The 72,089-nt window shown below is 37.4% G+C and overlaps 2 protein-coding genes across 3 annotated transcripts; both read left to right on the top strand.

Annotated features, from left to right (window-relative positions):
- Positions 1-34,851: 34,851 nt before the first annotated feature.
- LOC127078366 (uncharacterized) lies at positions 34,852-38,890 on the top strand. The gene is made up of 2 exons (XM_051018821.1): positions 34,852-35,009; positions 35,986-38,890. Exon 2 carries the CDS (start codon positions 36,154-36,156, stop codon positions 38,608-38,610), a length of 2,457 nt encoding a protein of 818 aa, XP_050874778.1. The 5' UTR covers positions 34,852-35,009; positions 35,986-36,153; the 3' UTR covers positions 38,611-38,890.
- Positions 38,891-61,462: 22,572 nt separating this feature from the next.
- On the top strand, positions 61,463-64,169 carry LOC127078365 (nuclear transcription factor Y subunit C-1). Of its 2 annotated transcripts, none has more exons than XM_051018818.1 (2): positions 61,463-62,256; positions 63,928-64,169. In XM_051018818.1, exon 1 carries the CDS (start codon positions 61,592-61,594, stop codon positions 62,252-62,254), a length of 663 nt encoding a protein of 220 aa, XP_050874775.1. In that variant the 5' UTR covers positions 61,463-61,591; the 3' UTR covers positions 62,255-62,256; positions 63,928-64,169. The 2 variants fall into 2 exon arrangements, with proteins under 2 accessions (XP_050874775.1, XP_050874777.1); XM_051018820.1 differs by having other exon boundaries at positions 63,925-64,169.
- The last annotated feature ends 7,920 nt before the right edge of the window (positions 64,170-72,089 follow it).

The following is a 72,089-nucleotide window of genomic DNA, read 5'->3' as shown; positions in this document are numbered from 1 at the left end:
ACGTGTCCAACTAGATAGGAGATAAGAATTCTATTGCAAGCTGTCAACACGTAGAGGACACAGTTTTCTCTTATTATTTCCACTTCTATCTCAAATTATCTATTATTCTATAATTTATTTTTCTTAATTTTAATTGGATGATAAAATGCATATGTATAATTAATATGGTTTATTGATTACTTTGAATCAATGCTCTGGATTGAATCAAAGAAGCACAAATAATTCAAATGTAAAAGAAATGTCTCTTCTAGATAATTTAATTAATTTAAAACAAATTAAACCAATTAAATCAAATAAAATTCGCGACTTTGGAAATAAATGTGATAAAAATAAAATAAGAACATGGAAATTTCTATTTATTTAATTTGAATATTTTGATAAAAGAACAAAATTAAAATGATAAAAAAAAAGAATAAAAGTCGGGCGAAAATTTGTTCGAAAAATTAAATCGGGTATACTAAAATGATCAGCACAAAATATACTTATTGAAAAATTACATTGTTTCTTCAAATTCTGAAATAAATTTGCACCGGTTAAAAGGCTCAGGCGGATCAAAATGCAACCGAAACAGCCGCTGAAAAATACAACGAGCACACCAGGTTAAACTACGTGGACCGTAGATTAATAATACTGGTGTCTGTAATTTTAATTTTGAAACTTTTTACCCTCTGATTTTTGCATGTTCTTGAGAAATGATTCAACCGATTTGTCTGTATTTTCAATAAAATTATTCTGACTAGTGTTTTAGGTAATATTCATGATGGAATGTATGTCATGCTATGCATATGATGTAAACTGAAAAATGAAATCGAAATTATGAAAATTTAAAATGCCCGGACAAAATTGGGGTATGACAGCTGCCCCTATTTAATTATCTTGAACCAGAAAGTATGAAAGACAGTAGTCTTCGTACATTCGTGGTGGAAGATAATTAAATACGAAAAGACCCGAATTTTGTCCTTTGAAATGCAAGGGAGAAATGCAGAAAGAAAATGCAGTGAGAAATACGGTAAGACAAGTTATTAGAAGGTAAAATGAAACAGTCAAGACTCTCTGGGAATCGTCAGAACAATATCTTGGATGTCATAATCGAGATATTCCAATAATGGAATGATACCTCAACTGTATCTAAGACTTTCTAATAGTTAGCAGAACAGTGTCTTGATTTGAACGCACGAGATTCTTTGGGGATCAACGAAGCAGTACCTTATATGATATAATTGAGATATTCCGACAAGGGAATGATACCTCAACCATATCTAAGATTCTCCGAGGATACCTAGAGAAGTATCTCTAAAAATGAATGAGACCCTTCATATTGATGAAGCAGCATCTCAAACAGCAGAAATGAGATTCTCTGTATCGAGTCGAAGCAGCATCTTATCTGATAGAATTAAGATATTCCGAACAAAGGAATGATACCTTAATTAAATCTAAGACTCTTAGAGGATACTAGAGCAGTATCTCTAAAAGCTGAATGAGACTCTTCATATTGATGAAACAGCATCTCAAACAGACAACCGAGATTCTCCATATAAATGAAGCAGTATCTCAGATGTTTATCTGTTGGGGGAAATATTTTAGACAAGACTCCTTTTGGAGGAGATTTACTATAAATGCTCTGCAGTGGAAAAGCTCATAAGAGACTTTTTAGGGTAACCTCTGCTTGGGGAGAAATGATAGCAAAGATGTTGGGGAATATCATTATTAATCACAAATTTGAAGAATGACTGGTTGGGAAATAATTCCACGAGCACATGCAGGGTAATAACTTTATTTGGAAATGAGGAATGTCCAAGATATACATGAATGACCTTGGATCCTGATATTTTATATTTGATTTTTGTATGATGTCCCACTTTAGGTGGGAATACCATGCATGGGATGATGCATGAGATGTATGCAAGTATGCAATTACTAGGGATATTTGGCTGTGCATGTAGGAATGCGGATGATTTTTATTTTGTGTAAGGTTATGCATAAGTATGCTGATGATTGATATGACTGTGTTTTTTCGAATTTTCTGTTTGGTAGGAAAACCATGTATGGATGATTTGTGTGATGCATGTGGGAATGCAACTGGGTAATTGGATATTTTTGTAGGGTTTAATTCTTGATTGCGAATGAGGTTGGACTTTAAATGGGAACTGCCAGATGAGAACTGGTGAAGGAGATTAAACTTCCAAATGAGGACAAAACTTGAAGAATATGTTACCAGACGAGAACTGGTGGAAATAATTGAAATGTCAGATGGGACTGAATTTGTTTTTGTTTGTCAGACGGGAACTGACTTTTAAAGTAGGCTACCAGATGAGAATTGGTTACGAAAATAGACTACCAGACGAGAACTGGTATCGAAATAGGTGACCTACCAGACGAGAACTGGTATTAAGAGATAATTTACCAGACGAGAACTGGTATTTGGCAAATGATTTATCGTACAAGAACTGATTTTTGATATAGTTCGCCAGACAAGAACTGGACTTTGGAATAAGTTGCCAGACGAGAACTGGACTTTGAAATAAATTGCCAGACGGGAACTGGACTTTTGAAATGAATTTGCCAGACGGGAACTGGGCTTTGAAATAAATTGCCAGACGAGAACTGGACTTTTGAAAAAGGTTTGCCAGACGGGAACTGGACTTTGAAATAAATTGCCAAACGAGAATTGGACTTTGAATTTCCAAACGATGTTGGGCTTTGGTGTCGTATTTTGTGTTACAAGGCTTTTTGATGTCAGGTTCAATGTTATGGGGTCAGACCCGATGAATGCTATGATATGCATGGCTTAAGCGACATGACTAATGCATGAGGATGATTTATGTAATGATTTGAAGGCTTTCAAAATGCCCTTGCGTGGGTATTGGAAGAGAAGGTTCTTTGCAACAAGGCTTCTTATCTATCGAAAGGTTATTGGATGGGGTGATAGCATGATTCCCCGACACTCATCTTGAACTCTGCAGTTGATGACGTGTGAAAAAGCTTTTTGCTTGAACAACTTGAAATCATGGAGAAGACTTGCTCATATGTCGCCCATCTTGCCCCAGTTATTTGGGTTTGTGCAAAATGTTTACCTCGAAAGGATTTTGAAAGCAATTGTACCATAATTTGGAGATGGATTGCCCCAGAATTTTAATCCATGAAAGGATTTATCCTTGGTTAACCAACTCTTGGAGTGGTTGACTTTCCTGTGCTCTTGAGGTAGCTTGCCCCGGTATGAGCGTTGAAGAGACTTAACTCACCCTGACTGAACATTGAAGGGGTTTTCCCCTTGGCCAACAGAACCTCTAGGTGATCTGCCCATAGTTAATAGGGTCTTGAGATGATTTTCTATAGATCAACTGATTCTTGAAATGACTTTCCCCTGATTAACAGATGTTTGGAGACTGTTTCAGGCTGACTGATTCCTGGAGTAATCTTCCTCCGATCAATTGCTGTTTTTGGGTGGCATGCCCCTGATTCATGGATTATGAGGTAGTCTTGATTCGGGTCAGCACCAATGAATGTCCAAGTTCCTCTGATTGTTCCTTATTGTTGGTATTTCCCTAACGTCAAATACTGACTTGCAGTTAAAATTGTTTGTTCAGAAATGGTAATTTTAATGCGATACTCATGCAGGTTTTGAAAAATCATTTATTTGAATGATGTGATAGTGTGTAGCAAATGGACCGTGAGTCCAAGCGCAATGTTGGTTTAACAATATGAAAGATACAACAAGAAGATTATACCAAAGTAGATGGTTAGCAAAACTTTAGGAGTCAGTTTACGCAACTGCGATGTAGTATGCTTTTAGAATAAACCCTACTTCAATTAGGTCTTTTATGGGTTGTAACGTGGCCTGGTTCATGGTTATCGAAACAAAGGATATGAGGCTCAAAATTATTATTGTACCCATCTTTCTTCTTGATAAACTCCAATCCTACGCTCAGTTAATTCAACATACACATTCATCTTTTTGAAGGTGTAAGGATAAAGATGGTGATTCAAGGTCTCTTGAAATGGCAGCCACCTTATTTCGTTTTTTTGAATGTCGGTGACCCTTTGATTTTGGTATGGTGGTCACTGAATCTCGTTTTGTTTTGTTGAGGGTTTTCGTGACCTCTTTTGATTTTTTTTTGTCTTGATCCCTAACTTTTGCCTGAACTGCTTTTGAAGCTTTTAGTCCATCGGGATTGCCCTAATTTTTGCCTAAGTCGCCTCTTGGGTGTTCGACTTAGCGGGCTTTTCTTTGATTTTATTTTTGATAGGTTGTGACTGCCAAGTCAATGGTCATTGAAGAACAACCGTCATAACTTTTGGATTTTTCAGGGTTCCTTCGACACTTTAGGATGTGTGCGAAGAATGGCACGTGGTTGATCCTCAGACAGGATGTTTCATCTTGTAATTCAAATATGTAGTTAAATCAACTGAACACTACCCTTCCCCAAGTTAAACATAAGGGTTTGTTCATCCGAAAGAAACACCTACTTCTAGGCTCAAAGTGGTTGACTAGGGATTAACTCCTTATCTCTCCAATGTTTGGGAATTTGAAACAATGCTTGTACATCATCAGCATGATCTTATCTGAAAGCATACAGTCAGCAATTAGGGGTATTTTATTTTCGTCATCCTCCCTCCAATTTTGCTAAAACAACAGTTTGATAAACAAGGTGAGGTGGAGAACATGGATGTATTTTTTTATTTTTTTTATAAGAGAAGAAAAATGAGCGAATACGAGATAATTTGTTCAAAACATGCGTCATTACTTCATTAATATTACCATTAAAGATAACAAAATTTAAAAACAAGTAGCACTTAATCAACAAAGAAATTACAAATGCAAATGAAAACAAATCAGTCCAATGATTGCCAATGTTTAAGGATGTCTTCCTGTTTGAACCACTGGCCTTATGAGATACTCCCTTGAAGTCTTCGAACTTATTCAGACGAGAGGTTGACGTGCACCAACAAATTTTCGTCTGGAAAGGATATATACTTTTTGTCAATCAACTGTTGAACCTTGGCTTTGAGAGCGTTGCAGTCTTCGGTCGAGTGCCCTATTGACCCGGCATGATATCCACATTGCACATCAGGGTCATATCCAGGTGGGTATGGTTCTGGCAATGGCCTGAGAGACTTGGGATCCACCAATGAACTTTGAATCAGATATGGCAGAAGTTGACTGTATGACATATGAATTGGATCGAGAGGAGCATTCCTTCTTTACAGATTTTTTCGAGGCCTAGATTGGTTCGAAGGCTGATTTTGATATCCTCGACCACGAGATCGTTGATTTGCGTAAGGAGCAGACCATGGTTGGTGGTATGGTGCTCTCGGTGTTGCTGGTTACCTGGCATTTGTTATGACTGCATTGGTTTCATCCTCTTCTTCCTTTTGGGAATTGCTTAGGGATTCTGTATCACTAGCTTGGCTGCTCGAAGCGCCTCAGATTCTTCCACTTTTGAGGGCACTCTCGATGCGTTCTTCAATTGTCACTAGGTGGGCGAAGTCTGATAATGCATTACCTACCATCCTTTCATAGTAAGGACTCTGCAAGGTATCCATAAACAAGTCAACCAATTCTTTATCCAAGAGTGGTGGTTGCACTTGGGCTGCCAATTCTCTCCATCATTGTGCATATCCTTTGAAAGATTCGTTGCTCTTTTGGGATAAGCTTTGCAGTTGCCTTCGGTCTGGAGCCATGTCCAAGTTATAGTTGTACTGCTTCAAAAAAGCATTGGCTAAGTCTTCCCATGACTGAATATGGCTTCTTTTCAATTTCATATACCAGCTCAATGATGCTCCAATCAAATTGTCTTGAAAACAGTGAATCATTAGCTTGTCATCGTGAGTATGTGATGCCATTTTTCGGAAGAACATCACCAAATGGTGCCTTGGACAACTATCCCCTTTGTACTTCTCGAAGTTGGGTAATTTGAATTTCGGGGGGATTATTATGCCTGGTACTAAGCACATATCAAGCCTAAAATTGTCATTTACATCCATTGCTCGGACTCTCTCCTCAAGGGCATGAAGCCTTTCAACGTCAGGATTGGTCAATGACATCAGCTGGGATTGAGTAGGAATGTTCACTTGTGGAGGATTATAGTCAGACAGAGGGTCATACATTGGGTTGGTAATTACAGTAAAGCCTGATGAGGAACCAACATTCTCTGTGACACCATGTTGAAAATTGTTCTTTGATTGGGCTAGCCTAGCCTCCAACATCTGGTCTACCTTTCCTTTCATGTTGTTCATATCCATTTTCAACTCAACTTGATTATGTTCTCAGTGCTCCCTTGTCTTTTACTAGCTCTCAAAGGTTCAGTACGAGTGTCAGGAAAACAGCCTGCTGGTAATTGGCAAAAGGACGGGATGAGTTTTTTTGTATTGGAAAATGATATGCAATCCATGCTGATGAAATGCGAATGCATGAAATTTTATATTTGTATGCAAAGAAAATGTAATGCAGGTATAATTAGGATCCAGGATATGATGAGTATCATATGGTACACCCTATACGGAGGTTCTATGTTCTCTACCCCACACACAAAGGATGGCTCCTAAGGTTGTTCGTTTTCAGGATAAGAACTTAGAGTCATGGACCAAGTTCAGTCTTCCATCGCAATAATAGGCTAGCCACATCGAAATGGAAATTCTGAATCAGTCTACTCTAAGTGGGATCCTCGTATTGTTCGAACAGGTGTAGACCCTTCGGTTCAATACTACACGATCGCCAATCATGAAGACAGACTTCAATTTAAGATGAGGTTCCCAAAGTCATTAACCATGTTCGACGTTTCCTCGCAATAATGGAATAGCCATATTATGATGGAAATTATAAACAGATCTACTCTAGGTGGAGTTCTCGTATTGTCCCAATGAGGTGTACACCCCTCAGTTCAATACTACACAACTCCGGGTTCTAAGTTCTTCTCAAAGCTCGGGTACGGAGCTTATCTCATAGCATGTGTCAAACACCATAGATCACCCAACATAATAGCAGAATAAATTACATAGCATAAATAATACATCAAGATATACAAAAGCAAATAAAAGCGGTATTCTAACATTCATGGCAAATTGACTAAGTTAGGCTTGACTCTCTCTTGCTTGGAGCTAAATATTCCCCAGCAGAGTCGCCATCTGTCGCATCTCGAAAAATACGATTCCTCACGATGGTCGCGGAAAAAATTATGTTCGAACAGAGTTGCCACCGAACTTTATTTATTCCAATGAAGGAATGGGAAAATATCGATAAAACCTTTGAAAAGTAGAATAATGGTCATCGCAACCATATTCGGGTTCGGGAGTCGATTACGCAAGGGGAAGGTATTAGCACCCCTCACGTCCGTTGTACTCAACGGAAACCTTTTAGTCTAATTTGCTATTTGAATGTTAGTTAACTGTTATTTGCTTTCTTCGAGTGAATAAAGATTGAAATAAATACGAATGGAAACCTCAGAAAGGGAAAAGAGAGGTTTTTTATTAGTGTGCTCGCGAAGATACAGCAATCTCCTGCCTACGTATCCTTATGGTTCAATAAGGAAATCAGAGCATTCGTAGTTCGGGTAACTACGGTTGGTTGGTGTCTTTTACCGAACAGCTATTTAGATCGCGTTCTAAAGGCTAAACACTGGCTTGTCTACTCTCGGCGGAGGCTTAAGCACTGGTTTGTTGTGCGCATTAGAAAGGACTGATAGTGTTCTTTTTTGAAAGGGTTTTGGTCACGCGGGGATGACAAGTTGAATTGATGTGTTTGGATGTTTTGGTTTGGTTTCGATCGCGCGGGGGCCGAGAAGTTAGGTTTAATGTGTTTGAGATGTTTTTTTGAAGAACGACGAAAGATTGAGCAATGTGGTGTACACCAATTGTCCAATTCTTTCGAGGAATAATAAGGCGACCGCCTTCTACTCCTTTTTCATTCGAATTATTTTCGAAAGCTTGTTTGCGGATGTCGAATATGCATGGTAGTGAGGCGTACGCCTCCTACTTGCTTATTCAAAGAATAAGAAGCGTGCGCCACCTATTCCTTTATCCAAGTTTATTTAAAGTATTTTAATCGGAAGTCGATGATTTGTGCAATATGGCGAGCGCCAATTATTCAAATAATCGAGAGATGGCGAGGCGAACGCCTCCCAGCTTTTGTCATCCAAATTTTAATTTAAGAAAGATATGTTTTTAGATATTGTATTTGATTTGCGAAAATAGTTTGAATTTATTCGATTGTGTTTTAATTTGATGACGAAGATTCGAGCAATGTGGCGTACGCCAATTATTCGAATAATCAAAAGATAATGAGGCGTACGCCTCCTATCCTTTTATTATCGGAAATTTAGAATTAAATGGTTGTAGAATTTGTATTTGATTTAGAAAATGTGATTTGAATGTGTATGATTAAGGTTTAATCGGGTGACAAGAACTCGTGCACTATGGCGTACGCTAATCATTTGAGTAATTGAGAGATAGTGAAGCGAACGCTTCCTATATCTTTTTCATCCCAAAATTTAAGAGAAAATTCTTTTGAAGTTTGAATGGCTTGGAAAAAAGGTTTGAATTCGTGTTTATGAATGAAATGAATTTTATTTAGTGTATTGTTCATCTACTCGATTAATCAATAACCGAATAGGTCTCATTGTAAGAAAGCCCAAGAGTAAGCTATGTGAGGTTGACGGCGATGCTTAAAAAGCGATCGACTTACAAAGGTGTTTTTGAAAATGGGCTCGATATTTGAATCGAGAATTATGTGATGTGTTTTTTGAAATTGGTTTGGGTTGATGATGAATTGAAATAAAATTGAAAGTGATTATGAAATGATGATGGAAAAAAAATCCTTTAATTATTAACTCATCAGAATTTGGTTAAGTTGATTAATTGAATTAATTAAGATTAATGATCAAAATTATTTAGTTATCCCAAATAATTAAGTTAATTAAGATTAATTAATTTAAAAAAATTAATCAAACAAAAGTTCAATTAATTGTTATTTTTTTAAGAAAACAAAATAGTCACAATGTTGATTTACAGAAATTGAATCGGAATCGATTACAAAATATGCTCAAGAACCGGTTAGGGCGAAATGACAATAAAATTGATGTCATACGCGAGGTCATAACGCGGTGAAAAATATTCCTTTGATTTATTGAGATTTGGTGGTATCACGACATGAAATTGTCGAGCCCATAGTTCGAAATTCGTCTTGAAATTGAATGAAATAATAGCATCACAAGTACTATCACAAACATTATTCATATATTTACAAAGTTAATTCAACAAGATGCACAAAACTGGATAAGCTCAAACCAAGCGTACTAAATCCATAGTGCACATATTATGCTGGGTCGAAATGGTATATAGATGAAACTTAGGGCCCAATCTTAATTACTTTAAGCCTAAATCATAAACATAACAATTAATTAATAAATAATAGTAAAAAATATGGAAAGAATTTGAACACAATCAATGTTCATTCTTTTTCCAGACGCGTGAAAAGAAACCCCATCTTTCTCATGCTGATAACCACTCTGGAAAAATCAACCCAAAATGCAAACAATCTGAAATCTAACTACGCCATACTCAATTCTGAGTTCAAAAGAAAGTATCATATGAACAACTTGCAGGGAAACGGCGTTTGAATCTCAGCTAAAGACGACATTATCAATAACATAATATTTACAAAATTTCCAGCATAATACCCATTGAATAAAATAAAACGAAAACTCCTTCACCAATGAAATAAACTGTATGACAAAACAAAACTAGAACACACACTGAAATGTTACCGAATCGAGTGTTGCTGCTCGGTTTTGTTGTTGCAGAATGTCGAGTTTATCCTTAATCTTAAAGACTTGCTTTGTTTCTGGAGTTGTTGTAAACATATGACATTGTTGAGCGGTATTTGTGAATTTGCAGAATGAATTTGCGTTTGTTCTTTGTGTTGGTGCCGAGTACGGGTTTTGATCAAGGGACCATCACATGGGTCTCATCTACAATAATAGATATCCTTTTTCCTGCAAAAACAATCAAAGACACAACAACGAAACACAGATTCTCCCAATCGTTTTCCCTTCTTTCCTAAATCTTAACAACTTTTCAAGAATAAAAGAAACCGGATTTGATGGACTCTTCGTGTACACAGGAAGTCGAAGAAGATGAACAATCCGGTGAGATGTTTTTCTCGGGGTGGCTTCGCAGTCGGAGAATTGAGGATAGGGGTATGGACGAAGAGATATTGTGTGGTCGCGTGGGCGTTATGGGTTTGTGAGAATGGCGTGGTCGTGCGAAGATGGAAACAGAGCGAGCGATTTGAGGGCATGGTGGTGAAGAGGTTCTCCGGTGGTAGTTGTGTGGTGGTGGTGATTTGAAGGGGTTTACGGTGAGAGGTGGAGAGGAAGAGAATCGAATGTGTTGGTTTTGGAAAAGATGGAGGGTTTGGACGGAGGAAGGTGGAGGGTTGAGGGTGGTGGTGAAGTTGATGGAAGAAGGGTTTATGGTGGTGTGCGGCGGCGGTTGGGAGAAGAGATTTTGTGAGTGAGGGAATAGTGTGAGGATTTGAGTGGTTGTGAGTGTAATGAGAGAGTGATTTTTCTGAATTTGTTGTGAATGCGTTATTGTGGTGAGACAGTGATGGTAGTCCTGGAAAAAGTTTTTGTTCGTTGGTTAATAGAGAGAGTCTGAGTGGTATTGTGAGTGGGACGCGTCTTTGATGAGCATGGGAGAAAACCGTTTTTTTCTCTCCTACATTGCCACGCGTTCATTCTTATCCTCTCCCTTCCAAAGACATAATGCCACGTGTCCAACTAGATAGGAGATAAGAATTCTATTGCAAGCTGTCAACACGTAGAGGACACAGTTTTCTCTTATTATTTCCACTTCTATCTCAAATTATCTATTATTCTATAATTTATTTTTCTTAATTTTAATTGGATGATAAAATGCATATGTATAATTAATATGGTCTATTGATTACTATGAATCAATGCTCTGGATTGAATCAAAGAAGCACAAATAATTCAAATGTAAAAGAAATGTCTCTTCTAGATAATTTAATTAATTTAAAACAAATTAAACCAATTAAATCAAATAAAATTCGCGACTTTGGAAATAAATGTGATAAAAATAAAATAAGAACATGGAAATTTCTATTTATTTAATTTGAATATTTTGATAAAAGAACAATATTAAAATGATAAAAAAAGAATAAAAGTCGGGCGAAAATTTGTTCGAAAAATTAAATCGGGTATACTAAAATGATCAGCATAAAATATACTTATTGAAAAATTACAATGTTTCTTCAAATTCTGAAATAAATTTGCACCGGTTAAAAGGCTCAGGCGGATCAAAATACAACCGAAACAGCCGCTGAAAAATACAACGAGCACACCAGGTTAAACTACGTGGACCGTAGATTAATAATACTGGTGTCTGTAATTTTAATTTTGAAACTTTTTACCCTCTGATTTTTGCATGTTCTTGAGAAATGATTCAACCGATTTGTCTGTATTTTCAATAAAATTATTCTGACTGATGTTTTAAGTATTATTCATGATGGAATGTATGTCATGCTATGCATATGATGTAAACTGAAAAATGAAATCGAAATTATGAAAATTTAAAATGCCCCGACAAAATTGGGGTATGACACTAACCTCTAATTATACTTCATTAATTTTGTTTATCATTAACCTTTGTTTTTGTGATTTTGGTATTATTGACTTATATTTGTTTTATATCATTTATATTCACTAACTATTATTATTGTGATATTGTTTCTTTATCTTGTAATTTACTTTTATGTCATTACCTTGTAATTTATATTAAAGTACTCATCATCATCATTGTATAAATTCATCATGCATGTTTATTTACTTGTTATTTATTTTATTGTCATCAAACATTAAAAACAACAAAAACATGATAAAATGATAAGACAAAAATATCCATTCCACTCTTAATCAACTTGGACTTAGAGGATTTCATTTTAGGACCCTTGCTTGGAGGCCTTTTCCTTATCTTTGTGATACTTTGTAAATGTTGGATTTTATTTGTAACTTACATTCATGTTGTAAGAATGGCATCATGGCACCACCTTAGGGGGACATGTTTGTAAGACTTTCTCTTGGGCTACCTTACAATGAGACCCCTTTAATTTCTTGTCGGTTACTTTGCATTCATGTCGCATAAGCCAAATTTCATAATCAAATAAAGCAAACCCTTGATTCAATGTCAAACGGCATTTTCATAACTAAATTCAAAAATACTTAATAATTACAATTATTATTGTGCGCCACGAGCCTTAAGTGGTGGAGAATGAGTAAGAATGGAGCATTCCTACCCTTACTCTCATTATTTCGGACGCAAGACGCTTGGCTTGTTGTCTAGAATAATCACCTCCACCCATAGACTTTAGTACAATATAATCACAAACACTCATTTAATAAAACCCTTATTCAAGGTAAAAATAATACAACTCATCAAACTCATTTTTGTGCCTTAGGGCATCATCCCGAAAACCCTTTTTTCAAAGGTAAAATCAACCAACACACAAACATTTTCTACTCCGAACTACGAAGCTCTGATTCCTCATCCCCGAATGAGTGATACGTATGCACAAGGGCCTCATTCCTTGGCGAGCACTATAATAACAAAAACACCCCCCCCCTTTTCACACATTCTTTTGAAATTAAAATAATGATAGATAAATCCCATGTATGTAAAACAACCCAAATGGTTCCCATGGAGTACCATGGACGTAAGGGGTGCTAATACCTTTCCCTTACGTAACCGACTTCCGAACTCAAATCTCGGTTGCGAGACCGATTCCTTATTCTCTTTTAGCGTTTCCTGTGCGCGTCTCCTTTCCGAGGTTTTTATCGACTATTTCCCCTCTCCTCTCTGATAGAGGTAAACTAAATAAAATTCGGCGGCGACTCTTCTGTGAGACATGAATAGTTTCCACATCTGGCGGGATGAAGGTGGAATCAACGTTTGGAATAACATTTCTGATGGCGGCCTGGTGAAGTTCTTCCTCTAGAAGCTGGTATACCTTTCCCTTCAGAAGATCCATATCCTCTCTATGGACAACCTGGTTCTTCTCTATCTGACCCATGATCCTTTGGCAGTTAGCTCGGGTATCATACTGGTCTCGAGGAATCAGTTTGGAAGGATCAATTTTTATGGAGATGAAGAAGATGAAATGAGTTTTCTTATGCATGCATGTATGAGGATGCATGGTGATGCCAAAGCCCCTTTTTTATGCAAAGGTATGTGATGTGATGATATGCATGTTTTGGGTTTTTGGGTACAATTTTAAATAATTAGGGCATGTTTCTCACGTTAGAAGGATTTTAGGTGCCTTTTAATCAATAACCCCCACAGGTAGGCTCTAGGATTTTTGAAAGGTTCATAGAGTCATGGATCCTATTTGAAAATATTACCATCACAATAACTACTCAATAGACAACAGTACCCCAAGAGGATCTATTCTAGGTGAGGTCTTCACACCAACTAAATGAGACCTACGTCTCAAAGGCCAACACTACACAACTATCAAATCCAAGGTTCTAGACATGGTTCCCAAAGTCATGAATCTCACGTGCAAATATCCCTGCCATAATGAATACTCATTAGACAACAATACTCTAAAGGGGATCTATTATGAGTGAGGTTTTCTCATCAACCAAGTGAGATCTATGTCTTGAAGGTCGACACTACACAACCATCGATCCTAACAATATGTTTAGGGTTCTAGATAAAAGGTACCTAGAGTCATAGATCCTAATTAAAAATATTTCTTCCATAATGACTACTCATTAGACAACAATAATCTCTAGAGATCTACTCCATGCAGGGTCTTCGCGCCAACCAAGCGGGACATATGTCTCGAAGGTCAACACTACATAACCAACACATTAAAATTAGGTTTTTTCTTAGACTCGGGTATAGTGCCTTCCTCACGATATACCCGTGAAATCACCCAGAGAACTCCAATCATGGCATATAAGGTACCATATAACAGATAAACATGCAACACATAAGAGATAAAAGCTTAAAAGAAACTAGAAGAAAGAAAATAAACAAATCTAACATTAATCACAAAGCTAACTAAACTAGGCTCGACTCTCTCACATCTCCAATAGAGTCTCCAGCTGTCGCGAGGAAAAAAATACCCGAGCATATGAATGCTCAAAATACAACAAGAATCGTAATCTAAAGAAATGAATATGAGTGTTTACACAATAATCTCTAGCCTTCCTATAGAGGTTGACTTGCAGGACCGACTACAAAGTCCTAAACAGATGCGTGTTAAGTATATGGTGGTTTTGTTGGGAAGGTGTTTAGAATATTTGAACAATAAGTGAAATGCTTTGCAAAACTAAAAATGCAGTAAGAGTAAGGAAAGATAAAAGACAAGATACAAATGTAAATGAATGAAGTAAATGAAAATAACTTCACAAGTTAAATGACTTGAAAATAAAGGTGGAAGCAAAAGTACATTTTTGCAGAAAGTTAACTTTTCTCTCTCTAACGCTTGATACTTCAAGTGTATTCCAATTGCAATGTTAAAAATGCCACCCCTTGAAATGAAAATTACATCTACTTAAATAGTAGTAAGATATAAACTACTAGGAGGTTATGACTCATTCATGATGTGCCATATGTCAAAGCCTGTCACCCACGTTGCTGGTAACTTCCCACTCTCTGAGTCCCACAATCAATTCCCCCATGGTAAGTTGGCATTCGACTTCGGCAGACTCGCCTTCTTCGTCGACCCAGCTCTCTTGGTTTTCCCTTCGTCAATCCTGTTTCCGACCTCCCATTGGTCGACCTGGCTTCATGCTTCTTAGGTCAAAATTTGCCAGCTAACAAATTGCCCCCCGAAAAGGCTAGTTTCGACTTAGGCGCTTCGACCAAGAAACTTGACTTTTGACTTTCCAAATTTTGGCTGGTCATCTAATCGTTAATGATGATTTTTGCATGCAATGATGAATTTCCTGTGATGCAATTTCCCAGACAAGTTATCATCATTATGAGCTACTTCCTAGGCCGTGGGATCTCAACTAAAGCTACCAACTCTCCCATTACCTCCTAGTCGGACAACTGTCAATCGATTGACGCTTGATTATCCCTTGGTTTGCCTATAAATAACCATTTTCACCCTCAAAATTCTCTTCATGCTTCTTCATCTCCACATCCCTTCTGCAACTTCTCATAACAATCTTAGTTTTACCAAAATTTTCTTCATCCTTCATAGCAATGGATTCCTCTACTCGTACCAAAAATATTATCACCTTCAACACTGGCAGCAACACCATTGCATTTCAACTTACTGCAATGGAAAGTATGAAACGTATTCCTCAACCCACTTCTGCTGATGGGGCAGTGGTAAAAATCTATCAACGCCAAATGCTCATTCCATTTGTCATTGATGACACACTGTTACATTTCATGGACCTTACCCAGTCACAAAATCTAAACCAAAAATGGTTCAAGGCTATTTTTCTGGTTACGCTCCTACTGCCACTCCAGCTTTCGACAAAGATGGAGCTATCGATGTCTGATTCATGGACCCAAAGGCAAGAGTCTCCAGGTTGATGCCTACCCCAGGCAACAAAGAGTATTTGGCTTGGCTTACCAAAGTCCAACAAAAACTCCAAGACCAGTGGAGAAGCGCGGGGTTCTTCGACGTTATTCAGATCTCAAGGCATGCTCACCGAATCAACCCCTACATGCCGCTGGCTTCGATGTACTTCTGGGAAGGTTTGATCAATACTTTACAGCTTCCATGTGACATGTTGACGCCAACTCTCTTCGATGTGGCGGCTATTACAAGCTTATCTCCATTGGGCGAAACTTTCGACTCCACACTTCCGACGGAGACCATGTTTTCGTTCAATCGTTCTAGCCTCCAAAACTACATCAAAGATCACCACAACAAGGATTCCATCGAAGTTTCTGACGAAGAGCATATTGCTTTTCTAACATTATGGCTTTCATATTATGTTTTTTGTCCTGACTCATTATAGATAGCCAAAAGTTACATAAGTTTGGCGATCCAAACTCATGAGGGTCGACAGGTCTCTCTAGGTAAGCTTTTGCTGGATTCTTTGTACCACTCCCTAGGGCTCGCAAACCCTGAAATTAAAGTACCTTCATTCTACTACCAAGGCCTTGAACATGTCAGGTCCTATGTGGCTTTTGCAACATTGGTTGAATGCCACTTTTGAATATCAGTTGGTTTACCCGGTGTCGAAGCGCATCATGCGTTTAAATGAAGACCGACCAGTCAAAGGAGCAAGACTTTCCCTGATGGCATGCCAAGAAACCCCCTACAAACATCTTTTTATATAGTACCTCAACATGTTCATCGAGGCTTACAACTTTGCTCCAGGTATGAATCCATTCATGGATCAAAGCTTTGGCCCGAAATGGTTTAAGAATCCTTTCCCAAGTGACTCCCCTCAAGCTGCAGCACAATTAAGTGTTGTGTGGAGGGCGTTTTTAACCCCCGCGCTTCTATCCTTTGGGATCGAAGCAGGGCCGGAGGGGTATGGCTTCATGAGTTACCAACCCAACTTGGTGGCTCGCCAATTCGGCCTTAGTCAGTGCTACTAATGCCTTTGGTGTCACATTCGACTGACATCGTATGGTATGGTCAATCATTAAATGATGATGACCATAAAGCTTGCCTGCGTTTCCACAAATCCACTCAACACCTTGAACTACCTGTGTTTAAGTTCCAACAATCTTTTTTGACAATAGTCAATTTCGACGAATGGTGGGCCAACTACCAATGTCAATCCTTTTCTAGTGATCTCTTTCTTTAACATATGATTGATTCCTTTTCCACTCTCATTGGCAAAATGCCGCCTCCACCACCGTATACTGATGGTCCCGACGCAACAATCCAAATTACCAACACTGACGAAGCCCCCAAAAAGGTAACCACTTATGCTTTCACCTTTTCTTTCTTTATAGAGAACAAAAATAAACACTCATTTTCTCTGTTGTTAGGGTCGAAAAAGGGTTCCAACAACTGAACCAACCCTTGGAAAACCTTCCAAAAGGCCAAGGGCGCCATCGACTCTGAAACCGAAGGTACTTAGTGTCAGTGTTTCAAGAGGCTTTATATTTTAACATTTTTATCACCCTCTCACCTATCTTATGACTCAGGTTCCTGAAGAGGTCCTTTTGGTAGATAATGAAGATTCCAATGGCAGTGTGCATTCACACATTTTTCTAACATCGAAGGTGCCACCAGCAACTCCACCTACTCTGACACGAAAAAAGAAAGTCCAATCTAAGAAACCCCCTCAAGGGTCGCTCCTTTGACCATGAAGCATGTAGTTCCAGATGATCTTAGTGAGGTCTTTTCCCCTCATAGTCCAGAAAGAAGTCCTTCTGTCCTTCCACCACACGTGGCCTCTCAGGTATTTGTCTCTATTTATTTTACCAACTCACGAACTTACTCTCTGACGTGGGTTCTGTAACACCCCGATGAAATAAGGATAATTATTTAATTTAAATTAATATAATATTTATTAATTTAATTAATTAATTGGATTATTATTATTATTATTATTATTGGAATAAAAGTTGGAATTAGAAAAGGTCTCATTTGGTAAAAAGGGTTATTTTCACGTGAAAAGGAAAAAAAGAGACAGAAAAGTGGAAAAAGGGCAAAGAGAACCAGAGAACAAGGGTTGAAGAGAGGAAGAGCTTGAAGCTGAAGGATCGCCGGATTAACTCAGGTAAGGGGGGTTTATCAGCGTTTAATGGGTATTATGGGATAATATGTACTGGGTAGTGATAAACCATTGATTTACCTCTGATTGGAATGATGTATGATGAAATTGTGAAATATTCGATGAACGAAAAATTGGATTATAAATGAAGGAAATTCGTAGGAATTAGATGTAATAATGTTAGATTTTGTGAAATCGAATAGGGTATGAATTATGTTAAAGGATATGAACGGATAATGTGTAAAATTGGACTATGGAAGGTTGAATTGGATAGATCTCGTAGCAGAGAAAGCCATAGCAGATCTGGAAGTCTGGTTTCTGGTCATACGCGTATGGCACTAGGCAATACGCGTATGAGATGGTCTGGTACGCGTATGGCACTAGGCAATACGCGTATGGATGAAGAAGATGATGATTTTAACGTAGTTTTGTCTCTGTTGGTACGCGTATGAGGATGTGGTACGCGTAGCATACGCGTATGAGGCAGGCAATACGCGTATGGGATTGGCTTAGAAATGGGCCATACGCGTATGGGACTAGGCAGTACGCGTATGGGCAGGATTGTGATTTTTCTGTGCAGTTTTTGGTTGTTCAGCTGAGTAATGTGATTTAGCTGATGTACGATATATTAGGGATCATTTCCCGTCGTTTTGAGTAGTATAGGTATTAGTAGAGTGTGCTAATACTGTGGTTGTTCTTTGGCATGATCTGATATGCTTATGTGATAAAATACTGATAATGTGTGATGGTATGCATGATCTTGTGAAAGTATCAGTTATGTGTGCATTTGTGAATAGACTGTTTTATGGCTTAGAGTGTGAGCATATGTCTATTCCTGAATTGTGGTTGATGATTTAGCATTGCTAGGTGATTAGCATGCATATTGTGGCCTTTATGGTGGTAGCTAATTCCCATGGTGAGGAATTAGTGAGTTAGTCATTTTGGACTGTTGTTGATGTTTGCATGCTAGGTGAATTAGCGTGCATAGCATGGCCCTTGGGGTGGTAGCTAATTCCCATGGTGAGGAATTAGTGAGTGAGTCACTAGGTCTCAAATGAGTGGGACTAGTGGGCTTGGTAGCCGTGCCTGGATTTGGACGGTGAGGTGAACTATATGTTCACAAATAGTCGGTACCGCATGCATGGAGTCTCATTGCATAATATGTGTATGGCGTATAATATGAATGGATGTATTCCAATATTATACGTGTGTTTGTGTTGATATTGAGTATGAGCAGGAGTTGTATTTGTATTGAGTATGATATTTGAATTGATGTGCCGTTACCGAATGTGTGATGTGATTAGGGTGATTAATGTGTTAAATTACTTAACATGACATGATATTTTATAATGCTTATTATATCGATTGAGGAACTCACCCTTACAACTATTTTTCAGGTAACGAGCAGTGATTGAGTAGAAGCTAGTGCTTGGAGTCTAGTGTAGTCTCCTTAGTGGGTCATGCTCTGATAGATGTAACATCGGGATGGGATGTTTTACCTTGTTGAATAATTTTACATGTAATTGTGTTACATGTTCTGCATGGTTGATTTGATTTCTATCCGCTGCGTACTATGCAAACGTTTTATTTGATAAATAAATGAGCATGACAATCTACTTTGATGAATGGTGTGAAGTTGTTTGTGTGACACCCTTAACTGCATAATTACTCTGATTTATATGTTGCTATTTTAATTAAATATTTGGGGTATTTTAGAAGGGTGTTACAGGTTCTAACTTCTTGATTCTAGGAGCATGTGACTGATCCGACTCCACCTGAACCCGTAGTTGAAGCAAGGGTCGACAATCAAGCAACTGAGGCTATCTTGAGTCCTCAAAGACAAGACGAGTTTCAGAGTGTGTCACATGAGGCTCAACGACATCTCATTGCACAACAAACTCAAACCCATCCGATTATTGCTGAAAAATGAATCTCTACCAATACTTTGACTCCGGAAAAGGTTCTGGATATGAAGCAACAAAATCCGGTAGAAGCTTTGAGGAAGTTGCAGCAACTCCTTCATGTCTCGAATGAGACCCAACCTTCTTCTTCGACTGATGTACCTTCGCCAGGGATAGATGTCACCACCACACTCAAACAACTAAAAGATCATCTATTTGAGCGTGAATTATTAATCGTCCTTGAAGAAGAAGAAGGTCTGGCGTACGACATCTTTAAGCTTCTCGACGAACTTGCCCTTCATGAGCTTCTTGCCCCGACTGTCAAGTATTTGATTGAGTTCGAAGCTTTCTTCACCCAATTGGTCAAGGATATTTCCCTTTGTCAACATGCTAATTTTCAGATCAAGACCAAGATCAACGAGATAAGGCTTGAGTGGTATTTCAGTGAAGCGTGTGAGAAGAAACTCAGTGACATTGAGGCTAAGAAACAAGAGCGTCTCAGCCACCAACAAGCCTCCGATCATCAAATTATGGACTATCAAGCTCAAATAGCCAAACTTAACAAGAAGATTGTTGAAGTAGAAGCACAAAAAGCTTCTTTAGATACGGCCAAACCGCTTCCTACTTAAGATGTCGTTGACCATGAAGTTCTGAAAGGGATATTACATGGCGAAAAGGCCCTTAAGATTGAGGCTAGTATTAAGAAGTTATGGGGGAAGAAAAGCCTTCTTCACGGTCAAATCGGTCATGAGACGACCTTTTTTGAGGATTTTAAATCTAGATTTCCCGCTTGACTTTTCTTTTGTAACGACCTTTGTAAGGTCGATTGACCATTTTGTATGCCATCTTGGCTTTTTTTTTTAAATTTAATGAATATTTTCACAATGTTTGGATTTGAATCTCTTGTAGCGTAGGTTTATATTTTTTCAAATATTTCCCATTTACCCTTAAGATCCTTCGATCCATGCCCAGTTCCTGAATTTCGTAGGCATTGTTCGTAAACGTTCAAATTATTTGAAACGGTCCCTCCCATTTTGGAGACCATTTTCCTAAGGTTTGATTTCTTAGATCCATAGGTAGAATGACTTTCCAAACGTAATCATTTACTACAAAGGTTTTCGTTTTAACCCTTCTGTTGTACACTCTAGCCACACACGCTTTTTGTCATATCAATACGTCCATTGCGGCCAACCTCTCGTCGTCTAAATCAGTCAGTTCGTCGAACATGAATTCACAATATTGTTCCAACTGGATATCATTTTGGTGTTGCACCCTGACTGATTGTATACATATCTCAGCTGGTAACATAACATCATGCCCAAATGTCAGACGAAAAGGGGTCGAATTTGTCGCCTCTTTTGGGGATGTTCGACAAGCCCATAAAATTTGGTCTAGTGTCTTGTGGAAATTCTTAGGTTTTTTGGCAATGTGTTTTCTGATTAAACTAATTATCACTTTGTTGGCTGCTTCGACTTGGCCATTTTCTTGGGCGTAATAAGGTGCAGAAGTCACCAACTTGAATCTTGTTTCGACGATAAATTCTTGCATCTTTTGTCCCACAAAAACTGAACCTTGATCTGTGGTAATGGTTTCGGGAATGCCAAACCTATATATGATGTGTTTTTGAATGAATTCAATCACAACCTCTTTATCCACTTTTACCAAAGGGATAACTTCTATCCATTTTGTAAAGTAGTCTATTCTGACCAGGATAAACTTTTGTTGTTTCGATGAGGCCCGTCGAATTTCACCGGTGACATCTAACGCCCACCCCCGCAAAAGGCCAAGGCTTGATAATTGCATGCAACTCACTTGCTGTTATGTGTTGGACGCTCGCGTGCATCTGACATTCTTGGCACCCTTTGGCGAACTCGATACAATCTTTTAACATACTGGACCAATAAACACCTTGTTAAAATAGCAGCCATTTCATCTTATGGCCTACTTGGTGGGCCCCACATGATCCACTGTGTACTTCATACATGGCCAAGTAACTTTTGTATTTCCAAGACACTTGAGTAATATTCCTTATGGATTTTTCTTCAACAACTCATTTCCCAGGCGTATATAACTTAAATCCTTGTACTTGATTTTCCTGTCAGTGTTTCCGACTGGATTTTCCAATTACTCTATGATTGGTTTTCTCCAATCTGATTGCGACAAATTTTCAATGGTAAAAACTTCGTGTCTTGCAAAAAAATTTAAAATTTTCAAAATTTTCTAGACATTTGTCGCATCTGAAACTGCTGTCGCAGCTGAAGTTGTTGTCGGAGTCCCCTGCCCCCCCCCCCCCAGTTTTTAGAACTGCCATAATAGGTGATGGAGGGACATTCGACACCATCTTTTCATGTATTCAATAATATCCTTGAGTATTGCTTTCGATACCTTGTACCCAAAGGCGATTTGTCCTAATTCGTTGGCTTCTTGGTTCTCCATCCTTGGCACATGCATAATGCTGACGACCTAGAAGCATTCCAATAGTTGTGCCGCCATTGCGAAATACATCAACAAATTTTATTTAATGCACTTGTATTCTCGTGTGATTTGTCTAATCACCAATTCCGAGTCTCCCTTAACCTCTAACTTCTTGGCCCCTAAATCTCTCAGGATTTTAAGACCAGTTATTAGGGCTTCGTATTATGATTTGTTATTGGAACATTTTTCGTTGACTTTAGGTTTGAACTTCGTTGGAATGTCTTGTGGGGATAATATTAATACCCCAACTCATGTTCCATTCTTGTGGCTTAACCCATCAAAATATAACCGCCAAGGGTTTGTGTCAACCATGTTTAGTGAAGGTTTGACTATGGCATAATCTACGATAAAATATGCTATTATCCGGCCCTTCATAGCCCTCAAAGGCTTATATGTTAAAGAAAATTATGTTAATGTTGGCGCCCATTTCCCAATTCGACTATGCATAATGGGTTTAGACAACATATATTTAATAACATCATAATGCAACAAAACATCAACATCAACTAGTTTTATATATTGCTTTAATTTCATACATGAGAAATACAGGCATAAACACTGTTTTTCAATCAGACTGTACCTAGTTTCAGCATCTATCAAAATTCGACTGAGATAGTATATGGGTCTTTCGACACCACTGATATCCTCTTGAGCTAACATACTTCCTATGGTCGTATCAGACACATTAATATACAAACTTATATTTTTATTCCTATTGGGAGGTAACAAAATGGGAGGCTTTGTAAGGTATTCTTTGATGGTATCAAAAGCCTCCTATTGCTCTTGTCCCCAGTGAAAATCACTTTCCTTCTTGTACTTGAGGAGTGGCGAAAAAACCTTCTTCTTGCCACTTAGATTCGATATGAATCTTCTCAAGAAGTTTATCTTCCCCAACAAATAATTGAGTTGTTTCTTTGTCGACGGAGGCTTAAGATCCAAAATTGCTTTTGTCTTATTTTGGTTGATCTCGATGCCTTTCTTGTGTACCACGAAACCTAAGAAGTCTCATGCATGTACACCAAAAACACATTTTTATGGATTCATTTTTAATCCATATTTTCCCATTCTCTCAAATGAGCGTCGAAGGTAATCAAGATGATCATTTTCAGATGACAATTTTATCACAATATCATCAATGTATACCTGCATAAATTTTTCAATGAAATCATCTAATATGACATTCATGGCTCTTTGATAGGTTGCTCCAGCGTTTTTTAGACCAAACGACATCATAACCCATTCATATATCCCCAAAGCTCCAGGACATTGAAACTCTGTTTTAGGGACATCCTCTTCTGCTATGAGAATTTGATTATAGCCAGAATAGCCATCGAGCATACTCAAACATTCAAAGCATGCGGCTGAATCGACTAGTATCTCCACTACGGGCATCAAATACTCATCTTTTAGAGTAGCATTATTTAAGTCTCTAAAATCTATACAGATTCTGAGAGTTCCATTTTTCTTAATAACAAGTACTATATTAGCTAGCCATTCGACATGCCTTGTAGTTCGGATGAACCGACTTTTGATCTATCACTTAATCTTTATAGTGATCTCTAGAGCAAAGCATCAAGGATGTTGCTTTCTTGGACTTTTCCCAGGTTGAATAGGCATTTGATGCTCCACCATACTTCGATCTAAACCAGGTATTTCGCTGTAGTTCCAGGCGAAACAGTGTCTGTATTCTGTCAATACTTCGATCAGTTTAACCTTCATCTTTGACCCAACTTTACTACTTATGTATGTTGGTCTTTTTGTGACTCCATCTCCCAGATCAATTTCTTCGAGTGGGTCTTGTGCTTGCATTTTCTGCAACTCATTCAATGGGTTTTTCTCAAACCCCAAAGGCTCATTATCGTAGATTCAATCAAGCCTCCAACTTTCTGAAGCTGTTGTTTGGTCTTATCGACCATCTTCTCCCTATTTTGCTTTGAGAGCCAATTTTTGAAGTCTCTCCTCTTCTAGGGCCAACTTTCTTTTATTTTCCGCCAAATAGGCCAAAATTTGAGCCAAACATTCTGACTCAGCAGTCATCTCCATCGACTGTGGGCCACCCCGTGGGTGGAATTACCATTTCTGGCTCCATTTCCTCTTCAGAATCCCATATGAATCTATGGTCGAGATCGAGGTTGAACATACAATCGGTGTTAACTGAAGTATAAGACCCTGATTCATCATCACAAGGTGCGATATTGGCCAAATGCTAGTTGAAATATTTTTTTGAGCCATATTATGCTGTCGGAGATCATCGTTGCACTTCCCCATCTTCTTGAATAAGGTATAAGGCATTAAGTTGACGACTGCACCCCCATCCACAAATACCTTGTTCACTGCTATCCCATCAACCTTCGCCCTTATGAATAAAGGCTTCATATGGTACATCATCCATGGGCTAGGTCTTTCGAACATGGCTTTTTGCTCCTCGACCATGCCATTATTCATAACATAATAGTATAGTGGTTTTCCTCTAACAGTTTCATCTGGCATAAAGTCTTCCTCTGTTTCGGAGACTTCTGATACCATATCATATTCTGCATGAAATATCGATACAATGTTGCAGTTAACGACGAAATGGTCACCATAGGTGTGATCATTCGTATCGTCGTGCATGTCCTCGTCGAACTCTTCATCGGACTGAGGAGAGTATTCTGGTTCCCCTTCATACGATTGTGGGGAGTATTGAGGCTCCTCCTTATTCATTTTAAGTGCGTCCTTTGGCTCTTTCTCTTTCTCGACCTGAGGCGAACATTTCATACTTTGGGAAGATATCATCCATTTCTTCCCTATAGGATCAACAGTCATGGCCATTGTTTGATTAGCCATGGTCTTTCCTTTTTCCGTCCACACTCCTTTGGGGAATTACCTCTTCTATCCAGAGGTTTCGACAGGCTTCAACTACGAAATCAGAGCCTCCTTCCCAACTTTTTTGTTCTGCTGGTAACGCCTTAATTGTGTTCTGGTCATTGGGTTTATTCCTTTGTATTTGGGAGAAACTATATACCCCCTTGCTTCGACCTTCTTTTCTGGCGTCACTGTTTCTTTTTCTAAATCTAGCACTCTCCACTTTGGCCTCTTGCCTCCTTCTGGTTCACCGATTCCACCCACTTCTCCTGTGGGATATCTGATGGCGGAAGGAAAGTCTTGGGTCGAGGCTACTGGAACTACCTCCTGTATTGGTGTTCCACGCTTGTCAAACACAAATTTGGGGACGACAGGCTTCTCCTTTTTCAATGCCTTATTCTTGTCTACTTCCAATCTTTCAGCGGCCTTTTCGTCGAACACAACGCTACACCTAGGACATAGTATCGCGTTTGACCCATATACTTTACATTTCTCTTGGAAATCTATTAGGTTTTCGCCTACTTGGGGATAAGCTGATCCCAGTTCATCTTCAACTCCCTTGTCAAAACCATCAGTAGTATCAACCATTAATACTTCAAAAGATTCAGCTAAAGACACAGCATCCAGAGACACCATGAGACCATAAATAGACTCCACCATCATTCATTCAAGAGGTACAAAGTATAAGGATTATTCAACCTTCAGAGGATCAGAGTCCACTTGCATCTTTGGCCTTTCACCAAATTGAAGCCTTCCTTCTTTCAACGCCTTCTACACCAAGTCCCTGAAAAGAACACATTGATAATTTTTATGATCTAGAAAGTTATGAAACTTACAGAATCCCCTTTTCTTTTTCTGTTCTAGAGGGGGATCCTTTAAACCCCTGGGAACAATGATTTGACCATCTTTAACCAATAAGTCAAATATCTCATCGCACTTAGATACATCAAACAATAAGTATTTGCAATGAATTTATCATTTTTTCTACTTCGATGGGATTTTTCCCATTTGATGGTTTTAAAACCTTACATGTGTAAGGAGGTCCAGGCTTGAGTTCAGCCACGTTGACCTCACTTTCATTGACAAACTCTTCATCCTTATAAGAATACTCATCGACTGTGATATAGGCCACCTTCTCTTTCTTATGGTATCAACCAGTTTTGGTCGAACTCTGCCAGTCAATTTCACCATATCCCTCAAATATTGAGTATCCAATTTCCTTTTAATAGAATAATCCAAACCGCTTCCGGATATCTCGATTAACTCGTGCTCAGGGACTTGAGTAAAGCATCTAGCCTTTAACTATTAAAATCTATTTAGGTACTGATCAACTGACTCAACGGTCTTTCATTTGACGCTGGCTAGTTCTTTCAGACTTATTTTTGATTTCCCCATGTAAAACTGTTCATGGAACAATCTCTCTAATTGCATCCATGTTTGGACGGATTGTGTAGGTAGCATCGTAAACCATGCGAATGCATTTTTTGTAAGAGAACTTGGAAATTATTTCAACTTCAAATCATCATTATTCTCTATATCTCCAGTTTCGATTTGACATCTGACAACATGTTCAACAGTAGATTTTTCGATATCTCCGGCGAACATGGTGAATTTTGGAACCTTCCACCCCTAGGCAATTCTGTTTGTAAAACAAAATCTGGTAAAAGCGAAGAGTATGTCGGCCTCTATAGGCATGGGTTTATTCCATTTTGCACTATGATCCGCTCGACAATAGCTTTTAGGTTTTTCTCCTCAACCATTGCCTCTTGTCGAATCTGCCTGACCACATGGTCGGGATCCTGGTTCCTATTAACTAAAACAATGGGAGGCCTTCGAGCCACCCTAGGAATTTGTTTGACTTCCTGATATTCTTGTTCGACAGTTTCGTCTGCCATCTCTTCTTGTCGGACCGGGGTTTCCGGTCGAGGCGGAAGTGGGGTTTTTGACGAACTTTCACTTTAGGAGCCCCTAGGAAATCCCCTATTTGGGTCATTTGAGTTGCTAGTTATTGGTAACTCTAGGTCGAATCCTGGATTAAAGGTCTCAGTATGGTTCCCATTTGTTGAGTCAGCATGTGGATAATTTCATGATTACTTTCATCCATCTGTTGTCTCATGACTACGACAGAACTTGATGTGAAAGTTAGGACTAACTGAGATGACAATCCAAAACCCGGAGGTCGACCAAATTGGCTTGCCAAAGGTCCTAACCCCTGATAGCGTGGGAACGACGATGATGATGTTTCGCCGAATGTCGAACCAATATTATGCATACTTGTCATAAACTCAGTTGGCATTCCCAACATTCTATGCATGGGGACTGTAAAACTGGGCATATATTGCCTAGAAGTCCCCATCGCCGTCAGTGTCGGTGTTTGAGGATGATGTGGTGTTAGAATTTGCCCACTATATACAGTCGAAACCGCAGGTATAGCGCCAGAACCAACATCGGTTGTTTGTGACGTGACTGTGTCTCCCGCCGAAGATGTTTCTTCGTGTGGTCGTGGTGACACCATCTTACCACTATGTAGTTACATATACTAAACACAACGGGTCCCACTGGGCGTGCCAATTTGTTTACGCAACAATCTCTAGCCTTCTTATATAGGTTTACTTGCAGGACCGGCTACAAAATCCTAGACAGATGCGTGTTAAGTATATGGTGGTTTTGTTGGTAAGGTGTTTGGAATATTTGAACAATAAGTGGAATGCTTTGCAAAACTAGAAATGTAGTAAAAGTAAGGAAAGATAAAAGACAAGATACAAATGTAAATGAACGAAGTAAATGAAAATAACTTAACAAGTTAAATGACTTGAAAATAAAGGTGGAAGCAAAAGTACATTTTTGCAAGAAGTTAACTTTTCTCTCTCTAACGCTTGATACTTCAAGTGTATTCCTATTGCAATTCTAAAAATTCCACCCGTTGAAATGAAAATTACATCTACTTAAATAGTAGTAAGAAATAAACTGCTACCAGGTTATGGCCCATTCATGATGTGTCACGTGTCGGAGCCTGTCACCCACGTTGCTGGTAACTTCCCACTTTCTGCTTCCCACGATAAATTCCTCCCATGGTAAGCTAACCTTCGACTTCGACAGACTTTCTTCCTTCGTCGACTCAACTCTCTTGGTTTTCCCTTCGTCAATCCTGCTTCCGACCTCCCATTGATCGACCTGGCTTCATGCTTCTTATGTCGAAATTTTCCAGCTAACAAGGAGCCATTTGGTTAATAGTAAATCATAAATAAGGGAGTTTAAAGTTGTCATAGAGGCTATGAATCTAGTTGATTTACCTTGTTTAGGAAACACTTTTAGATGGTTAAGTGGGGATGGCAAATCTATGAGCAGAATTAACAGGTTCTTGTCATCTGATACCCTTATTGAGATGTGGGGAGTTGTGGGTAAATACATAAGGAAAAGAGATATTTCATATCATTTCAATTTGGCTTAAGATCAATAACTCTGATTGGGGCCCTAAACCTTTCAGAGTTAATGATAGCTGGTTTAAAAATAAAGAGTTCATCGAATTTGTGGAGAAGGAGAGGAGTGAGATCAAAGTGGAAGGGATGAGTGATTACATCATTAAAGAAAAGCTCAACATTTTAAAATATATATTAATGAGGTGGAACAAAGATGTGTTTGGGTGGTATGACTTGAAGGTTGAGAATGGGTGGAAGAGATCAATAAATGGACAAATTTTTATCTAGTTATGTAGAAAATAAGGTGGGCGAGTTGATTATCAGAAGAAGCAATGTAGTCAGCTCTATATGGAGGAACTTAGAAATTAAAGATGATATATTGATCCAAAAAGCCAAGATTCAGTGGACTAGAGATGGCGACTTAAGAACCAAATATTTTCACAATTTTGTTAAGGGGAGGAGGAATAAGAGAAAAATCATAGGATCTTTGAACATGGAAATGGGTATTTTAGAATATGTTGGTGAAGTCAAGGAAGAAATCAATGATTTTTCAAGAAGAAGTTCACTGAACCTGACTTTGATAGACATTTGTTGGAGGGCTTAACCTTTAGGACTCTAGATCAGGCAGATGTGAAAATCCTAGAGGAACCTTTTTCAGACGAGGAAATCAAAGATTTAGTTTGGAGTTGTGAGGGATCTAAAAGCCCGAGACCAGATGGACATAAATTTGTGTTCATTAAGAAGGGTTGGCATATTTTGAAGGTGAATATAACTAGATTTTTGAAGAACTTTCATAGCAAGGCAACTTTATAAAAAACCATTACTTCCTATTTCCTTTCCCTTGTACCAAGATTCATAACCCTTAAACCCTTGAACATTATAGGCCCATTTGTTTAGTTGGATGCCTTTGCAAGATGATAACTAAAGTTTTTTGCTGCAAGGTTGAAGAAAGTTTTAGAGTTTTGATTTCTCCTTGTCAATCCTCTTTTGTGACAGGAAGATAACTCTTGGATGGTGTCCTAGTAGCAAATGAGATTTTAGACCAAGTAACAACAAAAAATATTGAATGTTTAATGTTCAAGGTAGATTTTGAAAAAGCTTATGACAAGGTCAGTTGGGACTTCCTTAGGTTCATGATGAAGAGAATGAGATTTGGTAGGCGCTGGATGAGATGGATGGAAGCTTGCATATTTAACAATCATATGTTAATTCTGGTAAATTGTAGCCCAAATATTGATTTCAAGGTGGGTAAAGGTGTTAGGAAGGAATACCCTCTCTCTTCATTAATTTTTGTGATAATAGTTGAAGGTTTAAAAAGTCTAGTTAGGAAAGCATCAAAAAGGGGGGAGGTTTCAAAGGATCCAATGTGAAAGAGGGAATGTCAGTTGATATAATACAATTCGCAGATGATACTTTACTTATTGAAGGAGGAGGTTGGAAGAATGTATGGGGGCATTAAATCAATTTCAAGAGGTTTTGAATTAGTTTCAGGATTGGGTGTCAATCACCATAAGAATAGGCTGATAGGAATTAATATGAGCAATCACTTTCTTTTTGTCCTGCAAATTTCTTAGTCTGCAGGACCCGTGATTCAAACTTTACTTTTCTAGGGATCCCTATAGGATCAAACTCTAGGAGGATAAAGATGTGGTCCCCCCTTTTAGAGAAAATTAAATTAAAATTACCTGCATGGAGAAGGAGTTGTTTTATCTATTGGAGGAAGAATCACCTTAATAAATTATGTTTCGAGTAACCTTTATATCTTCTTATTCTCATTCTATAAAACCCCTGACAAAGTTTGGAGAGAGATAGAAAAAGCTCAGCAAAGATCCTTATGAAGCCTATGAAGCAGTTCAGAAGAGAGAATGAAAATTCACTAGGTAAGATGGAACCATGTGTACTGATCTAAAGTTTCAGGAGGTCTTGGAATCAAAAGTATAAAAGAATTCAACATTTCTCTCCTCACCAAATGGAGCTGGAGGATTTTAGATGAGAAGAAGGCCATGTGGTTGAAGGTGTTAAAGGCTAGATACGGGGACTGTGAGCATCAAGTCCTTACGGACCCAAGCATCGACAGCATAAAATCTATGTCAACATGGTGGAAGGACTTGGAAAAAATCGGAGCAATTACTACTTTGGTTTTGATTTTGCATGTACTGTTTGTTTCAATCTAAGAGAGGGAACTTTTGTTTCTTTTTAGTCAGCGAATTAGCATAGAGATCAATCCATTATGAGTCGTTTCCCTGATCTATATCAAGGAAGTAAATTGAAAGGAGGATTTGTAGCAACCTTGGGATTTTAGTTCAACAAAGATTGGAAATGAGGCGACTTGGGAATACCTCTTCAGTTGCATAATAATTTTCAATCTATTATGCAGGAAATTTTGGTTTATTTGATTGGGAGAAACCTGGTTGCAGAATCAGCAAACAAAGTCTTTGGGAACAATGGCAAAGATTTAAGCCACACTACAAAATCAAGTTATGATTATATCATAGAGCCCAGATATCAAGATGAAATGGATAAGAACAAAGAGATTTATTTAGTAGTTTTTGGAAATTGCAGATCCTAGCCAGAATAAAAGCATTTGGTTAGAGAACCTTCTTGAACAAGTTACCAACCAAAGATCAACTAACAAAAAGAGGTACGTGTCTTTCAAATCATGAAGGGGTTTGTGTTTTTTGTTACCATTAAGATGAAGACTTGGAGCATATGTTATTTAATTGGCATAATTTCAAAGAAAGTTTGGGCAGAAGTGATAGCTTGGCTTGACATCACATAGAACTTTGAAGAATAAGCTTGGAGGAGATTTTATTGTGAAGTATAAGCCTTAACAGAAAGATCAAAAAAGGTAAAGAAAGGTTCATTTAGATGTCGATTATTTGGAGTTTGTGAAAACTCAGGAATGGCATTTTAGCGCTGTTTGCAGCTTGCATGATCATGTTTGGTCAATAAGATTGTTAATTGGAAAATGGTCAATTATATGAGAAATTTCTCATCCCAACTTTAATTTTCTAGAATTTAGCATGACTCCTCTTAACTGTCTTAATTTTTTGTTGGTTTGGAATCTCTTCTTGTTCTAGTTCAATGGTAAGAATCAACTTCATTTTAATGATTTTTATTTTTATTTTTTCAATTAAAAAATTGTAGACTATTTAAAAAAAATATTTAAAACAAAAATGCTAATTTACTTTATATTTTGATTATTAAATTTTAATTATCATTTTAATAAAAGAGAAAGTATAATTTTTTTGAATAAAAAATATAACTTTTATACTTTAATTTAATATAAATATATAATTTTTAGAACCATTTAAATTTATTTGTTTCAGAGAATAATTTATATTACCTATTAACAGTACATAAATTTAAATAAATGTTCAAATTTTATTTTAATAAAAATATGGCCTAAATGCACTTTTGATCCCCCTAGTTTGAGCGTTTTAAACAATTGGTCCCCCTATTACAAAATCAACGATTTTGGTTCCTTAATTTTGATGGTCATTGGATTTTTGTGGCCCCTCCACTTTTGCATACATGGCATTGATGATTGAGATAAAAAATACAATTTTTAATGATATGTCATTGATGACTAGGATATTTTATTAATTAATATTTTTTATATAATAGATTAATAACTAATTGTGTTAATTAATATTTTTAGAAATTAATTATTTAAAATTTTGAAAAAGCTTACTGGGCCTAAGCCTAATTCATAACAACATCCATTTCATTTAGCATTTGTCCAACACACAAGATCACATCAACCCATGTGTGACTAAGTTTTATAAACACTCATTTCATTTCCAAACAAATCAATGTGGGACTTTGTTGATAAATAAAACAACCCATCCACCACTTATTCATGCATTAGTTAAAGAGGTCAGGCATCACTTTGTCATTAGCATCTTTCCATTCATTTGCCACTACTGTGGCTACTCCGTTAGTTGTTACCTTGGCATGAGCCAACTCCCGGTCAAGAGTTTTTCTTTCTTCCTGAGTGTAAAACAGCCTGTGCAAAAACTCTTAACTAGAAGCAAGAAAAGAATAAAGAGTAAAGCAACTGGAAAAGTAAACTATGCAAATTTAACAAGTTACATTCATTTCTTGAAATTTTTGTTGATAATGTCTCACAACATTTGCAGCTGCCCCCCCTGCAAGGACAACCTCCTATAGTTTCCTCACAGTTTGGGTCAGCTTTTCAACCTCTGCCACCTTTAGTCTAAGAATTTTGTCCAAAATTTTGTTTTCTTCCTGGTAGAGGAGATGGGGATACCAAGTACAAAAATGTTACATCATTATGGTAACAACTTACTCTTTATATCTTTAAAGAGAAAAACATACAAGATTGCAAGTACCTGGTATATCTCAATCTGTTTCATTATCTCTTGATTTTTATTTTGGAGATCATCCACCATTGAGGCCTTAGCCAAGGTTACCTGAACGGTCCTTTCAGCTTCAAGAAGAGCTGCTTCTTTAGATTTCGTAAGACGATCTAAGTCTCTGTTATCATCTTGAAGTTTAACAATCTGCGAGAAACAAATACATGAATGAGGCTAGAATGACTTCTATATGAGGCATGTCATATAAACAGAAAAATATGATGATTTGGCCATAAATGAGTAGAATAGGAAAAAGATGAGATGAATGGGCTCACAATCACAGCAAGAGACAAATATCCAATTGCATACTTCATAAAAAAAACCTTGAAATTTATGAGAATCAAAACAGCTAGTATTAAAAACAACAACAAATGCATAAATCATCATCATTATAAAGAAAAAAGACAAATGACACTAACGAAAGCTACAGACATGCATTGTATGCCCGAGAGCTTGGTATTAAATACCCTTCACCCATCACTCAAGGGGAAAAGTTCTCTAATATAATAGTAATTAAATAATATAAGATACACTATATTATCTTGTAAATAAATCTCCACATATATCCTCTAAAGGGGCTAGAATAGCTTCTATATGAGACATGTCATCATCCTTCTGAAGAAGCATCTAAGGTTGTAACAGTTAGTTTCAATAAATGCATGAACTGCTACTTGTGTAAATGAGTTGCAACTTTTCGTTCAAGAGTGTTAACACAGGTGTTTTGATCATTGTTTCTTTCAATTTTCAAAGGCATTGGCGTTGATGTGTGTGGTGATATAATAGGTGGTGGCTGAGTTATTTTATTTATCAACAAAGTCCCACATTGATTTGTTTGGAAATAAAATGAGTCTTTATAAAACTTAGTCACCCAAGAGTTGTTGTGATCTTGTGTGTTTGACAAATGGTAAATGAAATGAATGTTGTTATGAATTGGGCTTAGGCCCAATAGATTTTTTCAAAATTTTAAATAATTAATTTCTAAAAATATTAATTAAAACAATTAGTTATTAATCTATTCTATAAAAAATATTAATTAATAAAATATCTTAGTCATCAATGACATATCATTAAAAAATATTTTTTTTATCCCAATCATAATGCCATGTATGCAAAAGTGGAGGGGGACCACAAAAATCTAATGACCATCAAAATTAAGAGACCAAAATCGCTGATTTTATAATAGGGGATCAATTATTTAAAACACCTAAACTAGGGGAAGCAAAAGTGCACTTAAATCTAAAAATATTTTAGTGTTTAAAATATATATATATTTTTCAAATAATTGATTAAAAAACATATAATTGATTCACAAAACAATTATACAAAACCTTCATTTTATCGAATATCATAAAAGGTCCCAAATTAAAAACACATAAAATATTAAATTAGTGTATCCTCGACCATGAAAATATTTCCAATTTAAATTTATTAAAAAGAAGAAAATATTTTGTATTAAACTTGCCTTCCATATACATTTAACAAAAGTTGCCATTATTTAAAAAGAAAAAAAATTATATTCTTATTTAAATATATTACCTTGATTTTTTTCCCATTTTTTAATATATTTTCTATACACATACATTGTCTCACAATCCATCTTTTTTCTCATTTTATTATTTTCTATTCGTTTCACATTTCTTTTTCTTTGTACTTACACCTTTTCGCAAAAAGTTGAAAAATATCATTAATCACACAAAAATACTGTAATAAAAAAAACTCATAAAGATATATCTCATAGAACAATTTACTTTTACTAAATTGCTTTATTTACTTCATTGAAACGATGCAACACATGGTTTTGCAAACACAGCTTCGTGATAACTTCAATTCGAACATATTAAAATAAGTTTTAATGAAGTGGTAATAAATTTTAGTACCAATTTAAATTAATGCAGTTAATATTATATACATTTTATATACCTAGTAAAGTAGTATAGTCAAAATAAAACCAAAAAAGTATACTAGTAAATATATTACTTTACACAAATAAATATAATTAGGTCAAATTTAATAAATAAAAATAGTTTATAGTATACATTTTTTATTTAAAAAAATAATAATGAAGAAGTGAATGAAAAACAGTATAAAAACCTCTTAACATATTGGCAAAAACATGCACCGCACAGAGTAAGCTTTGAAACTCTGATCGGAGCCCAATTCTCTCAACTTTTCGAGCCACCGGTTTCTCAAAATTTCATCATTCTTAAAACACAAACAGCTTCATTTTTTTTTTCAATTTCTCATTGTTCTTCATTCCTCTGTGTTAAGGTGCGTTTTTTTATCTTCTTATTCACTATTTTTCTTCTTTTTTTATTTTATTTCAATCAATGTGCGTTTATATTTCGTGATTATTTTTTGTATCAGTTCGTATAATCTGTAGTTAAAGTAGTTTGTATCTTGATTCTGTTTGAAAATAAAGGGATTTTTTTTTGTGTTTCGTTTTGGATGGTTATTTTTTAATTTTATTTTTACGGTTTTTGTGACGTAACCGAACCACCATTGCCGTCTGCGACAACCTCAATGAAGCGTGTTGTGTTGCGTTGCAACCACATTACTGTGGACAATCCGAAACCTTAAATTCTACATGGTCAAAATTTTTTGAAATAAAGGTTTTAGTTTTTGTGCTTTTTATTGTTCTTTCTTTGTGATTGTTGTTTGATGTTTGGTCATGAAGGGATGCATGAGCGATAGTTTGTGTTGTTCTTAAGTCTCGTCGTTTGAGTTTTGATTGATTTTTGGCTCTATTGTGTTGTTCCTTATGGATGTTTGTGAAATTTGTTTAATTGAAGAGTTGGGCAAGCAAGGATTTACTTGTGATGGATAAAGAGAAGCTTGTTTTGTTTTGTTTGGTTAATGTTGCCCTAATTTTGAAAGAAGTGATTGAAACTGCTGTTTTAGAATTATGTCATGATTTGGGTTTTATTTTGCAATTGGGTTTGATTGTTCTCTGGATTGTGTTAGGGCATTGAGAACGTGATATTGTGTTGGAAACCTAACTTTATGATATCGATATGTTTGTTTTGCAAATTTGGTACTCAAATATCTGCATTGAATTCTTAGTTACTTGATTATTTGGAAAAAAATTGGGATTTAATGGATTGAAATAAGCACTTACATAACTCCATTAGGTGTTGTCTGTTAACCATTGTTTCTCTTGTTTTGTCAAAATTTTGTTACTCGGTTTTAGTTTTGTTTTTCATTTCTTTGTTGGTAATGTAGTTTTTTCATCTTGGATTGTTTACAGGGTTTCTTAGGCTTGTGCGATTAAGGGAAGTATCTTTATTGCACACGCCGAGTTGTCAGATTCTTGGTGTGGTGTGAATATTTATTTATTCACTCCTAGTTGATGTTGCTTCGGTGTTATGCTTGGAATCAAAAAGAGTGATTAGCTGGAGAAACAAACCAGTTAGTAATGGAATGTTCCGAAGATGGTGCCTTAAGGGCGAAAAAGATGGCAGAGAAGAGGTTCTTACAGGATAACTTTGGTGTTGCAAAACTACTTGCAACGAAGGCTCGAGCCCTGAATCCCAATATTGACGGCATCAGTGAACTGATGGCAACCATTGATGTTTATATAGCTTCTGAAAAAAGAGTTGGTGCAGACGTAAATTGGTACGAGGTCCTTGGTGCACAGCCCTTGGATGATGATGAAACAATTCGGAAATGTTACAGGCAGATGGCTCTTACTCTGCATCCGGATAAAAACAAGTCGGTGGGTGCAGACGGCGCATTTAAGCTGGTTTCTCAGGCTTGGACTGTATTATCTGATAAAACTAAGAGAGCCGCCTTTGATCAGAAGTGCCGCTTATGGGAGTCCTTCAAAAGGATTACTGGTGGTATACCTCAGAATAGTTTGTTTGATACTATTAACCTTGGTGGGAAACCTTCTGAACCTGCTAGTAGGGGTGGTTTGTTTAATGCTGCTAACCGGAAGGACAGAGATCTCACGAGTGGTGCTCATGCCAATCCTACTCCAAGACCTTCTGTATCTGCTCGTTATAGTGGTTTGTTTAGTTCTGATACCGGGAAGGACATAGATCATATGAGTGCTGCTCACACCAATCCTACTCCAAACATCCCTCTTGATAAACAACCTTCATTTTGGACTGTGTGCAGTTTCTGCAGGACACATTATGAGTACTTTACTGTTTATAAAAACTGCAATATTGTTTGTGCCGGCTGCAAGAAGCCATTTTTTGCTTCTGAGACACCACCCCCGCCTTTAATCGCAAATGCTTCCCCCACTTTAAGAGCTGCTTTGTTGAAGCAGCATAAGTTCAACTCAACCGGATTGGTAAGAAACAACCATGTTTCAAGTAGGACATTGACGTCTGCCGGAAATTCCAGTGGACCGACATCAGTTTCTACTGCTTCTGGAGCTCTTGGTCATTTTAACAGGCCATCTGTGAATTTGAAGAGAAGGCATGAAGATTTGACACCTCTCATGAGTGAGGAGGCACATTTAGGGAAAACTCATGTTGAAAGAACTGTTGCAGGTTCAGATTTTCAGCCTTCTTGGAAAAAAATATGCACAGGTGAGCGTAAAGTTGATAGTGATAGACAAGGCATGGAAGCTGAAATGGCATCAAAAAAAGGAATAAGCTCTACCAATGTGTCTGGGTCTCTGAAGAATAGTTTTGATGCAGGAAAGGTTAGTGCTGCTGGAAATTCCAGACGAAATGGTATTAGGGACATGTCTCAGCAGAATATGAGGAGCATCTTGGCAGAAAAGGCTCGGAAGGTGATTTGTAAGAAACTTGATGAGTGGAAGGAGGGTCATAGAAAGCTTGATGAGTGGAAGGCGATTCGTAAAACACTTGATGAACGGTATCCGTCTTCTACATTAAAGAATACTGGTGCAGAAGTCAAAGTGAAGGAGAAAGAAAAGGCTATTATTAATGGTGTGAAGCCTGGTCCAAAAGAAATTGTTGATTCTAAGACCACCAACAACAACTCTATCTCTGCTGATTCAGAGGTGCCTCTTTCTGTCACAATGAGTGTTCCAGACCCAGATTTCCATGACTTTGATGGGGACCGAGTTGAGGACACTTTTGGTGAGAACCAAGTGTGGGCTGCATATGATGATGAAGACGGAATGCCGCGCTACTATGCCTTTATCCACAGTGTGATCTCAAAGAATCCATTCCAAATGAAGATAACCTGGCTGAGCTCTAAAACCAATGATGAATTTGCGCCGATAAAGTGGGTCGGTTCTGGCTTTCCAAAGACCACCGGGGATCTTCGACTAGGCAAGCGTGTAATCAGCAGCACTCTCAATTCTTTCTCGCACAGGGTCAAGTGGACAAAAGGTCCAAAAGGAATTTTCCGTATATATCCAAAGAAAGGGGATGTTTGGGCTCTATATCAGAACTGGTCCCCTGATTGGGATGAACTTACTAAAGATAATGTCATACATCAATACGAAATGGTGGAAGTGCTTGACGACTACAGTGAAGAGCACGGTCTGAACGTTGCTCCACTTTCCAAGGTTGCAGGTTTCAAGACAGTGTTCCGCCAGAATGCTGACTCAAGAAAAATCAGGAACATTCCAAGGGAAGAGATGTTTCGCTTTTCACACCAGGTACCTTCATACTTGCTTACCGGAGAAGAAGGTGAAAATGCTCCTAAAGGTCTCTTGGAGCTGGATCCTGCTTCTACACCTATGGAACTTCTTCAGCTGATCACTGATCCTCCAACCCAAGAAATGGAGGAAATGATGCCAGTTGAAAAATCTTCAAAAGATGACTTGAAGCACAAGGACAATTCTGGCACGGGAAAGAAGGCGGCTGGAGCACAGGCAGGGAAGGTTTGGCCTGAGAATTTGCTGGTATACAAGCGAAAGCGTTTTAAGGTAAAGAAGGATCAGTGAAGTGAAGTGGCTAGTAGTTGTGAATAACAGAATTGAATTGAAGAGATTGTGTTCCATTTAGATAGAGATAGCCTATTCAATTCAAATACTCTTGCAAAACCATAGTTTATAATTACCAATCCAAACTAAATTGCTTTTGTTATTATTGTTGTATATTTGGCAGTCCTACAATTTTGCTGTTGGTTGTTACATCTGTAGGATTCTTTGAAATGCCAATGTATGCCAGTTACTAGCTTCTTTAAGTCAATAAAATTCAGCATAATTTTATTCATATACTCAATTATTTTGTTCCTTTGCCTATTCAGGACAGGTTTTATAATTTGGTGTAATATAGTTATAGTTTTAGAATGTAGTTGGTGTCAAAGCCAGTGTTATTTGTAACTTAATCAAACTCACTTTCAGTTTAAATGTGTGTAATTAGGATGAATTATTTTCACAATAAGATTAGAAGCCTTAAAAACAACATTAAAACTCATTCTAAATAGACTTGTCATTAATTCTTGGGGGTCATTCCAGAGAGAGTATTTTTTCATTTAGACCTTTCTTTATGAACGGTGGGTTATCTCAATTCTTGTGTCATCATGAGAAAACATTTTTACAATTGAAATCTTTATTTTATGAACAAGACATTTTGTTAAGAGATACATCATAGATTTTATGAACAAGACATTTTGTAAGAGATACATCATATACACACTCAAAATTTTAAAGGGAATATGTATATAGATTCTCTTATTTATAAAATGTTTAATCTTTATTTTTTCAATAAATGGGACTTTCTTACACTTTGTTTCTCAACACTTTCTATTCATACATGTTTTTCTCAACAAATATAAGAACTAGAACAACACTAATTGATTAAAATATATAGATTTAATTAATAGTACAGGTAGACACATAATTTATTTTAAAAATATTATATATCTTAATGACATATTTGAAAGTTCTATAGCCATAGTAGATTAATTTAAAGGTATATTAATTAAAAAGGATTTTTGGCTCATTCAATTATCAAGTTGATTAATGGTTAACGTTGTTTTTAGTAAATCAAACTATAAGTTTTAATTCATTTATAGAATTAAACTCAGAAAAATCTTAGGAATATATTATGCAAAAATATTGAGAAAGTGTATTCATACTTGATAATTTCAAGTTTGGAAGTAAAACAGTTATATGAAATCACAAGAAACAAAGCGCATAATTGTTTGAATAGATAAAATAAATGAAGAAAAATTATAAAAGGCAATAGAGTAAAATGCTTAGATTAAAATGTGGGATGCAAATTCATACATTTCTCACAAATTTTGTGACCTCTGCAACTTGGATGTTTGAATCTATAAAGAACAACAATGAAAAATGTGAACCATTGTTACAAAGATTAAATCCACTCATATACATGTACATCAATGACCATCGACAACAACTAACTCTCTAGAAATCGACGCGTACACCATTATATGACCCTTTTGTCCTCTACACTGCTTCCATGTGTCTTCAGCAATTGAACTGCAAAATAATTGATATTGTTATCGAAAGAACATCTTCAGGTCTCCTAACTGCCTTTGTCGAGTTTCATGTCTTCCAACTACTTCTGTCGAGAGCCCTCTCTTTCGAACCTTGTGATTTATGAGGTAGAAAACGTGATTTATCCACCTGTACTTAGCTTGTGTTTTTATCTCACATCTCTGATCCTATTGAACATACTAGGTCGAAAATTTCAGACTAACAATTACTCAAATAAAAAATTATCTAATTTACGAATGACATAAGACTTTCCGCTCCAAAGGCATGGGATGAAATTCAAACAATCAAGAATGCTAACATTTGTTGTACTAGAAAACTGATTTGGGACATGCTTTAAGCAATTGAAAAATTCAGGATTAATATTCTCTTGAATCGGTATACGTATTGGGTGCCCAGATTCTATCTCACACTGCTACGAACTCTCGTATCTAAAACTATATGATCAAAGTTAAGAATGTGCTCAGTTACGTGTTTGTTTGGAGGGCAAGTTATGGGTCTTCATCCTTCTAGCTCAGTCATTAGACCTCCCCTTGTATGTTGATGTTCAGGATCTAACTCTAATCATAAAAAAAAACATTTGTTCAACAAGACTGTTTCATCTCAACCTTGGAAAATGATAGAGGTGATACTTACCAGATAACTCCCTAACATTATTGGTCTTGGATAAGGAAACTTTACTTCAAAAAAAAGTCAAATTCTTATTTTGACTCGCCTCACACAACTTTGTTCCCACTCTTACAATGTTGCATTATCATAACCTTCTAACATCACTTTTATGCAATATTGTGATTTGAATGATGAATCAATTATGCATTGTGTTTGAGATTGTAGATATTTCAAAACATGTGATAAACCCTAGGTTTTGCTAATTCAAGATATTAAAAATAAAGAAGTAGATATCCCAACTTTCTTCATAACTAAAAATGTTACAAATTGACTTAAAGATTGTATGTTGGATGGGTTAAAAGAATCATTTTACAGCGAAAACTTGGTGAGTATGGAGAAACAGGAATTCAACTTGCATCGCTCAAAAAGCCGGCCCCTTATACCGCCTTACCTTGACAACGCGTAGCATGAAAAAAATCAGAAGAGGATTGTCTCCCGTGTAAGTTACATGGGAGAGAGCAGTGTAAATGTGCACCATTAGATTCTAATAGAGTATATAGTAGTTAGTGGTGTATACTGTGCCAGCTATGCTGTGCCAGCTGTATTCGGTTAGTGATAGCTGCTATATATATAAAGAGCCACTGTATTCATTTTGATCATGAAATAGAATATTATTCTTTATCTCTCTTATGATACTCTATCATGGTATCTAGAGCTCATTTTTTTCCGATCCAGTGACCTTCACCGATGGCGTCACTGTTTCGCAACGACGACGCCTTTTCTTCCTCTCACATCAAGCTTTCAAATCTGATTTCTGTAAAGCTTGATGATAAAAATTTCAAGCAATGGAAACAACAAATTGATGGTGTTGTTCGTGGCCACAAGCTTCAACGCTTCGTCACAGTACCGGTGATTCCTCAGCGATCGCTGTCGTCTTCCGATCCTAATCTCAGTGAGGTGAATGATGCGTATCTTGAGTGGGAGCAACAAGATGCTCTCATCTGCACCTGGCTCCTCTCCACGATCTCCGATTCGCTGCTTCCGAAACTTGTTGATTGTACGCACGCATGGCAGGTATGGACGGAAGTTCACCGTTACTTCTCGACGTTGCTCACGACGAAAGCACGTCAGCTTCGCTCGGAGTTGCGTCGTCTTTCCAAAGGTAATCTCGCAATTGAATCGTTCATGATGCGCGTGCGTGAAATCAATGAGTCCTTGATTTCAATTGGGGATCCTGTTCCCCTTCAAAACCTAATTGAAATCGTTCTTGATGCACTCCCTGAGGAGTACGATTCTATCGTCGCCGCTGTCAATAGTAAGGAAGATCTCAGCTCTTTGGATGAACTCGAATCCTGTCTCCTTGCTCATGAATCTCGCTTGGAGAAGCATCGGAAAACGATTCTCACGGAACCGGTGTCTGTTAATTTGACGCAAGCTCTGTCGTCAACCTCGTCTTCTTCGGTGGAACCTTCGGTGCCTACTACAGAGTCTTTTCCGACTGGCACTAGTCACGTGACCGCTCATGCTGAGAACAACAATTACAACACCGGAGGAGGCCGATCTGGACGTGGTGGCGGTCGTTTTAGCCGTGGCGGTGGCCGTTTTGGTAAGCCTCAATGTCAGATCTGTCACAAAATTGGCCATGACGCTTCAATCTGCTATCACAGGTATTCGCAATCTCCGTCTATGCAGTTTCCACCTCCCCGTGCTCCCTTCAATCCATTCCTGATGAACACTCGTCCAGTGTATGCTCCATCTTTTGGCTATGTTGCGCCTAGACCAGCTGCATCCACACCTTCTCTCCCATAAGCGTTTATGGCAAGTGCAGATCCTAACTTCAATAACCAGTGGTGGTATCCTGATTCAGGTGCGTCACATCATGTTACACCTGATTCTTCTAATGTGTCTGATGCTCACTCTGTGACTGGTTCTGAGCAAGTTTACATGGGGAATGGCCAAGGTTTGTATATCAACTCTATAGGTTCCATGAATTTTACCTCCCCTACCTTTCCTCACACACCTCTCACCCTTCACAATTTACTTCTTGTTCCTCATATCACCAAGAATTTGATTAGTGTCAGCAAATTTGCCCAAGATAACCAAGTTTTCTTTGAATTTCATCCTTATTTTTGCCTTGTTAAATCTCAGGCTTCTTCTGAGGTGCTTCTTCGTGGAGTTGTAGGAGCTGATGGTCTATACAAGTTCCAAAATCTCTCTTCTCAAGTGCCCAAGCCTCCCTCTAGTCTCAACTCTAGTGCTGTTTTAGGATCAAATTCTTATAGTCCTAGTACATCTTGTAATACTTTACTGCATTCTACAGCCAACAGTGTTGCTATTCCTGCTTGTACTACTGCTATTCCAATCAATAAAATTGACTCTTCTTATGTTACTTCACCTCTTGTTTATTCTACTACTTGTGCTAGTTCTGCTCCTACTCCTAATATTATGTCTAACAACAAGTATGCTTTATGGCACACAAGACTTGGTCATCCTCATTATCAAGCTCTTGCTGAAGTGCTTAAAACTTGTCACATTCCTCTCCCTTCCAGGTCCCTAACTGAACTATGTACTGCCTGTTGTCTAGGGAAATCCCATAGACTGCCTACCTCTCTATCCACCACTGTTTATACACAACCCTTTGAGTTAGTTGTGTGTGACTTGTGGGGACCAGCTCCCATACAGTCATCAGGGGGTTACTCCTATTTTTTGACATGTGTAGATGCCTTTTCTAGGTTTGTTTGGGTTTTTCCCTTGAGACTCAAGTCTGATACCTTTACTCAGTTTGTTCAGTTTAAAACCATGGTTGAGCTTCAGTTTAACTGTAAAATTAAGGTTGTGCAGAGTGATGGAGGTGGTGAGTTTAGACCTCTCACCAAATTTCTCACTGATCTTGGTATTTCTCATAGGTTTACATGCCCTCATGCTCATCACCAGAACGGTTTAGTTGAAAGAAAACATCGTCACATTGTAGAAACAGGCCTGGCTCTATTAGCTCACTCTCATTTACCACTCAAATTTTGGGACCATGCCTTTGTTACAACTGCTTATTTAATCAATAGGCTGCCTAGTGTATCTCTTGCCCACCAATCTCCTTATTTCAAGCTTCTTCACAAAACTCCAGATTACTCTCATCTTAGAGTCTTTGGTTGTGCCTGTTTTCCTTTTCTTCGCCCCTATAACACTCATAAATTAGACTATAGATCCCAAGAGTGCATATTTCTTGGCTACTCCACTAACCATAAGGGCTATAAGTGTCTTGCAGCCACTGGTCATATCTACATCTCTAAGGATGTTTTGTTTCATGAGACAAGATTCCCTTATGCTTCTCTATTTCCTTCAACTTCTCCTACTGCTACCACATCTTCTTCTCCTCACACTTCTGCCTGGTCTATACCAGCAGGTCCTCTTTCTGTAGCTCCTCTCCATCAAGTTATTTCTATCCCTGCTACCACTACTGCTTCTGGCAGCAGTTCTATGTCTACTCCTGGGCATGCTCTCAATTCTCCTAGCAGACCACCTTCCAGCATTACCTCTCCTGCTCCCAGCAATACATCTTTGGCCTCCCCTAATCCCATCACCTCACCTATCACTCCTGCATCTCTCACTCCTCTCACCTCTGATATTGCAGAGGCTAGTACTATCTCTCCTTCTTCTAGTCCTGAATCTGTTGCTCATTCCATCCCTGAACCAACCCCCCATCCAACCTTTATTCTTCCCCATAATACTCATTCCATGCAAACTAGAGCCAAAAGTGGCATTATAAAACCTAAACTTCACCCCACCCTTTTACTCACTCATGTGGAACCTACTACTGTTGGTCAGGCTTTGGCCTCTCCCCATTGGTTTCAGGCCATGAAAGATGAATATCATGCCCTGTTGAAGAATCAGACTTGGACCTTGGTGTCACCATCTGTTTCTAGGAAGCCAATTGGCTGCAAGTGGGTATTCAGGGTTAAGGAGAACCCTGATGGTTCCATCAATAAGTATAAGGCCAGGTTGGTGGCTAAAGGCTTCCATCAGCAGGCTGGTACTGATTTTACAGAAACTTTTTCACCTGTGGTTAAACAGGTTACTGTCAGAACTGTCTTATCTCTTGCAGTGACACACAAGTGGCCTATCTAGCAAATTGATGTGAACAATGCCTTCCTAAATGGCACCCTTGAGGAAGAGGTATATATGCAGCAACCTCCTGGTTTTGAAGCTCCTAACACGACTCTTGTATGCAAGTTGAACAGGGCTATTTATGGGCTAAAGCAGGCTCCTAGAGCCTGGTTTGACAAGCTTAAGAGCTCTTTACTGCAACATGGTTTTCATGCCAGCAAATGTGATCCTAGCCTATTCCTGCTTCATACTGCAAACTTAACTATAATGGTATTGGTCTATGTTGATGATATTATCATCACTAGTAATTCTGCCCCTTTCATTACCAAGCTGATCAGCAAATTAAATACTGATTTTTCTCTGAAACAGTTGGGAAAATTGGAGTATTTTCTTGGCATAGAAGTTAGTCATTTGGCTAATGGTTCACTCTTTCTTTCTCAAGCTAAATACTTAACTGATTTGCTTGCTAAGGTTAACATGCTCAATGCAAATAGTATGCCTACTCCTATGGTATCTACAAGTAAACTGTCAAAAGTTGGCTCTGCTGCTATTCCAGATCCAACTCAGTTCAGGTCCGTTGTGGGGGCACTTCACTATGCCACTACTACCAGACCTGAAATCTCATTTTCTGTAAACAAGGTTTGCCAGTTTTTATCTCATCCTTTGGAAGAACATTGGAAGGCAGTTAAAAGGATTTTGAGATCCCTAAGTGGTACTCTACATCATGGATTACTCATTCAGCCTGCTCCTGCTCATCAACCTCTATCTTTGCTTGGGTTCTGTGATGCTGATTGGGCATCAGACCCTGATGACAGGCGCTCTACTTCAAGAGCCAGTGTGTTCCTAGGCCCTAATTTGATTTCATGGTGGTCTAAGAAGCAACAATTGGTGGCTAGGTCTAGTGCTGAGGCTGAATACAGGAGTATGACCCAGCTTGCTGCAGAAATCCTATGGGTGCAGTCCCTTCTTCTTGAGCTTCACTGCAAAATCTCCATTCCCAAACTTCTCAGTGACAATCTCAGCACAGTCACTCTTGCACATAATCCTGTTCTGCATAATAGGACAAAACATATGGAGCTTGATATATTTTTTGTGAGGGAAAAGGTATTGTCCAAAAGCCTCATTGTTGAACATGTGCCAGCTATGGATTAATGGGCAGATGCTTTAACCAAGCCACTTTCAGCAGCCAAGTTTCTTCCTCTAAGGGACAAACTGAGAGTGTTCAACAAACATAGTCTGCTTGCTGTACCCTCAGTTTCTAAGGGGGACTAATAGAGTATATAGTAGTTAGTGGTGTATACTGTGCCAGCTATGCTATGCCAGTTGTATTCGGTTAGTGCTAGCTGCTCTATATATAAAGAGCCACTGTATTCATTCTGATCATGAAATAGAATATTATTCTTTCTCTCTCTTATGATACTCTATCAGATTCTCATCCACCTTTCATTTTTTTATTTTTTAATATTTCACTTCTCTATCTCTCTTCAATCAATAGTTCACATTCCCCTGAACCAAAACTTGAGAGAATCCCCTCCCGACAAACTCCTTCATTAATTGCTTCAGCAACCCTAAACTTGAATAGAAAAATGAGAGACGCATTCAATTGAACACCCTTACACAATTTTAAATCTTGATGGAAGTTTCCTTGGAACTCCTCTAGTGTTGGGCAAACATGATTTTATGGATAACTACTTGGATCTTCAGACACTCTTTAAGTTGAACTCCATGCCATCAACATATGAATCTCCATTACAATAGATAAGATATTCAACGAATCATTTTGTTTCACGTATTCTTCTCTATGCATCAACCTCTTTGAGACTCCCACCGACAAGTACCATAAATTTGTTGTTTAATCAAAAGCATAAACAACAAATTGCATAAAATCAATCACATCAAATAATCCAAACCCTTCAAAAAGACAATTAATATGTTGACTTCATATCTTAGTTTGGTGCCACTTCTAATCAGAATCTTTTGATTCATACCTCTTCTCCATCAAGACTCAACTTCGTTCTTGCTATCTACGCTTTTAGTCTACTTTCTTTTATAATAATCTACCTTTGTATATTTAGTCCATTTGTTCTTTTTTTTTATTTGATTCTTTGTGTAGCTTTATTTAAAAAAAAGCATAAAAAATTACTGGATAGGGCCATCAACAATCAATATTGGATTGATGTTTGTGTTCAAGCTGCTTGCTCTACTAATATAAAGCACATATCAGATCATCACCCATTCTTCTCCATTTTGATTGTAATGAAGCTATGATCAAGTCTCAGTTCAAATTTTTCATATATAGACTCTTCACCCAGACTGTTCTAAAGTTGTTGAAACGGTTTGGAAAAATAAAGTGGTGGGCTTCCTTATGTATGTCTTATAAAAAAAATACAGATTTTAAATAGCAACCTTAAAGATTGAAATAAAAGTTTCTTTGGGAATTTCATGAAAAGTTAGAAGGATCTTAGTAAAATTCAGGATTTGATTGATATAAGGGGTCACACAGATGCTATGGCAGATCAAGAAAAGGATGCCCAATCTAATTTGGATAAAGCTCTGCACATAGAGGAAATGTTTCTGGAAAGAGAAAGCTAGAATTCAATGGCATGCTAGTGGTGATAGAAACACAAAGTTGAGTTACCGAAATTAGGAATGTTACTGAGCTTATTCATTCCTTGAAGGTTGGAGACAAGATTATTATACACCAAGAGCATATTTATGAGCATGTTGTTAATCACTTCAAAGTTTTATTTGACAATGTTTTTGTTTTGCAGGAAATTTCTCTAGCTGAGGAAGTTGTTCCTAAGTTGTTCAATGATCAAACTAACAACCTTTTAACTATGTTTCCTTCAAAAGAGGAAATTCATAAAGCTATTTCAGTCTGCACAAAGACAGTGTTGCTGGTCCTGATGGGTTTGGTCCCATTTTATATCAAACCTATTGGAAGTTGATTAATGAGGATGTCATTAGAGCTACTCTGCATTCTTTTATGAGGGTTGGTTTTCTCCAAACTATAACTCTAACATTGTGGTTCTTATACCTAAAGTTAAGGAGTCTGAAAGTATTGATCAATATAGGCCTCTTTCTCTGGAAAATTTTATGTTCAAAGTCAACACCAAAGTGCTGGCAGACAGATTATCTCAAGTTCTCCCTCACATCATATCCAAAGAGCAAAAGGGTTTTATTAATGGTAGAGGTATTAAAGATTGTGTTTTCTTAACATATGAAGTGGCAAACCTTATTCACAAGAGGTCTCTTGGAGGTAACTTTATGTTGAAGGTAGACATTGTAAAGTCATTTGATACTTTGAGTTGGTTCTTTCTTTTGAAAGTTCTTAATCGGTTTGGTTTTTGTGATAACTTCTACTTGTGGATTAAAAACATTATGTAATCAGCTAATGTTTTTATATCTATTAATGGAGATCTTCATGGTCTCTTCAAATGTTAAATGGGTGTCAGATGTAACACCCTTCTACCCAAACGACATATTTAGATAGATTATCAGAGTACAACATGTAGAAGAGTTTACATTTCTTACAACATAATACTTTTATCACATCACAACAAAAAAACATATTATTTATTTTATTAAAACTTCGCAGCGGACTACAACACCAATATTATCATTCATCATATAACAATTAATAATAATGTTTCAACATTATCTCAACAAAACATCTCAGCATATTAGTCATCATAAACAACGTAAATAATAACCAATTATCTATCGAATCCCATAACCCCGGTGTCACATGACCAGAGCATTTGACTCGACTCTGCAGAATAACTCTACACTTATTCTTCAAACCTCAACAATAGCTACTCTTCTTTATCTGCACATTGCTCATCATAGATGAACATAAACACATGCAGAAGGGGTGAGAATTACATTATTAAATAATAATATAACGACAGAAATATAAACATAAATATATTTCACATATGCCAACACAGCTCATCATAATCATCATAATCATCATACTCATGAACATCAACAAAACAACATATCAAATGCAATGCACACACCCATGCATGACTCAACACGACTCGGTATACCCATTTTGTGACCAACTATAGGATCACCACTCCCAGATTCATCACCATAGAATCCGAGTTCCCCGCAAGGAACCAAGCCTCTCAACAAGCCCGGAGTCAACAACATCATTGGAACTCAGTCCGTTCATCACTAGGCATCGGCCTTTCATGAATGCATGCACATCAAACATGCATCATAATCAACATAGCAACAACAGCATCATATAGTCATGTTATCATCATCATTAATAACATGACACACACTCAACAAAACAACAACAATATTACAACGATATCACATCGTTACATAACACATTTATAACTAAACACGTAAATTCAACATCTCATCATCATAAACACCTCATACACAATCATATAATCACTATTAATTGTTTATAACACAAGTACAGCGACTTACTAAGAGTCTCGCAACTCAACGTACCCAAAACTCGCCAACATCAACTTCTGCACAGCACAGTTCGCGCCGCGCAGCAGGGTTCGCGCCGCGAACGGTGCGTTCCAGAACTCCTCTGGATTCTGCCCAGTTCGCGCCGCGAACTGGGCTTCGCGCCGCGAATCGCGCGCGAACAGAAGCCCTCTGCTACAGGACCTAGCGCAGCTTTGCTTCTCTACTTGCCATAACTCATACTCCACAGCTAACAACCCAATATCAACATTTAACAGTCATACATACACAACATACTTCGGTTATAAAGCATATAACTCAACGAAACTCACAAATCGGGGATTTCCATCAAAACCCCAACTTTCCCAATCTCCCTAAAATCCCCAAAATCCATCAACAATCCAACATATATCATGAATTTGCTCGCATATTATCGTTTAATAAGGTTCAGACCCCTTACCTCTTTGGATTGAAGGAAGCTCTGAGCAATCTTTGGCCTTTCCCTCTTCCTTCTCTTTCTCTTCAGCGTTTCTCCCTTTTTCTGACTCTGAGGCAACAATGCGTGAAAACACCCTAAGTTCTCACTTTGGCCTCTTTTTATCCCAATTCCACTTTTACCCTTCCACTCTTCATATTCCATTTATTTATTTAATTGTTATTAAATAATTAACATCTATAATAATAATAATAATAATAATTCCCAATATTATTTAATAAATCATTTTACCTTCCAATAATCATATTAAAATAATATTTGAATTAGTCCAACAATATTCGGGGTGTTACAACTCTCCCCCACTTTAGAAGTTTTCGTCCTCGAAAACATACCTCAAGCAAATAGAGCCGGATACGACTCCTTCATCTGATCTTCACGCTCCCAAGTCAAGCTCTCACCAGCTGGACCTCCCCAAACAACTTTCACTAGAGCAATCTTCTTACCTCTCAGGGTCTTCTCTTCTCGGTCATCTATCCGAATTGGCAACACCTCAACGGTCAAATTATCCCTCACCTGGATATCATCCAACTGAACAACCTGCGAAGGATCTGCAATATATTTTCTCAACTGAGATACATGAAACACATCATGCAGATTAGAAAGCGACAGCGGTAAAGCTATCTGATACGCCACTTCCCCAACCCTCTTCAAAATCTGATACGGACCCACAAACCTCGGAGTAAGCTTTTTAGACTTTAAAGCTCTACCCACACCTGTCGTCGGAGTAACTCTCAAGAACACATGATCTCCCTCTTGGAACTCAAGTGCCTTTCTCCTCTTATCATGATAACTCTTCTGACGACTCTGAGAAATCTTCATTTTCTCCTGAATCATCTTAACCCTTTCAGTCGTCTGCTGCACAATCTCAGGTCCGAGTACAACCCTCTCACCTGATTCATACCAACACAATGGAGTTCTACACCTCCTACCATACAATGCTTCATACGGAGCCATACCGATACTAGCATGAAAACTATTATTATAAGTAAACTCCACCAACGGCAAATAACTATCCCAAGAACCACTCTGCTCCAACACACAAGCTCTCAACAAATCCTCCAAGGATTGGATAGTTCTTTCGGTCTGACCATCAGTCTGAGGATGATAAGCTGAACTCAACCTCAACTTAGTTCCCAACGCTTTCTGCAAACTTTCCCAAAATCTAGAAGTAAATCTGGGATCTCTATCAGACACAATACTGGATGGAATACCATGCAGCCTCACTATCTCCTCAACATACAACTCTGCCAACTTCTCTAAAGAGTGATTAATCTTCATCGGCAAGAAATGCGCCGACTTAGTCAATCGATCCACAATCACCCAAATAGAATCATTACCTTTCGTCGTCCTCGGCAATCCCGTCACAAAATCCATGGAAATGCTATCCCACTTCCATTCAGGAATCTTCAAAGGTTGCATCATACCTGCCGGTTTCTGATGTTCAATCTTTGACTTCTGACAAGTCAAACAGGCATACACAAACTTAGCAACATCTCTTTTCATACCAGCCCACCAAAACAACTTCTTCAAATCTTGATACATTTTAGTTGCACCTGGATGGATACTCAATCCACTCCTATGGCCCTCTTCAAGAATACTCTTTTTCAATTCAGACACCTCAGGAACACAAACTCTACCTTTAAATCGCAGGATACCATTCTCATCAATCTCAAAATTACCACCATTTCCCTGGTTAACCATAGTAATATGATCAACTAGAGCGACATCAACTTGCTGACCATTCCGAATATCTTCCAGAATCCCACTAGTCAACTTCAGCATACCCAACTTTACACTATCAGCGGAAACTTCACAACCCAAACTCATATCACGGAACTGTTCAATTAACTCAAGCTCTCGAACCATCATCATAGACATATGTAGAGACTTTCTACTCAGCGCATCTGCAACTACATTAGCCTTACCGGGATGATAACTCAATTCAAAGTCAAAATCCTTCAGTAATTCTAACCACCTTCTCTGCCTCATATTTAACTCTTTCTGATCAAACAGATACTTCAGACTCTTGTGATCACTGAACACTTCGAATCTGGAACCATACAGATAATGTCTCCACATTTTCAACACAAATACAACAGCTGCAAGTTCTAGATCATGCGTAGGATAATTCCTCTCATGAACTTTCAACTGTCTAGAAGCATAAGCTACAACTTTACCATTCTGCATCAAAACACCACCAAGACCCATCAAAGAAGCATCACAATAGACAACGAAGGACTCACCAGGATTAGGCAAGATCAACACTGGAGCACTGGTCAACCGCCTCTTCAACTCAACAAAACTCGCTTCACAAGCGGCATCCCACACATACACTTGACCCTTCTTAGTCAACTGCGTCAACGGCAATGCCAACTTAGAGAAGCCCTCAATAAATCTGCGATAATAACCAGCTAACCCCAGAAAACTGCGTATCTCAGTAGCAGACTTCGGAGTCTCCCACTGTAATACAGCACCAACTTTAGCAGGATCAACAGAAATCCCACCACTCGAAATCACATGGCCAAGGAAACTCACTTCCTTCAACCAGAACTCACATTTAGATAACTTTGCATATAATTTCTTTTCTCTTAACACCTGCAAAACAATTCTCAGATGTCCTGCATGCTCTTCTTCCGTCTTAGAATATATCAATATATCATCTATGAACACCACAACAAACTTATCAAGGTACGGATGAAATATACGATTCATATATTCCATAAACACACCTGGAGCATTAGACACACCGAACGGCATCACAGTGTATTCATAATGACCATACCTCGTACGGAAAGCAGTCTTCGCAATATCATCTGACTTCACTCGGATCTGATGATAACCCGACCGCAAATCAATCTTACTGAAAACATGAGCTCCAACCAACTGGTCCATCAAATCATCAATCCGCGGCAATGGATACCGATTCTTGATAGTCACCTTATTCAACTGCCGATAATCGACACACAACCTCATCGTACCTTCTTTCTTCTTCACTAACAATACTGGTGCACCCCAAGGAGAAACACTTGGACGCACAAACTTCTTCTCAAGCAATTCTTCAAGTTGCTTCTTCCATTCAACTAATTCAGTTGCCGACATTCTATAAGGAGACATCGACACTGGACTCGTACCTGGTACTAAGTCAATGGCAAATTCGACTTCCCGTTCTGGAGGTAATTCACTTACATCCTCCGGAAACACATCCTGAAATTCACAGACAACAGGCAAATCTACACTCACCACTTTCTTATCCGATTGCAGAGACGCAAATAAAGCGAATATCTGAGCTTCATCTTTCACAAATTCCCCCACCTGCCTAGCAGATAGAAATCTTGCCTCATCATTCTCACCAACTTCAGAAAACCGCACCGTCTTACTATAGCAGTTGATAAACACGCCATAGAATTCTAGCCAATTCATTCCCAGAATAATATCAATTTGGTGCAAGGGTAAGCACACCAAATCAACTACGAACTCTCTCTCAAAGATCGTCAAACGACAACCTCGACAGACAACAGAAGTCTTCACAGAACCATTAGCAGGAGTATCTATCACCATACTTCCGCCTAGGGACGACATAATCACACCAATCCTGGTCGCACACTCATACGAAATAAACGAATGAGTAGCACCAGTGTCAACAATAGCAAGCAATTCAACATTATTAATCAAGCAAGTACCTTTAATCAGATTATCTTCTTTAGGAGCTTCAGCCCCACTCAGAGCAAACACCCTACCAGTAGTATGAGCTGCAGTAGCCGCCTTCTTCGGTTTCGAGCACTGCAAACTGATATGGCCTTTCTCGCCACAATTAAAACATGTCGGACCAGCATCCTTACATTCCGTAACTCTATGACCAGCCTGACCGCATCGGAAACATCTCAGCACTTTCTTGGTACAGCTATCCGCACGGTGGCCTGGCTCGCCACACTTGAAACATTTACCAGCTATGAGAGATCCTCCCCCACTTGGCTTCTTCTCATCTACCACTTTCTGCTTACCTTTACCATTCGGAGATGCATAAGGACCACCACGATCCTTATTCTTCTTCTCACTAAGACTCTTGTAATGGGCAGTCCTAGCCTTGCTATCTTCCTCAAATATCCTGCACTTATTAACCAGTGTAGGAAACCTACGAATCTCCTGGTAACCAATGCCTTGTTTGATCTCGGGACGCAACCCGTTCTCAAACTTGACACACTTGGATCCCTCAGCACCAGCGTCATTATAATGAGGACAATACTGCACCAGCTCCTCAAACTTCGAAGCGTAATCAGCAACAGACATGTTACCCTGCTTCAGTTCTAGAAATTCCATCTCCTTCTTACATCGCACATCAGCAGGAAAATATTTCTCCAGAAAGACCGTCTTGAACCTTTCCCAAGTCATCTCAGCACCTGATACTTCGATTCTCTGGCGAGTGTTATCCCACCAGTTCTCAGCCTCTTCAGATAACATAGGCGTACCAAACTGCACCTTCTGCGCTTCAGTACACGTCATCACCCGGAAAATCTTCTCAATTTCCCTCAGCCAAATCTGAGCACCATCTGGATCATAGCGCCCTTTGAATGTAGGAGGGTTATTCTTCAGAAACCTTCCCAAATTCTTAAACTCGTCGACCGGCGGATTCTGCTGCGCCTGCATAGCCTGCGCCATAACAGCCAAAGCCTCAGCAATCACACGGTCATGTTCTCCAGCCATACTCTGCACAACACCACCACAACCGTTAAATATCGACAGTGTCATTTACACTAATCGATCATCAAGGAAAACATCACATTATGACTCGACTGGACTGACCATGCTCTGATACCACTAATGTAACACCCTTCTACCCAAACGACATATTTAGATAGATTATCAGAGTACAACATGTAGAAGAGTTTACATTTCTTACAACATAATACTTTTATCACATCACAACAAAAAAACATATTATTTATTTTATTAAAACTTCGCAGCGGACTACAACACCAATATTATCATTCATCATATAACAATTAATAATAATGTTTCAACATTATCTCAACAAAACATCTCAGCATATTAGTCATCATAAACAACGTAAATAATAACCAATTATCTATCGAATCCCATAACCCCGGTGTCACATGACCAGAGCATTTGACTCGACTCTGCAGAATAACTCTACACTTATTCTTCAAACCTCAACAATAGCTACTCTTCTTTATCTGCACATTGCTCATCATAGATGAACATAAACACATGCAGAAGGGGTGAGAATTACATTATTAAATAATAATATAACGACAGAAATATAAACATAAATATATTTCACATATGCCAACACAACTCATCATAATCATCATAATCATCATACTCATGAACATCAACAAAACAACATATCAAATGCAATGCACACACCCATGCATGACTCAACACGACTCGGTATACCCATTTTGTGACCAACTATAGGATCACCACTCCCAGATTCATCACCATAGAATCCGAGTTCCCCGCAAGGAACCAAGCCTCTCAACAAGCCCGGAGTCAACAACATCATTGGAACTCAGTCCGTTCATCACTAGGCATCGGCCTTTCATGAATGCATGCACATCAAACATGCATCATAATCAACATAGCAACAACAGCATCATATAGTCATGTTATCATCATCATTAATAACATGACACACACTCAACAAAACAACAACAATATTACAACGATATCACATCGTTACATAACACATTTATAACTAAACACGTAAATTCAACATCTCATCATCATAAACACCTCATACACAATCATATAATCACTATTAATTGTTTATAACACAAGTACAGCGACTTACTAAGAGTCTCGCAACTCAACGTACCCAAAACTCGCCAACATCAACTTCTGCACAACACAGTTCGCGCCGCGCAGCAGGGTTCGCGCCGCGAACGGTGCGTTCCAGAACTCCTCTGGATTCTGCCCAGTTCGCGCCGCGAACTGGGCTTCGCGCCGCGAATCGCGCGCGAACAGAAGCCCTCTGCTACAGGACCTAGCGCAGCTTTGCTTCTCTACTTGCCATAACTCATACTCCACAGCTAACAACCCAATATCAACATTTAACAGTCATACATACACAACATACTTCGGTTATAAAGCATATAACTCAACGAAACTCACAAATCGGGGATTTCCATCAAAACCCCAACTTTCCCAATCTCCCTAAAATCCCCAAAATCCATCAACAATCCAACATATATCATGAATTTGCTCGCATATTATCGTTTAATAAGGTTCAGACCCCTTACCTCTTTGGATTGAAGGAAGCTCTGAGCAATCTTTGGCCTTTCCCTCTTCCTTCTCTTTCTCTTCAGCGTTTCTCCCTTTTTCTGACTCTGAGGCAACAATGCGTGAAAACACCCTAAGTTCTCACTTTGGCCTCTTTTTATCCCAATTCCACTTTTACCCTTCCACTCTTCATATTCCATTTATTTATTTAATTGTTATTAAATAATTAACATCTATAATAATAATAATAATTCCCAATATTATTTAATAAATCATTTTACCTTCCAATAATCATATTAAAATAATATTTGAATTAGTCCAACAATATTCGGGGTGTTACATCAGACAAGGTGACCCTCTGTCCCCTTTGCTAGTTTTCTTAGCCGAAGATATCCTTAGTAGAGGCCCATCAAATCTTGTCTCTAATAATAAAATCAAGCTAATTAAGGTTTCTAAACACATGTTTTTCCCTTCTCATACTTTGTATGTTGATTACATTTTGCGTTTCTATAAAGGTTGTGTCTCTTTTCTTGATGCAATTGTTAATCCCTTTGGTAATTATGTTGACTGCTCATGGCAGGCTTGTAACTCTACAAAATCCATTATGTATGCTGGCTCAATGAAAAATGATAAACATTGCCTGTTGGCTAACATAATTGGCTTCAAAATGGGTTATTTTCCTTTTTTTTACTTGGGTGTTCCAATTTTAAAGGGTAGACCAAAAATTTAGTAACCTTTGGCTGATAATATTAAAGGCAAACTTGCAGCTTGAAAGGCTAGGGTTATATATAGCAGTGAGATTTCAGTTGGTTAGATCTTCCATTCAGAGCATGATGATTTATTCTATTATGGTGTAATATTGGCTAATCTGTTTGCTTTAGAAAATTGAGTGTTGGTGTCACAATTTTATATGGAGTTTAGATATTCAAAAAAGAATGTTTGTTATTGTGGCTTGGAAAATTTATTGTAAGGATTTCAAGGATGATGGTTTGGGTTTGAGGTAAATTCAGTTTCTTAATGATGCAACTCACCCGAGGTAGTGTTGGTGTATAAAAAACGGCAAAGAGGATTGGGCAAGTATTCTAAGAGACATAGTTTTCAAAAATAGAAGGCAGGTTAAATATCATGTTTTCTCTTCTATCTGGACTGGGAGTAAAGTGTTTTGGCATGTCTTGACTGATATTTTTATTTGTTCAGTTGGCAACGGTGATCAAATCAACCTTTGGAGGGATAATTGGTGCGTTAAGGTATTGGTTGATCTTTTACATATTCCCAAGGACATTCATATTCATCTTAAAGCTAAGCTTAAGGATATAATCCATGGTAACTCTATTGTCATCCCTTCTAGTTTCATAATTTTGTTTCTGGATTTGATTCAAATGGCGTATAAAATTCACATTAATCCTATTAAAGAGGATGATGTTCTCTGGATTCGTTTAGATAGTGAGCAGTTATCAATCAAAGATACTTACACTCATGTTAACAAACTTGCTCAGGGTATTGGTTGGGGCAAGTTAACTTGGCATCCCTCCATTCCTCCATCTGTTTCGCTGCTCTTATGAAGGCTACTTTACGAGAACTTGCCTACTAATGAGAAACTCAAAGGGCTAGGCTCTTCCCTCTGGTTGCTCTTTGTGTTACAAAGAGCAAGAATCATTACATCATATGTTTTCCAGACAAATACTTGTTCGAGGAACTATGTGATCAAGACAGTGGATATGTATTTCTTGGAAACAATAAAGCTTGCAAGATTGTAGGTGTTGGATCCATGAGATTCAAGCTTCATGATGAGTCATTAAGGTTATTGACTGAAGTCAGGTACATACCTGATTTGAAGAGAAATTTAATTTCTCTTGGTGAATTCGACAAGAAAGGATATGTTTTCCAAGGAGAGAAAGGTATTCTAAAAGTCATGAAGGGGTTGAAGGAAGTCTTAAGAGGCGTGAAGAAACAAGGCTTGTATACCCTTGAGGCTGAAGTTGTCAGTGGTTCTACAGATGTTGCATCCATGAAACCTTTTGTCGAAGATAGAAATTTGGCACATGAGATTTGGCCATGTCAGTGAAAGGGGTCTGGTCGAATTGGGGAAACAAAACTACTTGGTGGAGACAAAGTCGAAAAGCTGAAGTTTTGTGAACCCCGTGTACTTAGAAAATCTTGTAGAGTGAAGTTCAATAAAGACAAACAAAGAACATAAGGATCCCTTGATTACGCACATGCTAATCTTTGGGGGCCTGCAAGGTGTCTATCATATTCAGGAGCAAGGTATTTTCTATCCATAGTTGATGATTATTCCAAAAAGTTATGGATATTCATCCACAAGACTAAGGATGAAACTTTTGAGAACTTCAAAAGTTGGAAGACTCTGGTTGAAAATCAGACTGGCGGAAAGGTCAAGAGATTGAGAACCAACAATGGCCTTGAATTTTGCAATGAGGCGTTCGACAGTTTTTGTGCAGCCTCTGGTATTGCAAGGCACATAACTATTGCAGGTACTCCCTAGCAAAATGGTTTGGCTGAAAGGTTTAATAAAAGCATTTTGGAAAAAGTTAGATGCATGTTAACTAGTGCTGGGTTAAATAAGGTGTTTGGGCAGAGGCTGTTTTGACAGCAACATATTTGATAGATAGATGTCCTTCAACTATGTAGATATGAAAACATCTGAAGAAGTTTGGTTGAGACACCCACCAAATCTCGCCAAACTTAGAGTATTTGGTTGCATAGCCTATGCTCACATTAGGAAAGACAAGGTCAAACCTAGATACGTAAGATGCATGTTAATGGGATACCCTGAAGGAGTCAAGGCTTATAGGATATGGTGCCTAAATCCAGATCACAAGAGGTGTCTCACCAGTCGAGATGTAGTTTTCAATGAAGCTGAGATGACTTTCAAGAAAATTGATGACGCTAGTCGAAGTGCATAGATATTTGAAAAAGAGATAGAACATGAAAAGATTCATGTTGAGGTGGAGCATGTTAATGTTGAATTGCGTATCCCAGATCAAGTCGAAGAAGAAGCACGAGATGCTGAAGATACTGAGGAAGTTAAGGAAATTGTCAATGACTACCTATTGGAAAGAGATAGGCTGAGAAGAGTCATCAAGCCACCTTAAAGACCCGGGTATGTAGATTTCATAAAAGCTTATGCCTTAATCTCTGCAAGTGAAGTTCTAGATGAAGAACCTAGAGACTATAAATAAGTTATGAGGAGTTGAAATAAGACTGAATGGATGAAGGGCATGAATGATGAGACGAAGTCTCTTCATGATAACCACACTTGGGAACTAATCAAGAAACCTGTTGGAGCTAGGTTAGTCAAATGTAAATGGATTTTTAAAGTTAAGGAAGGAATCAAAGGAGTGATGTCGAATAGATACAAGACAAGATTGGTCGTAAGGGGTTTCACTCAGAAATAATGTGTCAACTTCAATGACGTGTTCTCTCTTATTGTGAAACCCAGGTCCATTCGAATGTTACTTGCCATGGTGGCACAATTCGACCTAGAACTGGAACAAATGGATGTGAAAACTGCTTTCTTATATGGAGATCTATATGAAACAATCTTGATGAGGCAACCTGAAGGGTATACAGAAAAGGGAAAGGAAGATTATGTGTGCAAGTTGAATAGATCTTTATATGAACTGACACAATCTCCTCGATAATGGAATATGAGATTCGACAACTTCATGGCATACATAGGTTTCATTAGAAGTTAGTTCAACCATTGTGTTTACTTTAGATTTTGACTTGAAAATTCATTTGTTATTTTGTTTCTTTATGTGGACGATATTCTCATAGCAAGCAACAATGTCGAGGATGTAATTAAGGTGAAGGCTGAACTCAATAAGGAGTTCGATATGAAGGATCTAGAAGTTGCTTCCAGGATTCTTGGGATTGGCATCTAAAGAGACAGAAAGCAGTCGAAATTATGCTTATCTCAAGAGACATACCTATGGAAAATTCTCGACAAATTTGGTATGTCGAATTCAAAGCCTGTTGTGACTCTGACAAACCCTCAATTCAAGATGAGTACATATCAGTGTCCAAATACTGAGGTCGAAAGAGGTTATATGAATAACATCCCATATGCTAACATAATATGTTCTTTGATGTATGCTATGGTCTATACTAGACCCGATATAGCATATGCAGTAAGTCTTGTAAGCAAGTACATGTCGAATCCTAAGAAAGGCTCACTAACAAGCATTGATAAGGTACATAAATGAGTCTCTGAATAAAGTTCTGATTTATGGTGGATCATGTGGTGAAAATAGTAAAGTAGAAATCGAAGGGTATGTCGACTCTAATTATGCAGGTTGTATGGATTTCAAAAAATCTATTTATGGATATGTGTTCACTATGTTTGACACAACAATTAGTTGGAAAACAACACTTCAGAAGGTGATTGCCTTATTAACCACTGAAGTGGAATATATCTCCCTCACTGAAGCCGTGAAAGAAGCATTGTGGCTTGAAGGTTTTGCTAAGGAGTTGAAACTTCAAGGTCGAATTATCACTGTTAAATGTGATAGTCAAAGTGTTATACACCTATCGAAGAATTCAACCTACCATGAGTGAACCAAGCACATCAATGTGAGAATGCATTTCATCAGAGGGGTAATCGAGCGTGGAGAATTCCAAGTGCTGAAGGTTTCGACAAATTATACTGCTGCTGACATGATCACCAAGACATTACCAAGTTGCAATTTTTTCCACTATATGCGGTTGATAAAGCTGCATGAAGAAAGCTACTCTATTCCCTTTATGTTATAGAGTTTGTTCTAAGGTGGAGATTTGTGAGATATTGGATCAAACTCTAGTATGATCGAAGGGGAGCTTCTTGGTTCGACAATCCGACAGGATCATTAACATGTCGTCGAAGTCTGTTCATATGCTATGATCGAAGTATGCTAGGATTGTTAGCATGTCGAATTGAGTTTATTTATAATGTCAATTGTTTAAGTTAACTTGTTCTCTAAGTTAACTTGTGTAATCAGCCTGTGTGTAAAAACTCAATAATTTAGTGTGTTAGTTTTTTTTATAAATAACATACTAGTCTCTCATTATTGTATAACACAAATCCTAATTAGCGTGAGAGAAATTATTTGTTATTCTGTAACACTTATAATCTTATTTCAAAGATAACATAAAAAATATCAATTTATAATCAACTTGTTATGTTCTTCTTGCATCTTTTTTTTCTATTCTTGTGGATTTCTTGCCGATCAACAAACTGATTATACTTTATTATTTCGGTATCAGAACATATACCCTCATTTGTATCTATTACTTTTTTTTCATATATTCAATGGGCTATACTCTCTTTAGATCTAAAAATAAAAACTACCTTGCATATTTAGTCCGGTTTTTATTTTTATTTTTTTTATTTGATTCTTTTTGTAGTTTTATTAAAAAAAACAAGCGGAGAAAAAGGAAAAGAAAAGAAATCCCGTGCCCTAGGCCCTACCTTATCCCATCAAACTAAATTGATTTCCTTCCATTAAATTCCCAATTCCATCAAAATCAAGAGCCACCAATTCTTGCTCAAAAACATCATCATCATCATCATTATCCATCATGGAGAACAACAACAACAACCACAACGAACACCAACAAACCCAATATCCAACACCGCAACCCACGGCGGGCACTCCCCCGCCATTCCAACACCTCTTACAGCAACAACAACAACAGCTCCAAATGTTCTGGTCCTACCAAAGACAAGAAATCGAACATGTCAACGACTTCAAAAACCACCAACTTCCATTAGCACGCATTAAGAAAATCATGAAAGCCGACGAAGACGTTCGCATGATCTCCGCTGAAGCACCTATCCTTTTCGCTAAAGCTTGCGAGCTTTTCATTCTCGAACTCACCATTCGTTCTTGGCTTCATGCTGAAGAGAATAAACGACGAACCCTGCAGAAAAACGACATCGCTGCTGCTATTACGCGAACTGATATTTTTGATTTTTTGGTTGATATTGTTCCGAGAGATGAGATTAAAGATGAAGCTACCATTGTTGGCGCTACTGCTAGTGGTGTTCCTTATTATTATCCTCCTATGGGGCAACCTGCGGGGATGATGATTGGTCGTCCGGCGGTTGATCCGGCTACTGGTGTTTATGTTCAGCCTCCTTCTCAGGCTTGGCAGTCCGTTTGGCAGACTGGTGCTGATGATGGCTCTTATGCTGCTGCGGCCGGTGGTGGTACTAGTGGTCACCACAATGTCGATGGCTAGAGGTATCATTTTTGTTTTATTTTTCTGATGTTTTGAACTATGAAGCATGACATAGTGTCTAATAATAGTTTTAAAAAATAGAACTGATTACTTGTAATTACTAGTGTCGGTGTTGATTTCTGTCAAAAACTCCGATACACTTTTGATCTGAAGTGTCAGTGCCATATTTAGGAAGCATGGATACAGATTGAATACGACAGTTACTGAAAGAGTAGACATCAGACACGGCAATGATTTGAGAAAATGAAATTGATTGAATATTACCATGTGCATACCATGTTATTGTTAGACACTACACAGATTTTTCGATCTAAAACATTGGTGATATATATTTTTTTTGGGATGTCTGTTTGGTGTTGATGAGGCTTGTTGAGTCAGGGTTTTACTTGATGGAGTTTGTTTAAATGGTGGTTTTGAGGTAGTGTCAGTGTAGTCAATTTTGTAGTCAATTTTGGATAGCAGCGTGGAGCGGCCAACCCCAGAAATGGGATAGCAGCCGGATGACAGCTATTTGATCATTTTTTGGATAAATTACATGAATAATAATTATAAACATATGAAGTGAGAGATGTGAGGGAGGAACTTGTGATTTTTCTTTGGAACGCTGAAGTGCAGAGTTTGTTTGAATGGTTGTTTTGTGGTAGTGGCGCCGTAGTGTTTTTTAAAATGCATATTGGTATGAATAATCATTATGCAATTATGAAGGGATATTCTGTTTTTATAGATAGATGATTCATTGGTTGGTTTGAGCATAAGCATACTAGATATTGTATAAATAAATGTGTAGAGCTTATTCATAAGATTTGATTACCTTGCATGTCATTGCGTGGTTCTTAGTTACATTCCATGCATTCAATTTTACTGTATATCTCTGCTAATGACTTTATTTCCTACTGTTTTAGTCCAATGTGTCTCTTTGTTCGACTGTATAGTAGACCTTATCAAAAAGTGATTGTTGATGTTAGATGATGTATTTGCATTTTCCATTTCACTAGGCCAGGTCAGTTGGTTCTTCTGTTTTTCATTTCAGTTATTATGCTTTCGCCGTGACATGATTGTACAGAACATACCAACAACGGCAGTTTTAATGGTCATGATTGATTTTACTCATTACTTCCATTAAATGTGGTTAAGCCTGGAAAGCTGTTGGATTTAGACCTCCTCCAGCCATCAATTTGCATATTCAAGTTCCCTAGGGCTAAATTTAACTGATGAATTTTCTTTCTAGATTATGATATCAAACAAATCAATTAACACTTTTTACCTGCAAAATCTGCTAAATGTGGTTTGAATTTATATCAAGTTACATTCCTTTAATAACATTCTTCTTATGCAACACTTGCTTTATTTTCTTTGCAAAATTTGAGCCACTGTTACTTTAATGTGACATTGGATTTACTCATTAGCACATTTGTAAATTTAAATGCAACTTTTCAAATTATGATATGTTGCACTGCATTAGAGTAAGAACTTAACTGAGCAATTAATCCATGTACACCTCTGCTCCAACTCGCACAGCCATGTTAATTTATATGCATGATAATAAGTGGAATTGGCTACTTATGTTATATACCATTCTGATCTTTTTCTCTTTCATTTGCCTTGTTTTTTTGTTCATACTAATGTCTGGAAATGGTTCCAATGCCTTTGGTGGTTTCCTTTTTGCTCAGCAGCTGAGTGACCACACCGCTGATGATGGATTGTCAAGCCGTGCTGGACTTCTGCGATGTTGCATGGAATTTTTTTATTGCTTGCAATTTAGAAATGGTTTTGTTAACTAAATTTGTATGGGGTGGCATCAAGAACATGTTAACTTGATGATCAACAGCATGATTTAACTGTGTATGTACAAAAAGTAAAATGGAACAATGATCCTTCTGTGCAATGTGTGAAACGTGTTAATCATCTTCTAACAGATTTTAGGCTGTATTTTTGCAGATGTTTCCTAGTTCCTATGATACTAATTGTTGTATGTTGTGTTGGGTGCAAGTGTGGGTGGTTCATTTTCACACTGTCTATGAGCGAGTATAATGTTGGATTTATAAAAGAGATGAATTGTATACTTTGTGTCGTAAGGTTTTTGGTGGAGATGTCGCGTCTCCCTTTCCTTGTGGTCCTTTCACCTTAGCACACAAGACTCAAACTGTTTTTATTTATTTACTACAACGGTCTTGTGATTGAGAAAAGAAATTGTGGTAGATTCAAGCTCATAAAAATTGTTTCTATTACTGCAAGTGATCTTGAAATTCAAGTTTTGTTAACAAGTTTATGAAGGTTTTTTAGGAGATAATTTTGAACACTAAATTTTTTTGGTTATACCAGTTGATAGAATTTGGTTTGTTATCAATTTGTTAACAAGTTTTTGAAGCTTTTTTAGGAGATAATTTTGAACACAATTTTTTTCGTAATACCAGGCGATAGAATTTGGTTTGTTATCGAGTGTTGAAATAGAGTACCAATACCATAAACTCAACAAATGTTGAGCTCAATAAAATAAGAGGATCAGAGTTTGTATTAGTTTATACCAGATGATCAACCAACTCATAACTAATCAAAATGAATAACTATCTAATTACGGCTCCTTTTGGTTCAACATATAAAATGTAGGGTTAAATATACAACATCCCTCTATAAAGTAAGCGAGATTCGCTTTAGTCTCCTGTACATTTTTTTTTATTTCTCTCTTGTAATACAAAGATTCTCTTTGTAAGACCCCTATGGAAACTATTTTAGTCTAGATTCCCCTATTTTTCCAGTGTGGCATATATGTTAATGTCAGGTGGATTTAATTTGACAGCGTGACATATATGTTAATATTTTTGTCACATTTTGTAATTACATTATCTAATCTCCCGGTAAATGTTAGGGTTTCAGACAGATCCCAAATCTGGCCAGTTGCGTTGAAGACGAAGACGAAGGTTGGCTGAAGACGAAGTTGGACGGTTGAAGACGAAGACAAAGACGAAGCTGGACGGTTGAAGACGAAACTGGACGGTGAAGCTTATCATGTTTGGGGCAAGTTTTTCGAATATTCTTTTCTTCCAATGTTTGAGATTCTGTTCGTTGAAGACAACATTGAAATTTAAATGTTGTTTCGAATCCATTTCACAGGATATGCAACATTTTAATGTGAGTTTTCACCATGAGGTGAATTTATATTGGTCAAGCAGAATGACATCATTTACATAGTGGGTTTGGATACGCATGTTTCTGGGTAACACATAGAGACATGGACTATAAGAAGCATTCATAAATTGGTGAATAAGTGGGGTTATAAGGAAGGAACTTATAGGTTGTGGACGAAAATTATGGAAATAGATGATGATTTCTTTCAGATATCGAAGGATGTTGATGCATATGATTTTGCTGCATATGCTTGTGCATCTAATGTTGATGGAGATATATTTGTGGAACATGATGTTGATGACATGTAAGTGAGAGTAAGGGCTCCTAAGTATGTTAATGGGATGACAAATAGGGAAGGATTAGATGATGATGTGGTTGAAGGGTTATATGATAGTGAGGATGATAGAGCTATAACTCTTGTAGATGGATTTGATGTAACTGTACCTATAAATCAAGGAAAGATAGTTGCAATATTAATAGCTAAGCCCAACAAGAAAACTGAAGATGATGAATATTATAGTGATGAATTAGATGGTTCAGATTCAGATGAATCTGGTGATGAAGAAAGGCCAAGTTTGAAAGATTTAGGAAAAAAAAACTCAATAAGGACTACAAATTTAACTGGGGTATCAGATTTAATTCTCTTGTTGACTTCAGGGAGACAATTCGTGAGTGGTCGGTGTTAGATGGTGGGGAAATTACATTTGTAAAAAATGAGAGTTATAAGGTAAGGGTAAAATGCAAGGTTAAATGTGATATTTTAGTCTTATACCCTAAAGTGGGCCACAAGCATACATATGCTATTAAAACATTTGTGGATACCCACACCTGTGCTAGGATTTTGAATAATAAATCTGCAAGTTCAAAGTGGGTGGCCAAGACTGTAGTCAAGAGAATGCAAACATCTTAAACAATGAGAATCTATGATATTATGCAAGATATTAGATAAAATTTCTCAATAGGTATTAGTGTTGCTAGAGCATGGTGGGAAAAGTTGATAGCAAAGAAAATTATTGAAGGGGATGCTGACAAGCAATATGCAAATCTATGGAGGTATGTTGTTGAGTTAACAAGGGTTAATCCTGGGAATATTGTGAATATCAATGTTGAACGATCATTGTCATCGATACAACCAAGGTTTGGGTCATTTTACTTCTATTTTGAAGGTTGTAAGAAGGGTTTCATAAATGGATGTAGACTATTTGTTGAAGTTGATGGCTGTCATCTGAAGACCAAATATGGTGGACAACTTCTAATTGTTGTGGGTAGGGATCCCAATGATCAGTACTTCCCATTGTCATTTGGTGTTGTTGAAATTGAAAGAAAGGAGAGTTGGGGGTGGTTTCTACAATTATTGATGGAAGATATTTGACAAGAAAAAGCATATGTATTCATCTGGGATCAACAAAAGGTATGACATTAACATCATGTGTTTTATTCATTTCATCCATTATATCTGTGTATATGTTGGTAAACTCATTTATATGTTGTGTATATGTTGGTAAACTCATTTATATGTTGTGTATATGTTTCATGGATTAATGGTTGTTTTTGAAAAATGTTTGACATGATTGAACATAGATTGTGTCTCAGACACTTGTATGCAAATTTTAAGAAAAGGTTTGGTGATGGAACCCTTATAAGGGATTTGATTATGGGATCTGCTAAGACTACTTACTATCAAGGTTGAATCCAAAATATGGATGAACTGAAGAAAGTAGATGTCAAGGCTTGGACTTGGTTAATGGTAGTTCCTACCAAATGTTTGTGTACGCATGCATTTAGTTTTATTTTACCCTAAATGTGATGTATTAATGAATAACATATCTGAGTCATTTAATGCCATTATTTTAGTTGCTAGGGACAAACCTATTTTAACCATGTGTGAGTGGATTAGAAAGTACCTTATGAATATGTTAGCAACATCTGCTACCAAACTTGATAAGTGGAAATATAGAGTTATGCAAATACCTAGGAAAAAGGTTAGATAATGAGGTGTTCAATAATGATCAATGGATGCTAACTTGGTCTATTACTGAACAATTCCAGGTTACCCATACTTTCAACATACAAGAATTTATTATTGACATTGCTAAAAGATCTTGTAGTTGTAACTTCTGGGAATTAGTTGGAATTCCATGTAGGCATGTTGTTACTGCATTGAGTTATAGAAGACAAAACCCTGATGATTTTATTGATGACTGTTATACTTGAGAGAAGTATGCACTTTGTATGGATTTTCTGTGAGTCCTATCAATGGGCAAGAGATGTGGCCAGTGGTCCAACTTGATGAGTTACTACCTCCTATATATAAAAATGGACATGGAAGGCCAATGAAGGTTAGGATAAGGGAATATGGTGAGGATGATGCTAGGAGGAGAAGACCTGGTATAACTTATAACTGCACCAAATGTGACAAGTTTAGACACAATGATTTGTCATGTAAGAGCCTTACACAAGACCCCAATGCTTTGAAAAGAAAGGTAACATAAATTTTATTTGTATGCATTGTGGTGTTTTGAATGTAACCAAAATTTTATTTGTGTGCATTGTGCTATTTTAAATGCAGAGGAAACCAAAGTCTGAACAGGCTAGAGCTGAGCCAAAGCAGAAGAATGTGAAGAAAAATGCTGATATGTAGCCAGATGTTAATGATGATATGCATCCAAATATCCATGGTGATGTGCAACCTGATGCAAGTTAAGCAGATAACAATGTTGTTTCAAGTCAAACAAGCTCATGTGTGGTTGATACAAGTCAGATTGGTTTAAGTCAAGTACAATCAAAACAAAATAAGGGAAGAAAACCTGAAATGAAGATGAGAAAAAGGCAAAATGAAAGAATTAAGTTGAGATGCTTTCAAAAATAAATCATAGGTCTGGGTTTATCTAGTGACCAACCAATCACAATAACAAAACATGATGAAGGAACAAGTACACGGGTAAAAAGAGCTCATGGACATGATTCAAAGCTTGGGGTGCTAACTAGATCATTGGAGTCTTGGAAGAAAAAGAAATAATAGCTGATGAATTCTATGTCTATAATAAGTTACTAGTAGTATGTTTAAGTTATGCTTGTACTGATGCACATTATGTGCCATTTTGTCTATGACTTATGCATTTTTTTATGCTTGTACTGACGCACATTATGTACCATTAAGTTATGATGTACTGATGCACACTATGTGCCATTTTGTTATCTCTGTAATGATGCACCGCATGTGCCATTTTGTTATCTCTGTATGATGTTCCATAATTATTTTTCACTTTAGCTAACTACAATATCAGACAACAATTTTAACCAATATCAACTTTTTCATTATATAAAATGTGAATTGATACACTAATACATCACAATATTACATTAACTTAATAAATATTGAGAACACTCATACATAACAAAGTTTGTCAACCTGATACAACATTTGGTACGCAAGATTACATTAACTTAACAAAGATTGAGAACAAAATCCATGACACAACAAGTGCAATCATAAACCAATGATTTTTGTTCTTCTCCATTCTAAACTTTTCTTCATATTTTCAATCTTCTTTAACTGAATTATACACCAAACTCCTTGCCAATTTTAGTCCCAACTTCCTTGCCAATGTCCTTCATATATTCCCTCAAATACACCATTGTCATTTCACAATCACAACATTTTTTGGGAATCATTTGAGTCCTTTGAACCATACGAACCTCATCGTCCCACATGAAAACCCATAACTTACCCCACTTTACAATTAGGTTCACAACAAATGTAAGAGTTAAAGTAAACCGAAAAATAAAGAGAAACATGAACAAGGACTTACTCCTGAATTTCGATATTTCTCGAATTTTCGATTAGGGTTTTCATTGGTGTTTGATACCCACATCTTCATTGGTTCATTACATCCACATCTGGGCAAACCAATCCACTTGAGTTACCAATAGATGATGTTTTTCTTCCACCCATGTTTTCAAACCTGTGGAAGATGATTATTATCAATTAACTGAGAGTTGTTTGCAAGATGAAGAAAGACGAAAGGATGAAGAAAGAAGAAAAAACTATAATCAGCAAAGGGTAGGGATGAAGAAAGAGGAAAAATTGGAATGCTACGAAACCCTAGCATGAAGCGCAATATAACATATATGCCATGTTGTCAAATTAAATCCACCCGACATTAACATATATGTCACGCTAGAAAAATAAGGGAATATGGAGTGAAATAATGTCCACGGGGACCTTACAGAGGAAATCTTGGTATTACGAGGGGGAATAAAAAAAATATATTTTACATGGGGCTAAAGCGAATCTCGCTTATTTTGCAGGGGAGGGGGTTTGTATATTTAACCATAAAATATATTTTAAATTTAACGGAGGAAATGAGATGGGATGGGATTTTAATGGATGTGGACAAATTTAAAATTGTCTATGTTTGGTTCGAGAAAGAATTTTAATGGACAAAAAATATAAAATCATATTTTAGACCATTTTCATATTTAAGATAAAAGAGGAAGTAAAATTGATTTTGTATTTGCTTTGAGTATGCGCCTGTTTGTTTGACTTTTTTTAAAAATGACTTTTATAATGTAACATAATTTTGTGTTAAAAAATATTTACAAAGAAACTTTTCATAAAAGCTTCAAATGAAAATTTGGTTTAAATAGTTATTCTTAAAATGTTATTTTAGACATTTCATCATATTATTGAAACTTTTTTGGATATCAAAATTTCAAAATATCACTTAATTTTGAAGCTATTTCAAATAGCTTTTCATAAAATCATTTTTAAGATACAAGTTTTTGAAAAAATTGTGATTTCGATTATGTTTTGATTTTCAATAATGTATGTTTATGTTATAAGATGTGAAAATTAGTCTTTCAATTTAGAAAAAACTAATTTAAAAAAACTTGTAATATTTTGAAAAACGATTTATAAAATCCATTTTCAAAAATACAAAGAAAAAATCCATTTTTTTGAAGCTGAAACAAACAGGCCCATAATGGTATAGATATTGTCTGCGATACACGAAATTAGAGATTATTATAGGGTAATGATATGCCAACAAGTGATGATCCTTTTCTTAACTCTTTAGTCAGGTATATGTAGCTTCCTTCCTCTTGAGAGAGCTTGGTGTTTTTTTTTCCTACAAACATGGTTTTTCATCATTTGAACTATGATTTAGTCAAACCTCACAGGTGACTCTTTCAATACATATGACGTGTTGTGGCGAGATGAGACATTGATGAGCCAAAACTAATAATTTTAAAATGGGCTTTAAAATGGTCCATAATCTATCAAGTATGAGGTATGTAAAGGTGAAGTGGTTTTAAGGAAAAGTCATAATAGTTCGCAGTCCCTCAAGCACGAGGCATGTAAGGGCGAAGTCATGATGCTTTGTAGTTGCTCAAGCACGAGGCACATATGGGAGAAGTTGTTTTTAGGATAAATCATTGACAGTTTACAATTTCTTAAGCATGGGGCAAGTAAGAGTGAAGTGTTTATAAGGCATAGTCATTATGGTTTGCAATCCCTTAAGCACGAGACTTGTAAGGGGGAAGCAATTTTAAGGAGAAGTTGTGACAATTCACATTCCCTCAAGCACGATGTGTATAAGGGATATGTGGTATGTGTCAATCATGTCATCTACGAGTTTAAGATTGAATTTCATTGTGGCTGTCTAAATATATAAAATGGTTAAGTTCCATCAATGGACCTAATCAGAAAAAAAAGTGTATCATTAATGATGAAAATGATTAAGGAGTTGTCTAAGGAAGGATTAGTCAATCTGGAGCATCCATAGTCTTGCATGCTCGCGAGCAGAATCATCGATATTCTATCACATGAATGATGGATATATATTCTACTATTGGCTACTCGAGATAGAAGTGGTTGATTCCTTAAAAGTACAAAAGCTTTGCTTTCCATTTTCATTATACATTTGCATAGTAATCATTTCTTACAATAGTTACTTTAATTTTCATTTTGCCTGCTTATGCGAACTCAGTTTGCCATTTCGCTTGCCTTTGCAAAATTTCTCACTAAGCTTTATCATTGGTATTTTCTTCTCCTCTTTTTATTGTACTATTTGTTTTCTACATATGAGATGGTATTATTTAGGGATTGTGATGCTAGCGATAGTATAGTTGATCATAATACTCCTGAGGAGTGATTGGCGCTATGACGCCACTGTATTGAGGGCTTGAGGCAAAGAAACAATTAAATTAATTGGAGATTTGTTGAAACAAAAATATTTGGAATTTTTTACAGTAGTTTTATTAGTAGCTCTGATAGTGACAAGAGTAATGATAGTGACGTTGTTTTGGTGTCTCTTTACTCAAGATCGGCGAGACTGTCAATGACGACATTAACTACAAACACGACCCTTTCAGTGACGACGTCATGAATATCAATTCTTTGTATAATGATGAAGATATGGTGAATTTTTTCAAGGAAGGTTTATACAAATCATGCATCGAGAGAGATAATGAGATTATGGTGGAAACCTTTGTCGAGGGCAAGAAAGCATGTATGAGGCATCCTCGAGGAGCGAGGGATGCATACTTCTATATGTATACAAACATCATAATAATATGGGGGTGGGAATTCGATTCACCATCTTCAAGGCTGGCATTTTTGAAATTCTATTACTTAGAGGACAAATGTCGAACACGATGTCCTATACAACTAGTTCGACAAGATAAACCAAAATTAACACATATTCAA

Source organism: Lathyrus oleraceus, chromosome 5, assembly GCF_024323335.1.
Source record: "Lathyrus oleraceus cultivar Zhongwan6 chromosome 5, CAAS_Psat_ZW6_1.0, whole genome shotgun sequence".
Lineage (NCBI taxonomy): Eukaryota > Viridiplantae > Streptophyta > Magnoliopsida > Fabales > Fabaceae > Lathyrus > Lathyrus oleraceus.
Note: the sequence above shows the minus strand (reverse complement) of the source record. Positions and strands in the feature narration are given on the sequence as shown.

Excerpts from the sequence above, each read along its gene's own strand:
- LOC127078366 (XM_051018821.1), top strand. The coding sequence starts at position 36,154 with ATGGAATGTTCCGAAGATGGTGCCTTAAGGGCGAAAAAGATGGCAGAG.
- LOC127078365 (XM_051018818.1), top strand. The coding sequence starts at position 61,592 with ATGGAGAACAACAACAACAACCACAACGAACACCAACAAACCCAATAT.